Source organism: Tenrec ecaudatus, chromosome 6 (assembly GCF_050624435.1).
Source record: "Tenrec ecaudatus isolate mTenEca1 chromosome 6, mTenEca1.hap1, whole genome shotgun sequence".
NCBI classification, from domain to species: domain Eukaryota; kingdom Metazoa; phylum Chordata; class Mammalia; order Afrosoricida; family Tenrecidae; genus Tenrec; species Tenrec ecaudatus.
Genome location: NC_134535.1, coordinates 8,637,539 through 8,708,101, shown reverse-complemented (window position 1 = coordinate 8,708,101; position 70,563 = coordinate 8,637,539). Strand labels below are relative to the sequence as shown.

At 54.0% G+C, this 70,563-nt stretch overlaps 2 protein-coding genes across 2 annotated transcripts in view; both read left to right on the top strand.

Moving 5' to 3' along the window:
* The first annotated feature begins 17,395 nt into the window (after positions 1–17,395).
* Positions 17,396–44,623, top strand: NPTXR (neuronal pentraxin receptor). The gene is made up of 6 exons (XM_075552616.1): positions 17,396–17,440; positions 17,794–18,792; positions 33,207–33,426; positions 36,083–36,330; positions 40,661–40,840; positions 41,054–44,623. The coding sequence occupies exons 1-6, from the start codon at positions 17,396–17,398 to the stop codon at positions 41,276–41,278; spliced, it is 1,917 nt and encodes a 638-aa protein (XP_075408731.1). The 3' UTR covers positions 41,279–44,623.
* A 23,150-nt stretch (positions 44,624–67,773) lies between these two features.
* DNAL4 (dynein axonemal light chain 4) overlaps positions 67,774–70,563 on the top strand; it is an 11,558-nt gene continuing 8,768 nt past the window's right edge. The window contains exon 1 of the mRNA XM_075553576.1: positions 67,774–67,875. The gene's annotated coding sequence lies outside the window, so the exon portion shown is untranslated. The remainder of the gene's footprint in view (positions 67,876–70,563) is intronic.

The following is a 70,563-nucleotide window of genomic DNA, read 5'->3' as shown; positions in this document are numbered from 1 at the left end:
GCTGCCTGCAACAGTTGGGCAGGCCCAGAGTGCTCAGAAAGAGAACCACTGTGGTGGTCAGGTGCCAGCGAGTCCGGTCCGACTCGTGGCGACCTCACATGGAAGAGAATGAAGCACCGTCAGGTCCGGCCCCCCCATCGCCGCCTTCGCAGGTCTGCCCGAGTCTGAACATGCAGCCACTGTGCCAATCCACGTGACGGGGGGTTCCCTTTCTTACACTGGCCCAGCCTGGCGCCCCTCTCCGGCGACTAGTACAAAGCAAGCAAGACGGAGTCTCACCAGCCTCGCTTCTCACCAGCCTCGCTTCCAAGAGGTGTTCTGTTTGTCTTCCTGGGTGTGTTTGTTCTTCTGGCAGCTTGCCGGGTATATGTTGGAAATTCTTGGCCAAGACCACAAGCCAAATGTGTTAGAGACTACCAGATGAACCAGCCATCCCGATTCTGGGTAGAAACCAAAGAAACCAAAGAGCTAAGCGGTGTGAACAACTCAGATGCTCACCAGCAGATGGGCGGGTCGACAAAATGCGGTCCATACACTCATTGGACTCGGCCCTAAAGGGGCAGGAAATCCGAGCACAAGGTCAACAACGAACACTTGGCTTTCTTTCTTTCTTTCAAATACTTTTACTGGGGCTCTTACATCTCTTGTCACAATCCATATATTCCTCCATGTGTCAAGCACATTTGCACATATGCCGCCATCATCATTTTCAAAGCATTTTCTTCCCATGTGAACCCCTCATATCAGCTCCCCATTTCTTCCCCCTCCCCACCACCCTCCCTCATGAACCCTTGATAAGCTATAGATTATTTTTTCCATCTCTTACATCGTCCTCTGTTGCCCCTCACCCACTTTTCTGTTATTTGTCTCCCTGGGAGGGGGTTCTAGACTGATCCTTGTGATTGATTCCCCCTTGTGATGAATTCTCCCCGCACCTTCCTCTATCCTCTTGGTATATCTACTCTCCTTGTTGACCCTGTGGGGTTTATCTATCCTGGATTCCCGTGTTGCAGGCTCTTATCTGTAGCAGTGTACATAGTCTGGTCTAATCCAATTTGTAAGGTAGAATTCAGGTCATGATAGTGGGGGGAAGGAAGCACCAAAGAGCTGGAGAAAAGTTGTGTGTTTCATTGGTGTTATACTGCGCCCTGACTGGTTTGTCTCTTCCCTGTGGCCCCTCTATGAGGGGATGTCCAATTGTCTACAGATGGGCTGTGGGTCTCCACTCCATGCCATTCCCATTCACCTTGGGTATGGTTTTATTCCAGGTCTTAGATACCTGATACCTGATCCTATCGACTCCTCATGATCACACAGGCTGGTGTGCTTCTTCCATGTGGGCTTTGTTGATTCTCAGCTAGATGGCTGCTTGTTTATCTTCAAGCCTTTAAGACCCCAGATGCTATTATATCTTTTGATAGCTGGGCACCATCAGCTTTCTTCACCGCATTTGCTTATGCACACATTTTGTTTTCAGCAAACCTGTCAGGAAGGTGAGCATCACGAAACGCCAGGTGAAAACTTGGCTTTCTCTCCCCCAGCAAGGCGAGATCTGAAAGGGTAATCAAGGTAACAAGTTCATTTACAACAGCACCTAAGAGAGCAAAGTACCTCAGGATAAACCTAACTAAGGGTGTGAGAAGAACATAGATAAGGAAGCGGAAACCTCCATGGAAAGAGATGAAAGAAAGACTTAACTCAATGGGAAGCTGCTCATGGACTGGAAGACTTAATATGATGAAGATGTCACTGTTACCCAAAGTGATCCACAGATCCCAGGCAGCCCTGGTCCAAAGCCCAACCACCTTCTTCACAGAAGTAGAAAAGCCAATTCTCAATTTCTTAGAGAATGACCAGAGACCCTCCCCCCTCCAAACAGCTAAAAAAAAATAATGTTGAAAGAGAGGAACAAAGTTGGAGGCCTCACCTTCCTGATTTTAAAACATACTATACAGTTACAGGAGCCAAACAGCCTACAACATACAGGGGTTACTACAGAGAGACACCTCAACCAGAGATAAACGTACACATCTGTGGTCCACTGGAGGTTGACCAGGGGCAGAAAGGGGTCTCTGAGAATGATGCTGAGCAAAATGGATTTCCACGCCATCCACACGTGCCAAACAACGCGCCTCGGTCGCCCCATCTGCTGCGTGGGAAATGAGCGTGATCCTGCCTCCCTCCTCTGGTTCTAAGGAGTTTCACTCTTGCTTACACCTTCTGATCTTGCAGCAAAGGACACTGGGGTGAGAGGTTTGAGTCACTCGCTCCAGGTGACGCGGTGATGACATGGTGGAGCTGGGATTGGAATCCATATGCCCCGGCTTCAAAGCCATGTGGTGCCCTCCGTCGCTTCTGCTCAAAGCCAGTCTCTGAACTGCACATCGTGCCCCCAGGGGCTTCCTGAGTCATGCCTTCCCTTGGAGGAGGGCCTGAAGTCTCTGCTCCTTTTCCGGCCAAAGTTCAAGGGACTCGCCTTCCAGACGTGCCTCTCCCACCCAAACGCTGGCGTCCAGAAGCCCCTGGGGCCTAAACTCCGAAGCGTTTCACTCGGGGGTGGCTGAACTCAAGGGCAGCATCTGCGACGTTTCTGGCCCAGAGAAAGTGACCTTGAAGCAGAGGTGACCTCGCTTCATGACTTGGCAGCGCGCGTCAGGCCCCAGACGCGGAGTCAATCACTACCGCAGATGAAACCCGGGTGTTCGGAAAGACGTCCTTGGCACCAGGTGCAGATGCTTCTGGCTGTGTTGAATTTCCACGGGTCCCGGGATGTGCTGTCGCTGTCATGGTCACCTGTTGGCCTGTTGTTCTGTGGCTGTCCTTCTGGGCGCAGATGACTGGGAAGATCAGGCTGTGTTCCTACTACGCCTTGTGATTACTCAAGTGACCCACTAAAAAGCGGTGTGTGTTGGCATGTCTTTTGTCGGTCCCTTGGGAGATATGTTACCAGATTCAGTAAAGACTTGGACACATACATACATGCATGCATACATGCATACATACATACACACATACATAGATACACGCCCGCCCCTCCGGCTGATTCCTGAATTGAAATTCTACTTAGAGGTCTCTTTCTCCTCACCCTTGCTGTCCCTACTCCAGACTCCCCCCCGCCCAAAGCTGAGGACAAAGGATACCAGGTACCCCCACTCCCAAGTGTGGGATCGTGAAAGGAAGGGATGGGCGCGGAATGTTCTGTCTGGCTCATCACGCCCTTGTAGGCCAGGTGATGAAGAAGCCATGTTTCAAGTGGAAGAATGGCAAGTGAGTTTGCTGTGCAGAGAACTGGCCTGCTCCCTACCTCAGTAGGCCCCCAGGTTGAATGCACGGTGGGCACTCTTGTATTAACTTAAAGGTTGGTGGCTCAAGCCCACCCCGCGGGAGACGCAAGGCCTCATGGTCACCTTCAGTAAAGACAGCAGCCAAGAAGCCCCTCAGGAGCAGACACCCTGGGGCCACCACGAATTGGAATATCTACTGGACAGGCAGTGGGTTTGTTTTTCAGAGAATCCAAGAGTGTGGCACATGCCCACTGGCATTTGGGAGATAGAGGACCGGGCGACAGTGAGAGGTATTCAAGGGACGGGGCGGGAGGGTGCCTCAAGCCCCCCCCCCAGGGTGGACCTTGCAGAATGTGACCTGTGGAGGGTTTGAGGTCACCTTGAAGGAGGTCCCATCCCAAGAGAATCGCTCGGTTGGGGGTGGGGGCAGGGAAGATACATGGACTGGTGTTGAGTAGACCCTGAAGCCAGGTGCTGAAGGGAGGCCCCAGGCAGCCAGCCAGCCAGAGCAGGTTGTGTCCGAGTTGCACCTGCAGGTAGGAAATCCCCAGGGATGGGAGGCTCTGAAGGAGAGAGTCAGCTTCCAGGCACCTGCCTGTTCATAGCACCAATCCCGGATCACACCTACGCTAGCCCAGCCAGAGTTTCCCTGCTTACTCTCTCCCCGCTGCCAAGTTCAGGAGTGGCACCTAGTGGCCGGGGTGGCTAGGAGGGATCATGCTGGGGTCTTAGACCTTAGAGGGGAAACTAACATGCACCCTTCCCCCTTTCAGATCCAAGGCACAGGTGAGCGGAAGGTGGGGGAGAATGAGGGGAGGGTGAGACATTCTGAATTGGAATACAGGTCAAAGCTTTATTGTCAGACTACCCAAAAAGAGTCTGGAATTACAGCAGTCAAGCACCCAGGCACTAGCCAAAAGGTTGATGGTTCAAACCCACCAGCGGCTCTGCAGAGAGAAGGAACTGGCAGTCTTTCCCCTTACAGATCACAGCCGATATGTTGATTAAATCAGCTGAAAGGTGCCCAGCAGCCACCACCGCATCAGACCAACAATTTCTGCCTCAGGTGTGTCCCCCAGGATGCCAACAGCTGCTCTTTCCAAAGCAGCTCATGGGGCCATTCGTCCAGACCAGGGGTCCTCAAACTTTTTAATCAGGGGGCCAGTTCACTGTCCCTCAGACCTGTTGGAGGGCTAGACTTTAGTTTATTAAAAAAAGAACGAATTCCTATGCACATATCTTCTTTTGAAGTAAAAAAAGCAAACGGGGCAAAAACACCCGGCGGGCCGGATAAATGTCCTCGGTGGGCCGCATAGGGCCCCACGGGCCTTAATTTGAGGATGCCTGGTCTAGACCCCACCCTTTTGCTTCTCAGTCAAGAGCTTAACCCCCCGTGCCAGCAGGGCCTGCATTCTACTACCCCAGACCAGGCTTTCTGTGTGTCCTTCTGGTGAGGACTACTGACTCTACCGTGAGCTGTGAGAAGAAGGAGGAGAAGAAATAGGTGTGTCTCGGAAGACGGGCAGCCACACGCTCCTCAGACGCGAGGATGGTGAGACTGTCTCCTGTCATTTGGACATGATCTCGGAGGGACCAGTCCCTGGGGAAGGACAGCTCACCGGCTGGTGTCTTGTCCCGTGGCCCACAGGGTCACTGTGAGTCCGCACCAACTCAAGGCCACCTACAAAACAAGATGTGATGGGGATCTGGGGGGCAGGGAGGGGGGAAAAGAGGAGCTGATCACAAGGGCTCCATAGAGAGTCAGTGTCCAGAAATGAATGATGGCCACAGACGTGCAAATCTGTCTGATGCCACTGATGTGTGGATGGCTGTAAGAGTCCCCAATAAAACGCCCTTAAACACAAAAAATTAAATAAAAATTAAAATAAATGTACAAATAAATTAGTCCTCAACAGGTGTGAAGTTAGAGTCTCTCCTTTCCACTTGGGGTGCTCGAGAAAGTCAGATGTCTCCTCAAGGCGTGTTTGCTAAAATTTGCTAAATGGAGCTTTCTCAAACAGAACGGGGGGGGGGGGGGGAAAGACAGTATATGTGGACTATTTAGATTAAGTCTCCAGAAAGTATTTTAATGGCAGAAAATACATCATTAAAGATGTGTTTTCCCAAGGGGGAAAAAAACCAACAAGATGCCTTTGTTTGAGTCTAAAACATAAACTGAACCCCGTGGTTGGAGAAGCTGTGGGCTGTACGCAAGGCTCCATCCGGGACAGAAGAACTGGGCAAGGAAGGTCACCGAGGCTCGTGCCGGGAATGAACAGTCCGTGTGGCCTGGAGCCAGCCCAGCACCGCAGGCTGTGTGTCAGCTACAGCCAGCTGCTGCACCAGCACCACCCCTGCCCGACTCTCATACCCCATCCCAGACCACGGGCCTCGGGGTGGCCCCTCAGCCCTCCCTGCCCCAGGCTTCCTTCCAGTGTATCAGAGACCGTGTGCTTCCATGACTGGGTTTGAACCCCAGCCTCACAACTTAGCAGCTGAGCCACCTGGAGCAAGTTGCTTAACCTCTCTGAACGGCAGTGTTACAACCTGTTACATGGGGCCGGGGATCCCGTTGGGGTCTTTTCGTGGCTGAGATGAAGGGCCACGTAGACACAGTGAGCGCCCGTTGGGTGTTGACTTTCATCGCTCCATCAAACGTCCCCATCTCACTCACAGCTGCGGGCCCTTGAGAAAAAAAAAAAACCTACCCTCACTACATCTTGGCTACTTTGCTGTGAAAAATAAACTCGGGACTGGGGTGACTCGCTCGTGGCTGCAGCTGGGGCTGGTGGCAGGTGGACTTCAGAGAAGAGGGAGATCCACTCCATTCCCACCCCAGGGTGGCCAGGAGAAGGGAAGGCAGCTCAGGGTGGGACCGGGGAGGGAGCAGGATTGTTAGACTCTCTCATTCCCCCAACCACCGCCATCGCCACCTGGCCGGGTGCCTGTGCTCTCTCGGAGCCTCTGGGATCTGTCCCCCAGGCTGCACCACCTCCCCCATGGCCCTTGAGCTCCATCAGGAAGCAGATGGTGCCGAAGGAGTTGCTGCCAGGTGGCCTTGGCACCTCGCTCGCTGGACCCACAAGAATGGCCACTCCGAGAAGGCCCGGACCCCTCCTTGCCTCTAACTTGCCCATCACGTTCCTCTGCCATCAGCTGCCTTCAAAGGAGGCTGTGCATTTTTGGCAGACCTGTGGTCAAGGGTGACTGCCCACGTGAACTGCACCGAGTCACCCCCAATCCAAGGCACCCCAACCCCACGAACAGCGGGACCAGAGGCTGCTGGGCGGCACTGCCTGACCCTCACGATTGGTGAGGCTGATGTTCAAGAGCAGATCGCTGGCCTTCCTTCCAAGTCCATCTCTTCTGGAAGTTCTCATGAAACCCCTTCAGCAGCTTGGCAACATGCAAGACTCCAGAGACAGACAGACGGGCGGTGACTGCACATGAAATGCCTTGACCAGCGGGGGGAACCTGGGCCTTCCGCGTGGCTGATGGGCCTTCAACCACACAGCCACTCTGCCAGCCTGACCATGTTATGGGAGTAGGGCAGGGGGGCTCGAGCCCCCCACAGTGAAGCCGGGCGTGGAGCTCAGCCTCTCTCCCTCCCAGGGGAGTGTCAGGAACCTCCTCCCAGAGAGCTAGCGGACCAGCCACCAGCCCTCGTCTCGCACCGTGGGCTCCCGAGGGGTGTCAGGGACTCCGACAATGAGGAGCACATGCACTTGTGGGAGGAACAGAAGCGATGGAGGCGCAAGGACCCCAGGCGCACGGGAGGACGAAGGTTGCAGGGGCTGGTGGGCCCAGAGGGCTCCTGGGTCAGGAGGAAGAGGAGCCCGGGTAGCGTAGTGGTTCTACGTTGGGCTGCTAACTGCAAGGTCAGCAGTTCAAAACCCTCAGCCGCTCCTCGGGAAAAAGATGAGGCCTTCTACTCCCCTGAAGAACCGAACACAACGATCAACATATAACCCCCTCCCAAGGGGATGAACAACAGAAAAAGGGGTGAGGGGAGACAGCAGTTGATGTAAGACATGAAAAAATTTTTAAATAAATTACCAAGAGTTCATGAAGGAGGGTGGATGGGGAAGGGGGGCAATGAGGAGCTGATACCAAGGGTTCAAGTGGAAAGAAAATGTTTTGAAAATGATGGCAACATACATACAAATGTGCTCGACACGATGGATGGATGGATGGATTGATTATGATAAAAACTGGAAGAGCCTCCAATAAAACTATTTAAAAGAGAGAGAGAGCGGTTGTCTCAGAAACTGGGGGCAGGTCTACCCTGTCCTATAAGGTTGCTTAGAGTCAGAATCCACTTGGTGGCCATGAGCTTGGGCTTTGGGTTGGGCCAGGAGGAAGGATCTGGTCAGAGGAGGGGGAGGATGGGGACTCCCAGGACACACCTGGCTGCTGTCCTCTCTTGGCAGGGTCTATCTGGCGGGCTCTTAGATGGAGGATGAGAACCTGAGAGGTGGAGTCGGACAGCCTCAGGGCTCGAATCCCAGCTCTGCACCCACTGCCCACGGAGCCTGAAGCGGATTCCCGAATTCCTCGGAGCCTCAATTTTCTGATCTGTGACAGAGGGACGATTGCAATCCTGTGTGGCTGCTAACTGAAAGGACCAGAAGTGTGAGTCCCCCCTCCCAGAGACACCTCAGAGGAAAGGCCCAGGGATCTACTAACAGGGAAACATCAGCCACTGAAAACTCTAAGGATCAACTGAGCAACAATAAGTTTTTGTTTTAAGAAGATGGTGCCCTTGGGTGGCCTCTGGAGAGGGTCCCGTGGAAGTAAGACATGTACAGAGGTGAACACACCAGCCACAAGGGCTGTCCCGGTGACTCTGAGGTAGTAGAGGGTCCCCCATCCTGTTACAGCTCCAGGAGAGAGGCAGCAGCCAGATCAGCCTGCCCCTCTCCTGGCCTACCTTGCCTGGGCCTGGACTCAGGGACACATTTCCCAGCCAACCCCCAGACCCCCCACTCGGCAAGGACACACACATTTCCTGCTTGGTTCTCAGGGCCTCCCGGGCGGGCTAGGAGCAGATGTCCCGCTTCCTGCCCAAGCCCGTGAGCTGGGTTGGCTCCTTTCACTGTTTCCAGGGAAGAGACATGCTGGCTGGAATTCTGGGCTTCCCCAGAAAGGGAAGCTCACTCTTCCCTGCTTCTGCCTCCTTCTCTCTGCTCGGGGGGGAGGGGCCCCCTGGTCCAACATCCAGTACAGACACGGCTGGGCACTGCCATATGCGTGCCGAAGCTGGGTGCTAAGGAAGGGAGATCCAAGAAAATCTACCAGCTTGTCTTATTCCTGGCTGTCCCCGACACCTGGCACCAAGTAGGCTCAAGACACATTTGTGAACGACTTGACTGGTTTGGTTAGTTCAGGCAAAATTCCTTTAGCGTGACATGATGGGGGGGGGGGGTGCAGACCCCACTGGGTGACCTCGTCAGAGGGGGTGTACATGTTTTGTGGAGTTTCATCCCTGTGATTCATTATGGCAGCCAGCATTTTTCCATAAGCCCAGCTTCCGCGGATCAGTGTCCTTCTAAAGCTCAAACGCCATGCCAGCTCACTATCTGGGCCTTCTAATGCACTCCGGCCCGAGCTGTCCTCACGGTTCGGTGACACCGAGTCACGGTGTCCCTGCGGACAACAGAAGGAAACCCTGCCTGGTCCTGCGCCATCCTCACACTGGTCCTCGCCTTGGAGCCCGTCGAGGCAGCCACTGTGTCGATCCGTCTTGTCGCAAGTCTTCCTCCCTTCCGGGGCCCCTCTGTTTTACCAAGCTCAGTGTCCTTCGACCAGGACTGCTCTCTGCTGATGCCGTGTCCAAAGTAAGATGTGAGATGATGTCTGGCCGTGCTGGCCTCCAAGGAGCACTCTGGCTAGCCTTCCCAAGTTTGTTCCTTCAGGAAGTCCATGGTACTTTCCACATTCTTTGCCAGCCCCTTCTTCGGTCTTCCCTAGTCCTTGTCCAATGTTCACATGCATCAGAAGATAGCCTGGCTCGGGTCAGGAGCACCTGGGTCCTCAAAGTGACATCTTTGCTCTTGAATACTTTGAAGGGGCCTTGTGCAGCCGCTTCCCCCAAAGCAGTGCATGGTTTGATTCCTGACTGCTGTTTCCACAAGCATTCATTGTGGTTCCAGGCAGGATGAAATCCTTGACAACTTCTGTGGTGGTTACATATTCTGGTGTCAGTTTGAAGATTCAGAGTGAAGGGGTGGAGTCTAGCCTGTAAATCAGGTCATAGCTTGATGACCTTATTTGGAGGCGCTAAGGAAATAAATAGCTTGCTGGAGGTGGGACACACACTCACTCCCTGGGAGACATTATAGCTGACAAGACACATGGAGCTACTCGAGTGCCCTGAGCTGGAGGATCCTTGTGGAGACCCCTGCCAACGCTGGGATGCCTACAACACCACTGGATCCACAAGACTTCCCACCCACTGGCCTGTGATCATCCTGAATTCAGCCTCATTGCATGTGTTTCATAAGTCTGAAGAAGACTCTCTTGATTGGTATCGGACATAAGGGCTAATATCAAACTTATGGGCATGATCTGGACTGGGCTGGGATGTTTTCTCAATATTCAATTGCTCTTATATATAAAGCTGTTTCTTATACACATATGAGTGTCCATGAATTTGTTTCTCTAGTCCACCCAGACTAACAACTTCAATCTTCTCTCCATTTACCACGATGTTGTCTACTGGTCCAGTTGTGAGGATTTTCCTTACATTGAGCTGTAAGCCATTCTGAAGGTTACAGTCTTTGATTTTCATCAGCAAACACTTCAAGTGCCTCTTCACTTTCAGCAAGTGTCAGGCTGGGTTCTCTAAGAAGCAAAACCAGTGAAAGATATACATACACACATATGGCTTTCGTTATATATGTATATATACACATATATGCATATACATGTGTGTAAATATACACATGTGCATGTATACACACACACATATAGATCAAGAACATGGCTCACATAGCTTCAGAAGTGGTCAAATCCAGGTCTGGGCGGGTCTCAAATGTGTTGGTCAGATGTGAGGCTGGAGGCTTCTCCTGTGATTGCTGATGGGTCCAAGATCAGCAGGAGAGCAACAGGCTAGTGGTAACAGAGGTGAATGAATCTTAGTTCAGGCTTATGGTTGCAGAGGCAAGTGTTGCCAGGGTCACCAGATGAGATGGTTGGTTGGCTGCTGATAACTCCCAGGATGGGCTGGCAACATGGCAGGCCACTGGCTCAAGTCCAAAGAACCAGAGGCTGATGAGCCAGGTGCAGGATTTAGACCCAGCCAAACACAAATAAGATTTTCCACAATTGACATGAATCCAGACTCTCAGCTACCTCTTGAAACGGTTGAATGCCATCCAATTCTTTTGGGCCCTGTGACTCTTTGTATTCCTTGCATCTTCTGGTGCTTCCTGCGCCATTCAGTATTTTGCCCATAGACTCTTTCAATATTGCAAATTAAGGCTTCAGGTTTTTTTTCTTCAGTGCTCCCAGTGTGAAATATGCTGAGCATGTTGTTCCTTTTTGGCCTCCTAACTGCATTTTACTTTTGCACATTGTCATGGTAATACAGTAATGTGTCTTCTCCAGCTGCCTTTTGAAATTTTCTGGGCAGCTCTCTTGCTTCTGCATTTCTTCCATTTTTTCTTTATCTATTCTAAGCTCCGTGACAAGTTTTGGAGTCTCTCTGACACCCACTTTAGTCTTTTCTGTCTTTTTAGTGACTGTTTGCTGTATTCATGTATGATATTCGACAGAGAGAGAAATTGATTGATCACCGGTTTGCTTCTCTAGGGGACCCAACTAGCACAGTTGCCATTCATGTCATTGACAAAAGGTAATCCCACTGAAGAACTCACTGGTCTTGCAAAATTCTGTCACATGATCTCAACTTCGTTCCTATCACTAAAGTCATGTTTTTTAATGATTGATCCAACATTCACATTCCAATTCCCAGTTATTATCAATGTATCTTGATTACATGTTTGGTCAATTTCCGACGGAAGGAGTTAGTGGAATTTTTCAATTTCTTCATCACAAGCTTTTGGTGGTGCATACGTTTTGGTAATACTTGTATTAACTGAACTTCCTAGTACAGTTGCTGTATAGGTATTCTCCTATCTCAGACAGCATTGTATTTCAAGGTAGATCTTGGAAGTGTTCTTTTTGAAAATGAATGGATGTCATGCCTCTTGGACTTGCCATTCCCAGCATAGCAAACAATCTGACTCAAAATGGATACTTTGCATCCATTTAACTCACTAATGCCTAGGACGGCGATCTTTATGCATCCCATCCCATTGTCATGATTTCCCATTCTCTATTTCACATTCCCATTATGAACGGATGTTGGCAACTGTTTCTTCTCATGTTGTGTCGTGCCCCGTCCTGAAAGGTTTACTCCATCCTCCATATTAAGGTTGTGTGTCAATCAGGGGAGACTAGAGAAGCAGATCTAGGGAGATTCGTATGTGTATAAGAGAGAACTTTATATCAAAGATTAACTGTACATTAAGAAGACATCCAAGCCCAGTCCAGATCAAGTCCATAAGTCTGACATTACCCCACATGTCGATACTAGTCCATGAATTCCTCTTCTGACTCATGCAACACATGCAATGATACTGAGTGCAGGAAGATCACAGGCCAGTGGGTGGAAAGTCTTGTGGATCCAGGGTTGGTGTAAGCTTATCAGTGCTGGTGTGGGTCTCCACGTGGCTCCTCCAGCTCCAAGGCTCTGGCTGCATCCGTGTAGCTCCATCTGGCTTGTCAACATGAATATCTTGCAGGGAGACAAACAGAGAGAGTGAATCTGTCCCACTTCCAGGGAGGAAGACAGGAGTTCCCAGAATCCTCAGGGGAAGGCCATGCCCACACAGAGGCCTCATTGGCTATGACCTGATTGACGGGCTAGACTCCACCCCTTCGCAAGTTGACAGGAGGTGACGTCACTGCCGCAGGTTCACTCCCCTTTGACGTGGCAGCTCTTGCCCAGCCGTATTTTGAGTGTCTTCCAACCTGAGGGTCTTCTCTTCTGGCAGTCTGTCTGACAGAGTTCCACTGCTATTCTTAAGTTTCTCAGTGACTGAATTCTCAATGACAGACACCCTAGTCCTTCTTCGTGGTTTGTGCTTAGTCTGGAAACTCCACTGAGACCTGTTTACCATGGGTGGCCCTGTCAGTATTTGAAATAGTAGTGCGATACCTTCCAGCATCGCACCACCCAATTGACCACAGAACAAGACAGGTGGGCACTGAGTTGTCATTATTACCCAATGCCCATGCCCATTCAGACCCATGGTTTCTCCTGCCCGTGCTCCAAGCGCCTGCGATTTTCATAGTCACTGGGCTTTCTCCGGTTTTAGCTACAAGCCTGTGGTGAGTGCTTTGTAACTAAGAATGGTGCAGTTCACAGTAGAAAGATTTTATACGACAGTTTTGTTGTGAGGATTCAAGTCACCTTAGAAATACTGCCTTTAAGCAACACGCAACCATGTCTGTCACCTATGGCAGTCTGATTTAAACGGAGAATAAACATTACTAGGGATTCTGTACTATCTAGTACTGCAGGAGGGCCATTGGGGAGGCAGGGGGAGGTGACACCAGGAGTTAGTGCACCGAGGGCCACCAACCCTCGTGACGTCACTGTCCCCTTATCCTCAGAGCAGGATGAAGTGAGGAATGGAAAGTCTAGGAGAAGGGGGCCTTTATGGGGAACCACGGGGACTTCTGGCGTCTTAAGAAGTCTCCCCCCCCCCAAGAATCTTTTATGACCATTCCTGGAAAATTCTGTGCTGGGATTAAGCAAGAGTTTCTCTCAGAGCTTGGATGGTGTCCACAGAAAAGCTGGTAATCGCCCCACCCACAGGGACCCCAAGGGAGAAAAGACCATAGTCAACATCCATGAAGACCACCACCAAGAAACGCCACGGAGCTCAGTTCTCCTGTGTGCCGCTAGAGGTCGCTATGAGCTGGTGGGTCTCAATCACAACCGGTTGGGGTTTGCTTTCTCCCAAAGGCCACGCGAGAGATGGCTTGGGGAGCATCCCCACCCCAGCCTCAAGCCCCAAATATCCTCCAAGAAGCTGGGCTTCCATTTGAGCAAAGACAAGAAGCACTATCTGGGTATTGGGGGAGCTGAGTCTCTCTGGGCAGCAGCAGGGAGGGGTGGGACACGAGGCTGGAGGCGGGAGCAGGGTCCAGGTTTGCCTCTAGTTTTGCGGGCAGAGAGAAACTAACATAAGAGACCTAACACGCATGGATGATTGCCACAGACCACAGCGCCTTGTGTGTCCCAGTTCATTTCCAGCTCACCACCAGAGCGGCGGATTTGACATTCTCGTTGCTAGGGGACACTGGTTCCTAGCGACCCGCGCACAATAGACCCAAATGCTGCCCAAGGGCCGCCATCCTCCAATTGCTGTGTGGGAGACCATGGGGACCATGGTTGCAGCCACTGTGTCAGCGCAGCTCATCCAGGGCCCTCCCCTTTTCCCACTGCCCCTCTACTCTACCAAGCACGAAGCCCTTCTCCAGGGACTGGTCTCTCTTGACAAAACGCCCAAAGTATGTGAGACCAAGTCTCATCAATCTTACTTCTAAGGAGCATTCTGGCTGTTACTTCTTCCAAGACATCTGTTTATTCTTTGGGGGGTCCGGGGCCCTTTCAATAGTCTTCCCCAGCACCGTCATGCAAATACACGGGTTTGTCTCCCGTCTTCCACCATAGCCATCGGGTCCACTCTGACCCACAGCGACCCTGTGCGCCACCAAACGAAACGCTGCCCGGTCCTGGTCCATCCTCACCATTGTTCCCAAGCCTGAGCCCCGGAGGCTTCCCTGATGATTTGCTCGGCGTACAGATGGAACGAGTCTGGTGAGAGGATACGACCCTGACGCACGCCTCTCCTGAGTTCCAACCATGCGGTATTCCTTGTTCTGTTCGCACAACTGCCTCCTGACCCGTGTACAAGCTCTTTCGGTATTTGACAATGCTTCGAAGTTAGGCACAAGGTGTTCAGCGGCTTCTTCGTCCAAAGTGGGGAGCCAAATCCTTCTCCGTTGTCTGTTCTTAGTCTGGAAGCTTTGCAGAAACCTGTTCACTTTGGGTGCCCCTGCTGGCATCTGAAATGCCAGTGACAGAGCTTCCAGCGTCACAGCCACACACAGTGCGTCAAACTGAGAGACAGACGGTCTTCTACCAATTAGCCCCCATTTTATAGAGGAAAAAACTTGAGTCTGGGGCAGCGGATGGGGCTGAGATTTTACCCTCCCTGGCAGCTCACAGCGTCATCTCCTCGATGCTGGCAGGAGACTCAAGATGCCTGGGTCAGAAACAAAGGCCTTTATTACTCAGGGCACAGATGGCAACATGAACTTCATGTTCACGCTGGTCCTCTGCTCCCTAGGGGCACCATAGGTAAAGCTGGACGATGCTTTCCCCACAGTGGGTTCACATCACAGCCAAGCAACTTGGCTGACTGTTTATAATCTGATCGTTTTTTAACGGGCTGCAGGTAGGCAGCTAGCCTTTGCCACAGAGGGGGTGGGGGGCATCGTATTTACTATGCTGATTCACTATCAAACCTGGCCTCGGTCCAGTGGGAAACACATTCATTTCTGAGGCAGTTTGCCGAATGGGGATGTGTGAAATGACGGAAGCTTCAGTGCCTCTGCCTACAAGCTGTGTAGAAAAGCCAGCGACCCCTGGGGATCATCTTCCAACAATAAATGAAAGTGCCCACGTCGCCCGAATAGTAGCAGGCAAAGGCAGGGTGTGAATGAGCTTCCTTGATCTCCTTGGCCACTAGGTCACGCTGTCTTGTAAGGAACTGGATCTTATTCTTTAAGAGATGGAGCCAGTCACCGAGGGGTTGACAGGCAGGGAGGTGACATGTCCAGATCACACAACTAAAAGGACATTTGACCATTCTGAACGTACTCCGTCTCTATCTCTCTCACGGCCATCAAGTTCATGCTGACTCATAGCGACCCCACAGGACAGGGTAGAACTGACCCTGTGAGTGTCCAAGACTGCGTCTTTACAGGAGTAGAAAGCCCCATCTTTCTCCCTTGGAGCGGCTGGTGGTTTCAAACTGCTGACTTTGCAGCTAGCAGCCCATCCTGTCATCATTATGCCACCAGGTCAGAGATCATAGAAAGATCAGTGGCTGTGTTTGAGGGGAAGAGGAGAGGGTGGGCAGATGGAACATGGGGCCTTTGCAGGGCTGTGGCATACTGTGCCTGTCCCTGTCAAAGCCATTACATGACATTAAGCATGCATTGGAGCCTATAGGACTTGTGTGCTGCTGTGCTGCGGACAGCTATCACATGTTACTATGGACATGTTATCAGGAGAGACCAGCTCCTGGAAAAGGGCATCTTGATTGGTAAATGCAGCAAACGAGAGGAAGACCCTCAGCGAGATGGGCTGACAGCAAGTGGCTGCAACCCCAGGCTCGCATAACAACTGTGAGGACCGCGCAGGGCGGATCAGCGCTTGGTTCTGGAGAGCGCAAGAACTGACTCCGTGGCGCTAACAACAAGAACAGCGTCCTTCTCCAACTGTGTGGCTGGCGGCTTCAAACTGTCGACCTTGCCGTTCAGCAGCATAGGCCGCTGCTACACCATCAGTGATCCTGTATCCATGGCAACACAGGTACACTCACACTCCTGCAAAAGGTAGACGGTAAAGGAAACGGAATGCTGGGTGAGAGAGGGCACATGGGAACTCTATACTTTCTGCGCAATTTTTCTACAAATTTAAAACTGCTCTTATGAATAAAAGTCTATTAAAAATATTCTTAAGGAAAAAAAATATTCTTAAGGTCACGTTAGGGGACTAGTTTCATGAAAGCCCGGCGGTGTGGTGGGTTATGTATTGGGCTGCTACCCACCAGGTCACAGTTCAAACCCACCAGCCTTTCTGAGTGACAGCAGACACACTGCCCCGGAAACCTGTCCTGCAGGGTCACTCCGTAGCGATCGACTCCACGGAAGGGGAGTGTGTTTACATTTTCATCTAGTGGACCAATTTAGACAAAATTCTGCTCTAGTCTTAGGACCCACTTATCCAGCTGTCTCTACACCCTCAGGGGCAGCTTCCCTATCGGGGACCCCATGGGTGGCCAGGTCAGAGTGGCTCTCCTGCTCAGCTGGACCCTCTCAGCCTCTCCTGCCCCTCCTGCTTGACTGAGGCAGTTTCCTCTCAGGAGGCTGTGTGTTTTTGTCCCCACGGAGCAGAAGTACATGCACCCGGACTCGAGAGGCCTCACGGACTCAGGAACTGTCTGCCTCTGGCTGGCTCGAGCGCCGGCTGCTTTCCAGGCTCCTTCCTCCCTGCTGTGCCGGACTGGGATTCCAGGTCACAGCTTCAGTGAGTACTAACACACCCACCCACACACACAGCTCATTGTATACAGCGTGTGTCTTCTCGTCTATTCTACAACTCCTGTCTGGCTGCCAGAGATGGAGGGAGCAGGTGAAACATCAGTCCCATGGGCAAGGGAGGGGAAGCCTGTCCAAGGACCCCTGCAGGATTCTAATGGCCAGTCCCCCAGGCAGGGTCCCCCAGGATGACTTCTTCCTGAGATGGTCTCCAGCACCACACAAAGACCACTCACTCACCACCCCCACCTCGCCTCATGTCCGTTATCCTAGGAGGTCCATGGACCCCAGTTTGAGCCCTCCCACGGAGTCAGGCATGAAAGGGAGCTGGGACTGGGTTAGGGCTTGACTCGAGCCCTAACTGGCTGGCTGCAGCCCTCCAGTAGGTGCCTGTAAACCAAGCCCCTTCCTCTACCCTAGATGGGTGCATCAACATCCTGGTGCCAGTGCCACCCCCCACGCCCCTTCTGCCCCTCCTCTGATTCACCCAGGTTAGGAAAAGCCACGTGGATAACTGGAGCTAACTTCCAAAGGATGGGAGTTTGTTTTTTTTGAACTTTCTAACTTGTTAATTTCACAACCACCACCAAAAATACAGACATGTTTGACAAGCCAAGGTGAATTGCTCCTCCCCACCCTCACTCCACAGCACACTCCCAGTCCTGCTCCTTCCTTCCAGTTTCTGGTCCACCCGTGCCTGAGTGGGCATGTCCCGGGCACCCTCCTACAGTAACGGGGATGACAACGGGTTGGTGCCACAAGGACTCAGACGGGGGTCAGCACCTCTGAGAAGTCCGGGAGGCATGGGGCGCTGTCGGTTTGGTAGGGGTGGCAAGGAGGGGACTCTGCTCCTTCAGGAGGTCGGGGTGGGGTTAAGCAGGCAGGTGACACAGTAAAGGCCTAGAGCACTCTCTCCCCGGCCCACCTGGACCTGGCCTCCACTCTCCCGCTGGCTGCTGCCCCCCTCCCAGCGCCATCCCGCAGTCTGGGTCCAATCACAGGTGCCTGAGCTCCAACGCTCCACCGTTTCCCATCCGGGTGACCTTGGGGAGCGCCCTGGCCTCCTTGGGCCTCAGTTTCCTCCTTTGCGCCGTCCCTGAGACAGATTGCAGCTGGCTCGGCCCGGAGCCTGGCACAGGGTGGCTGTGGACCAGGCTGGCGCCGCCCGGGGCTAGAGCGCTCCGGAGTCCCGCCGCGCGCCCCTGGAGGCCGCGGGCGCCGGGCGCGCGGCGGGGGCGGGCTGGGCCGGGGCCGGGGAGCGTGCGGGGCGGGGCGTGGCTGCCGCGCCCGCGCCCCTCCCGCCGCCGCGCCTGCCTCCCGCCGCCCGGCTCAGAGCGGCGGCAGCAGCGGCCGCAGCAACAGCTCGCCTCCCGCTCCGGCCTTCGCCCCTGCGCGCCCGCCCGGGCTCCGCGCCCCCGACCCCGCCGCCGCCGCCGCGTCTGCCGGGGCCTCGGCGCCCCGCCGCCGCCGCCTCACGCTGAAGTTCCTGGCCGTGCTGCTGGCCGCGGGCATGCTGGCGTTCCTCGGTGCCGTCATCTGCATCATCGCCAGCGTGCCCCTGGCGGCCAGCCCGGCGCGGGCGCTGCCCGGCGGCGCCGACAACGCCTCGGCCGCCCCGGCCGGCCCCGGCGCGGGCGCTGCGTCCCCGGGCCCGCAGCGCAGCCTGAGCGCCCTGCACGGCGCCGGCGGCTCGGCCGGGCCCCCCGCGCTGCCCGGGGCGCCGGCGGCCAGCGCGCACCCGCTGCCGCCCGGGCCGCTCTTCAGCCGCTTCCTGTGCACCCCGCTGGCGGCCGCCTGCCCGTCGGGGGCCGAGGCGGGCGACGCGGCGGGCGGCGAGCGCGAGGAGCTGCTGCTGCTGCAGAGCGCGGCCGAGCAGCTGCGCCAGACGGCGCTGCAGCAGGAGGCGCGCATCCGCGCCGACCAGGACACCATCCGCGAGCTCACCGGCAAGCTGGGCCGCTGCGAGAGCGGCCTGCCGCGCGGCCTCCAGGACGCCGGGCCCCGGCGCGACACCATGGCCGACGGGCCCGGGGACTCGCCCGCGCTCGTGCTGGAGCTGGAGGACGCCGTGCGCGCCCTGCGGGACCGCCTCGACCGCCTCGAGGTGAGCGCCGTCGGGGAGCCCGCCGCTGGGAGGGTGTGTGCGCTGGGAGGGTGGGGGCCGCCGGCGGGGAACGGCCGGGCGCCGGCACTGGGGGGCGGGTGGTTGGGGGACACGTCGGCGGGCAGCACCTGGGGACGCGCGAGAAAGGCTACGCGTGAGGAAGGCAGCTCAGAGCCTCTGCGTGGGCATGAGTAAGATGAGGGCAGCAGCAGCGGAGCGGGACGGATACCCACCCATTGATTCGATGGGGGGGGGGGAAATGGGTGGCGGGAACTGAGCGAAGAGCTCCTTAAATGCCATTTGCGTCCGAGGCTTGCGACGCCTACCGTCACTCCTTAAGGCCCTGAGCCCAAGGCCTTACCCAAGAGGCTCAGGTCCACATCTCGGACTGCAGTGCCCCTTAGCCAAGCCCGGGTGCCCCCATCAGACCACAGACGACGGCCGCCGCTCAGATGTGCTCCCCTCCCCCATCCCAGCCACTGACACCCCCTCGAGCCTGCACCTGGGGGCCAGGGGCTGGGTGGAGCAGGGCCCCATCTTGGGTAGGATAGGTTCTACTGGCTGCGCTCATGCTCTTAATCCCCCGCCTCACATGGGGGGAGGGGGGAGCCCACTCTTATTTCTGTGTGTCAGTTACACCAGTCTTCCTTTGCTCTTTGGAGAACTGTGGCCTCCCTCTTCTTCCCTGGAGGTGGGACCACACACACTGAGCAGGTCAGAGGGAGACACAGGCCACCCCCCAGCCATCACTGACTTCAAGAACCCAGGGAAGAGGGTTGGCCAAAGGGGACAGGCTCCACTGGACCTGTGGATCCCCAGACCCTCACACCCAGGGCCTCTGCACCAGTCCAGCAGGGTAGGGAGCAAATGCAGGGACCCACAGGGGCGCCTGGAGTCAGTGCCCTCAGAGAGTCCCTGCTGGGGCCGCCACCCTCCCCACAAGAGGCAGATGGCCATCACAGCTGACAGATGAGAAAATCAGGGCTCAGAGACCCCCTGAGGTCAACTTCCAGGGAGCAACCCAGGCAGGAAAAACCCTGAGTGCCTTGTCTGCGGAACTGTCACCTTCTGCTCCACACCAGCTCTTGGGGGGTGGGAGACACAAAATGAAAGGAACAAGAGCTGGAGAACCCTCAAAGAGATGCCGAGTGGACCTCGGCTTCCTCACCTGTAACATGGGGACCCCATCGTGCCTGCCCCACCAGAGTGTGCGGAGGATGGGATGAGTTCATCTCCAAGAAGGTTCCGGAACAGTGCCTGGCACGGGTTGTTCCCGGTCCTTCTAAGTGCTTACTAATTCTATCAGGTGGTGTGTATTCCTTTCCAAATACAATAAAAAATCTGAATGAGAACAAGCTCTCTTTTCAGGGGACAGATTAGAGTAATGTAAATATATATATATATTTCTTCTTGTTTTCATTTTCAGTCCTTGCCATGGCCGCAGATGGTGCAGGTGACTTCCCCGCGTCTGGGCTGGCAGGCTGGGCTAGCCCTGGCCATCTTCTGCCAGCACCTGCAGCACTTGGCAGAGTGACACACAAACACCCTCCAGTCTGCCTGCTGAGGTGGGGGCACAGGGGCATTCTGACAGCTGGGCACTCGGCCAGCCTTCCCAGGAGGTGGAGTCCAGGTTTCCCCACATCCAGAGATGGGGACAGAGAGGCAGGGATCGGTCAGCCTCAGGGCTGTGGAGGGCTGGCCTCTGGGGCCAGACAGACTTGGGATGCGCCCTCTAGTCCCTGGCAGTCCCCACACCCCTTCTTGCCCACTAGCCCCAGAGGGTGCCTTCAGACTTTCAGGGTCACTTCCTCACCCTCCAGCTCCGCCCCTGCCATGGCACACACCAGTGCTCTTGGTGGCGGAGGGGTGGCAATTTTCCATCCTTGTCTTACTGGAACCTCCTCAGGAACATGACCCCCCAACCCCGCCGCCTGCCATCTCCTCCAGGACTCTGTGCCCACCCTTGGCTTTGCCCCCACCCTCTCCTTCCTGGCCTCCTCCCTTTATCAGCTCCTTGCAGGGCCTTCTGCCATGTGCGCCCCTCCTAATGGTCCTCTCACTGTCCCTGGCCAAGCTTAGCCACCACCACCCCCTGAAGCTCCCAGCACCCCACTCCCCTGTGCCCCTCCAGTCCAATTTTATCCTCCTAGAGCGCCAAACTGGGCCCCCAAACAGCCCTCCGCCCCTTAACCTCACCATGTTCCCACCTGGACTTAGTACCTTCCGAACCTGGCAGCCAGCCTTGGCTTTTCCCCCCGCTCTTCCCCACAGTTCCTGTGGCGTCTCTCAGGGGATGCTTGCATCAGCTACCTCCCCTGCCCTCCTCCCTCTAGGGCACCCCTCCTCTGTCCTCCTCCCTCCCGGCAGCCCCAGGGATCATCCTTCATATCAGAGCCGTCCAGCTCGGCTCTCCAGACCTACCTCCCCACCACCCCTCTTCTTCCTCTCCAGGACATCTCCTCCAGAAGCCTTCCCTGATCACACTCTGCCCCTCCCTTGCTCCCATAATACTCAGCACTGACCAGCCTCTGCCCTGCACGCAGGGCTTTTCACTTCCAATTTCTCCGGCCACCACCACCATCACCACCACCCACTATGAAGGAGGAGAGGTCTAGCTGGTGCCCCTTCCCATACCCCCAAGCTTCAGGCAGGAGCCATCCTTGAGGGCTTGCTAGGAAATTGTTTGCGATTTCTTGTCTGGGATTCCATTGTGATTAGCGTTCAAGTTAAAAAAAAAAAAAAAAAAGTCCCAACAGCTTTGGGAAGGAAATTGCACTGAGTCCCAGCACCTTGTTGAATGGCCCCTGGGTGGCGCAGATGGCTCCACTGCTAACGCACAGGTTGGTGGTTTGACCCCACTCCGCCGTAGCACAGTAGAAGAAAGGCCTGCCCATCTGCTTCCATAAAGATCCCCGCCAAGAAACAACGCCGCCCCCCCCCCCACGGAATCGTTCTATTCTGTAATCATGTGGGCTCTCCGTGGGTCGGAACCAACTCTATGGCAACTGGTTTGGTTTGTCTCCCCCCCCCCCCCCGCCCCCCTTTCAGCTCTAATCCACACTCTGGCTGCTATGTCACTCCCCAGCCGCCTCCCTCCGGCATCCATCAGTCAGTTGTCCTGCTTCCTGTTGTTGGGGCCGCAGGCAGTTCACTAGTTTTCTTTCCCATGCTCGCTCACGGCGAGATCCAGTTCACACACACAGTTGTTTGGCCGGGTTGTTGTTTTGTTTCTCTCTCTCATTGAATGATTCTGCTCATAAATTCCCAGGAGTGGTGTTCCCGGGTCCGAGAATATTGACTTTTTACAGCCTTGGCCAACAATCACTTTCCAGAAGGATGGGCCCCTCCAGGTGGCACTGAGCCCTGCACACTCCCGTTTCTTGTTTTTGCATGCGTGCGGTGTGTGTGCAAAGGAAGCGTCACGAGCCGCGGAAGCCACATCCCGAGCCTAGCAAGTGTTGTGTCGGCAGGTTGCCTCGCCTGGCCCTTCACCAGGGACACCCGGGAGTCTGGGAAGGAACTGTGACTTGTGTTTGAGTAACCGTGGGAGCTGAGTCTTTAGCACTGACTTAGCGCTTGCTGGGTGTCGGCCACTGGACTTCCCCTTCTTGTTGCTGTTTGGTGCACAGCAGAACAAAACACCCCATGGTCCTGCACCGTCCTCAAACTGTTCCCACACCCGAGCCCATCCATGCAGCCTTGCTCTTCTGGTGCTGCCCCTTTGCCAGCATGATGTCCTTGCCTAGGGTCTGGTCTCTCCTGACAACATGTCCAGAGCATGTGAGATGAAGTCTTGCCATCCTTGCCTCTAAGGAGCACTCTGGCCATCCGGACTCGCCTGTCCTGTTAGTCCACAGTATTTTCAATATTCTTCTCCAGCACCCTAGTTCAAAGGCATCGATGCTTCTGTGGTCTTTCTCTATTCAGTGTCCAACTCTCACAAGCCTAGGAGGCGAATGAAAATACCACGGCTTGGGTCAGGCCCACCTTAGTCCTCAACATAGCACCTTTGCATTTCAACACTTTGAAACGCCCTCGTGCTGCAGATGTACCCAACGCAACAGTGCTTTTGCATCGGATCCTCATAAAATCTCCACCAGAGAAATATCCTTTGAGCTCTTTCTTCCAGATGCAGAAATGGAGGTTCAGAGAGCTTGAGACACTGACCCAGAGCCACCCAGTGGGGGAACTGGGGTGTGGAGGTGGCGGTTCTGACTCCAGAGCTTGTTCTTCATCCCCACCAGAAGGGTCAGCCTCGTCTTTCTCCCTCGGAGCACCTGCTGGGTTTGAACCTCAGCCCTCGCAGGTAGCAGCCCAGTGCTTAACTCGCTGCGCCACCAGACCTCCCTTATCAGGCGCTTCCTGTGCCTGTATTAGCTGAGTTGGCGCATACAGCCTTCAGCGGTTGAAGTTGTCCGCACACTCCCATCCTACAGAGAAGGAATCAGAGGCTCCAGGTGTGTGAGGGGCACCCAGCCAGCAGTCACGTGCCCCTACTGTCAGTCACCCTCTCTGTGAAATGCTCCCCCTCCCCCGCTCAATAGTCTCCGAAATCAGGAGGCTGTGCGCTCACCTGGTGTGTGAGTAAAAGTGGCTCACTCCCCCCCCCCACTGCAGCCTCAGTTGTCTCATCTGTACAGTGGGTAAGAGGAGGAGCCAAGTTTAGTCTGGGGCCTTTTGGACTCTAAAGTTCTGCATCCTTGGGCTGGTGCAGCCTGATTTCAGAATAGTGTGAAATGTGTGCACGCACGTGTATGTGCGCTCATGTGTGCATGTGCGTGTGTATGCATGTGCAAATGTGTTTGTGCATATGTGCCTATATGCGCGTGTGTGTGCGTGCATGTGTATGTGTGTGTGTTTACATGTGTGTGCGTGTGTGCACGTGTGTGTGTACGTGTGCGTGCATGCGTGTGTGTATGTGTGCGCGCATATGTGTGGCTTCAGTTTGAGGGTGTGGGGCTGCAGTGCCCTCCCCTAGCCCCCCTACCCCCTGATTGAGAGTTCACCCTAGCTTTCTTCCGGAGTTCCTGCAGCCACATGGCTCGGCCTTACTAGCCAGTTCTGTCACTGGAGCATTCTGTGGCCTTAAACCAAGAGCATTCTTAGCCTCGGTTTCCCGATCTGTAAAATGGACATTAAAGTAACAGACCCTCCCTCTTGAGGTTTTGGTGCAGGAACTGGTTAGGAGTAAAAACTCAGAAATAGTAGCTGGTGTCTGAATGTGAGGAACTGACCCCAGCTGCCTGCAGATCCTCCTCTCTCCCTGGACCTCCGCCCATCTCCAGGTGGGGCACCCACGCTGGGAGGTCCCTGGTCCAGCCCTTGTTGGCACCTGCATGTGAGGCTGGTAAGCCCTCAATCTGCTTGCTCCTCCTTGTCAAAACCCTAGCTATGTCTTCTCCTCTCACGTCCTCAGTTTCCCCATCTGTGAAAGGAAGGGCTGGGCAGGGGTCTCTCAGGAGCTGCCATCCTGTGGCCTGGAAGCCTCTGGCCCCTGGCAGATCTTCTTCCAGGAAAGGGGACCCCATCTGCTCTTCTGCTCCTGGTGAGGGAGTGGCCTTGCTCACAGAATTGGTTGAAGTTTTTATATGATCTTTTCAATATATTCAGCATGTAGAAGCTCTCACATAGTTTATTCATCCAAAGCACCACCACCACCAAATGTGCTGTCGGCTCATAACACCCCTGTAGGGCAGGGTAGATCTGCCCCTGTGAGTTTTTGAGACTGTCCCTCTTCATGGGAGTAGAAAGCCCAGCCTTTCTCCTGAGGAGCTGCTGGTGGTTTGGAACTGCCGACCTTGTAGTTATAAGCGGCCCAGTGTGAAACACTACACCACCAGGTCTTCATAAAGCACACACATCCACAATGTCACTGGGGTGGGGGGGACACTGTCAGAGGGAGGGACACCAAAACAGATCGCCTATGACAGTGGGATGCAGCATCTCAGCAGAAATTCATTCCTTTTTATCAAAATATCCCTGCCGTGAGGTGGAACAGCAGAAGCATGTGCCGTGAGCCTGGCTTCCCTGTATCACTGTGCCTGCAGGCCAAAGCGCTGGGACCGTGTACTGTTGGAATCCTCTAAGCCTTATGGTGTAGTGGTTACACGTTGGGCTGTCGTCCACAGTCAGCAGTTCAAAGCCACCAGCCGCCCCTAGGGAGAAAGATGAGGCTTTCTACTCCTGAGAACGTTGCAGTCACATACACCCACAGGGACAGTGTGACCCTGTCCTATAGGGTCACTCTGAGTCGGCATCAACTTGATGGCAGTGAGTTTGGTTTGGGGTTTTTTTGTTTTGTTTGTAATGCGCTCTGGACAGAGCTGCCACTGTCAGCACTTCGACCGCTGCTCAGAGTCACCCATGCGGTTTTGTCTGTGTCCTTCAAGCGCACAGCCGTGTTCTGGGGGCTGCCTTTGGCAGACCTTCTGGTGCTTTAACGGGTATTTACAAGCCGCTCTCGGTGGCTTTCTGAGGAAGGCGTAGTAGCGAAAGGAGCAGAGGGGGATGTGTGAGGACGGTGATTTCGCAGTAAGATGAGCACAGTGCTGCTGGGATGCTCTGTGGAGGAGGTCCGTGGTGTAAGGAGGTGACGTCACGAGTTACCACCCTACGTGACACCGAGCCTAGTGGCACTACTGCTGAAGCGTCACAAGCCGAGGGTGCAGTCCCGAAGCCCACACTCCCTCCAAGGTGACCCCAATTCTGACTTCTCGTTGACTGTAGCCATTTCCCGTATATTCAGATATCGTAGAGCTACCTTCCTTTGTAGCTGACATTCTTCCAGCAGCGTTACACCCTTCCGTCATGGTTTGTGTGTGGTTTGTCACATTTCTGCCAATGGTATTGTGGTGGTGATGGTGGTGGTGGAGGTGGTGTCTGTTACCATGGAGTGAACTCTACCCATAACAACCTTACGTATCCCAGGGGAAGGTGAGCAGTTGGGTGGGATTGGCCGAGATGTGGGGCATTTCAAGGAGATGGAAATCCACAAGGACTTCCTGCCGGAGGTGGACCTCAGACTAGTCATCGAAAGTAATGCTGAAGAAGCAAACTGTGACGGGACAGAGCCTCAGCAGGGGACCAGATGCAGAGCAGAGGCCTGCCGGGTCCTGTGCCAGCGGCACAGTCACTGCTGTGTCCGAGCACATTGCTTCAGCCACCGTGTCAGCTCCCCTCCCTGAGGACACGCCTGGTGTTTCTTTGCCTGCCCTCCACTTGCCTGTTCTAGGGTTGGCCCTCCCTGAGGATGGGTCCGAAGTCAATGTGCCGGAGTCTCGCCGTCCTGACTTCCAAGAACACGACAGGGATTTGCCTTCACTTTCTACTCTCAGCAGCAAGTTCAGAGTCTCGTCTGACACTCACTTGGATCGTTTCTTTCTTTCCTCTCTTTTCAATGACGTTTTACTTTCTTCGTGAATGAGGACCGAGGGGCGCCTGACCCAAGCCAGGGCCTCCTATGCATGCGAGAGTTGGACACTGAATAAGGAAGACTGACGAAGAACGGATGCGTTTGGATGTGGTGCTGGAGAAGAACACGGAAAGTGCCATGGACTGCCCAGAGGACACACAGGTCTGTCTCGGAAGAAGTCCGGCCAGAGTGCTCCTGAGAGGCGAGGAGGGCAAGACTTTGTCTCCCATCCTTTGGACACGTTGTCAGGAGAGACCAGTCCTGGAGAAGGACATCGTGCTTGAGAAAGTGGAGGGGCAGCGACAGAGAGGAAGGCCTTCAAGGAGATGGACGGACGCACACGGGTGGCTGCAGCCCTGGGCCCGGGCACAGGGACAGCTGTGAGGCTGGCGCAGGACCGTGCAGTGGTTTGTTCTGCTGTGTGTACAATCGCTCTGGGTCGGAACCGACTCGGTGGCTCCTAACGCCACCACTCTGGGCAAACATGCGGGTTGTTGCTAGTTGGAGTCACTACCAGCAGAGCTGTGTGTGTGTCCCTGCAGGTCTTCCGGTGGCTTCAGCCCTGCTCCTCTGGTTAATGTACCAGACACTGGGCCATGGGGCCAGAGGAAGGGCATGTCTAGCCCCAAAAAGCGCTCCCCAGTGTGGTCTCCCCCAAGTGGCTGTGTGCCCATCCATGCCACCTGCGGGGGCTTCTCAGCCTTGGTGCCCTTGGCGTGGTCACTGACAAAGGGCTCAGTTCTGGTGGGCGTGGAGTGGTGACTCACTCCCCGAGAACCATTTCTTGTGCTCGTTGCCTGTTTTGTGCGTGTGCTGGGGGGCAGCACTTGCCTGCCTGCGGGAGGTGGAACCGGCTCAGAGACTGGCTCTCCCCAGGGAGCACAGGAGGTGGGCGTGCCCCCCAGGACCATGGGGGGGACACATCTGCCCGCATGGAACCCCTCAATGGGTCTGAGGCAGCCAGCCCACAGAAAGACGGAGCCCGTGCCCCACGCCCTTCTGCTACATGGAGGCTGGGAGAGGCTGGGGGGCCTGCCTCACAGCATAATGTCCCACAGACGGGAGTGGGGGTGCTCAATCTTTGATGGAGGTGTTTGACCAGAGCCCAGAGGTGGCTTCTCGAAGCTCAGCCTGGCAGGGAGTGCTGGACACAAATCTTGAGGCTGGAGGGATCCTGAGGCACTGGGGCTCAGGTAAGGACCCTGCCCACTCTGGCCCCCAACATCACATTGTCTCAGAGAGCCTGCTTCTCTGCCCCCACCCTCATGTGCCCCCTCACCCAGACATGGCTCCCCGTGCCCATTACAGCTCCATGTTGGTATTGAGGGTCCGGTCTGACCTCTGCCCCCCGCTGTCCCACCCCTGCCCTGGGTTAGACTGAGGCTGGGCCTGCCCCTGGAAAGGAAGAGGGTCAGGTTGGGGTGACGGGGCCCCCACCCAAGCTCATCCTGGCAGCCCACCCTACCCCACTCCTCCTATCCAGAGCCCGCCCCTCCCTGCGTGGAGTTCCTGCCGGCACCATGCTGAGAGCACCCCCACCCGTGGGAGGACAGGAGAGCTCGCCCCCCATGCCAGGCCTTACAATTCCACCCTGCCAGAACTGTGTGCAGTTAGTATCCCCATTTTACAGATGAGTAAACTGAGGCCAGGGGAGCCTTGAGAAGCCCACACAGATCACTCACACTGACTTACCTGGGCTTTCAGTCTGACTCACCTGGGCTTTCGGTCCTGACTTGGAAAATGTGGGTTCTACACTTCTCCCCATTTCCAGAAGAGGGGACTGAGGCTCAGAGGGTTGAGCAACTCAGAGGGTTGAGGCCACAAATCTAGTAAGTGGGGTGTCTGGGAAAGACCCAGGCTCGTAACCTGGACCCCATGCTACCGGAGGAAGCATAAGAATGAATGAATGTGTGGGTGAATGAATGGATGAATGAGTGTGTGAATGAGTGATAGCTCTGTGGTCCCTGATGGGACAGAGAAGCCCTCCAGACACCTCTTCTTTCCCTTGTGAGCATCTTGGGCCAGGCAGTGGGAGGTCACCATCAGGAGGGCCAGCAGGCGCTAGGCTGCCCGAGAGCTGGCAGGGAGGGTGCCTGGGGCTGCGTGAGAGCAGGGGGGACTGTTGGGGGGCATGAAGGGTAGCTTGGTGGTGGGTCTTGCAGTGAGGTCTGGGGTCCGAGGGGTGAGTGCATGGGGACTGTGACGTCACACGGGTGTGGGCAGAGGAGGACCGGTGGAGGGTTTTCGGCAGGAGGGTGTCATGGCCCTGCTTGTAGTTCCCATGGCTCCCTCTGGCTGCTTAGATGCAGCCTAGGGGACAGTGGCCAGGGGGAGGGCGAGGGCGAGGACAAAGGAGCCAAGTGAGGCTGTGGGTCAGACGCAGGGTGAGATGCTGCTATTCAGGGTTCCTCTTTTGGAAACCCCCTTCTTTGGGGGGGATTTGCATCTCAGATCCCTTTATCTACTAGTGTGCCAGCCAGGCCTCACATTCTCACAAAAGAGAATACCAATCCCAGGCTCAAGAGCATTCTCTCAGCCCCTGCCCCTCCTCCCACCAGAGCCCCACAGTGATCTCTCTCCAGTTACTTTGACCCCGAATCCTGTGCCCTTGGACATGTGTGATGTGAGGGTCTCTCGTGGGCAAATGGAGTGGAAAGGTCATGCGATGTCTTCCCACAGATGGTTCAGAAGTCCCCTCGATTGTCCTCAGTGTCTTTCCGCCTTTGCCTCCGCGCTGGGGTGGGCCCCTCAGTCATTTCAGGACTCTTACTCATTCTGGGGTGGAAGTGGGCAGGGATGGGAGCCAGCTAAGTAACATTCCAAAACCAAACGCACCGCGGTGGAGTCAAGGCCAACTGACACGGCCGTGCGGGGCAGGGTAGACCTGCCCTGTGGGTTTCCCGGGTGGTAACTTTTGACGGGAGTAGAAGGTCTCACTAGGAAGGCTGACTGCGGATACTTGGGGAGCACCTGGAGCACCTACGAGACTCTGAGGGTGTCCGTCTATGAGCTCCTCTGGGCCTTGCCCTAGTGGTATGAGCCAGTGCTCACTCTGGCTGTGCCTGTGGGGAAACAGAGGCACAATGTCAACTGGCCAGTGTCGCAAGCCAGGTGGGGGAGCCGGGGCGTGAGTCTGGACATTGACAGTAGAACTGACAGGACTTAGGGGTGACCAGTTTCAGGGCTGAGGAAATATGAGCAACTCCGTTGCCCGCAAAACTTGAAACCAGGCCCTGGGGGTTCTAGAGCAAGGTGGCCCCTGACTGAAGCCCCTGCTCCTTCCTCCGGGTCCCCCACCCACCATGGGACAGGACGAGGCGGTTCACAAGGTCTATCTGTGGCCACCCCCTACCGGAAGCTCGTCCGGCCCCTTCTCCTCCATAGAGCTGCGCACACCACGGTCTGACCGCTCCTGTGAGGCCTCCCCAGCCTGGCAAGACCACCGCAACTGTCCCTGGCTGGTCCACAGGCAGGCAGGGCCTCGGGCACTGTCCCACGTGGTAGGCGGTCTGGCTGGGATGGCCCCAGGGTGTGGGCTGGGGTCCAGCTGTGTGACCTTGGGGATGCTCTGTCTGGGCCCCTTCCCTGGAGGCCTGCATGTGCCCTGAGTGTCACTGCCACGTGGCGGTTGATGGGCCGGCCCCTCCGCAGCTGGGCAGTGGCGGGGAGGGCTGGAACTCTGGCTGCAGGCCCCTGTGTATTTACACCCCGACTCCAAGCGGGACAGGCTGTGGGATCAAAGCACCCTACTTTAACTGCCCGTTGGGTGCTGAGTGGGGGTGATGGCGTCACCCACCCCACACCCTCCCCTCCTATCTTGGGCCAGAGGCCCACTTGGCACCAGGCCAGGAGCCCACGCACGGCACAGTCTGCACCCGGACGACAGATGGGAAAGTGGGACGGGGGGCGGGGAGTTGTGTTCCCGAGACTCAGACTTGGGGTGGGGAGGGGGCCGCACCAATCCCTCCCTGCCTTCCTGGCGGCTGAGCTGGCAGTTCCCCCTAAAGAACAGCTTGAGGCCCGCCCCCTCAGCCCACCTCCCAGAGGCATCTATGTACATAGTCCCTGTTCGTGCCTGACTAGTCCCTCCACGCAGGGAGGGGGCATTTTGCTAGAGAGCAAAGGCATGGCTTTGCCCAGTCCTGCCATTGTAGAAAACACCCCAGGATGCCTGCATGGGGTTCCCCATCTGTGAAATAGGATGGGTGTAGTGAGGGGCCCTGAGAAGACTGAGTGAAGGGTGGGAAGTGGAGGCCCCGGTGTAGGCAGGTGGGGAGGTGCTGGGCACCCAGGAAATGCTGCTTGGGCCCCTTCCAGTCCCCGATGGACATGTGCCCAGTGAGTTGGTGGACACATGGATGTTTCTGAAAGCTGGCCATCGCCTGTGGACCCGCCGTGTCCAGCCAGCTGCCCTCCAGCCCGCATGGTCGGAGCTTCACAGTTAGTGTGATGTTATCACAGGTCCCAAGGGCCGGTCACCTCCCTCCCTTGCACATGTTGGTGGGCGGAGGGAGGGGCCCTTGTCCCATTTCCCAGAAGGCAACACTGAGGTTTCTTGGTTCACTGGTGTCTTGGGGGCTGGAAGAAACTGCCGGGAGAACAGAGATGAGTGACCAGGAGCAAGGCCTGACGAACCCGGCTGGTCACCCACCGCACCCACCTCCACCCCCACGTGGTGGTCAGGCAGACATCAGCCGGGGTGGAACCGTGACCTCCCACCTGAGATGTGGGTGGTGATAAAGGTGTCTGAGCCCCCTGCCTCCTTCCCAAAGCCAGCCTAGACCTCTCCATGAGTGCTACCCCAGTGTGCCCCGTGTCACAGCCTGGATGGGGGAGGTGGGCCCTTGCCACCGCCTGCAAATGGACAGATGGGGCGGGGTGGCGGGGAAGGGCCACGGGTTTTCTGAAAACAGCTACTGCTAGTGCATACATGCAACTTATCTCTCTCTCTCTCACACACACACACACACACACACACACTATGTGTTTGCGCTGGTACCTGACCCCCAGCCCAAGCCCCACCTTTCCCATCGGAGCCACCCAGCAGAGCTAGGGGGCAGACGGGGCAGAAATGGTGAAGGGCCCCCGAGGGCCTGTAGAGCAGACCTGGGAGAGGTCGAGAAATGAGTGACTAAGCGCATTGTTGGAGAGCCAGAGTTCAAAGCCTGAGTTCAAACCCTGCCTCTTCTGATTGCTCCAGGTGAGATGGGGTGACTCTCACCCAGGGCCCCTGCCTGTGAAATGCCTCATGGGAACATCAGCAAGGTGCCTACCGGGGCTCAGGCCACCACTGAGAGCACCCCTTCAGGTCTTCCCACCACCCCAAATGCTGAAACCCTTAGCCATGGGTGAGGTCCTGGCCCCACCCCATCATTTAACCCAGCCCCGCCAGTGAACAGTCAGTCCCTGCCCCATTTTGTTTAGAGGGAGAATGACACCCGTGATGCCATCCCCTGCACCCCCTGTAGAACAGCAGAGAAACGAGCCATCCCCGCTCCCCAGCAGCTCAGCCCAGGCCACTTCCACTGCCCAGTGTAGGAAGGGACTAACTGAGGCTGAGCAGGACACCTCCAGGCAGGAGACACGCCTATCCCCTCACTGCCACTCAGAACGAGGCGGGCCAGAGAGGAGCCTCATCAAGCTGGAGGGTGGGCTTGGGAAGTGTCTTCCAGGTTCCGGGTTGGGTTGGGTTGGGTTTCAGCACCTGGGACAGTGCTCAGGCTAGGCGCTGGCGGGACCGGCCGGTGTTTGCTTCAGTTGCGCAGAGGGTCGCTGTGGGTCAGAACCAACGGGATGGCAATTAACAGCAGGACCGTGCCAGGCTTTGAGGCCAGTCAGTGAAACCCACCTGCTGCTCCCATAAAGACTTGCAGCCTCAGAAACCCTAGCCCTCCCTGGAGAGCCCCCGGGGGCCAGAAGCAACCCGACGGCAGTGGGTTTGGGTTTGGGGTTCAGGGCAGTCCCTGGCACATAGTCGGTGCACCATGAATTACTGTGAGAACCCAATGAAATCGTGTCTGGGGCCTAAGCTGGGGGTGGAGTCCAGGGCACCCCCGGCCTCTGAGGCCTGGGGAGCGTTGACTCCTGCATGAGGAACAGCGAGGAGAGGGAAGCCAGAAGGAAGGAGAGCGCTTAATTTGGCTCCCAGGAGCTCAGTGAATTATTAATCTCTGACTAATGGCTCCATGACGTGTCCAGTAGAGACTGTCCCCTCCAAGATTCTCCACCCATGGCCTCTTCCTCCTCTTGGCCTTTGCCCAAGGTCACACAGCAAGCTGGTTACAGAGCTAACCTTGAACCCTGGGCTGTCTGATCCGGAAGTCTGTGGTCCGATCCTGGAACCACCATATGCTGGGGGCCTGTCCAGGAAGCCCACATGGCACTGCTGTCTTAGAGAAGCCTGCCGGGGGAAGGGGAAAAGGCAAGACAGTCTGCCCCCGGAGGACCTGCTGGCGTCCTGCCTTCCAGCCACACAGGACAAGGCAGTGGCTCTCCACCCCACTGAGACAGTGGAACCACCCACATGGGGATTTGGTGGCACGCCAGGCCTGCCCCTCCTCTCTCTCCCCTGCCCCTCCCCATCACAGCCTGAGATGTCCTTGATGGTGGACACCGGGTCCATGTCTGCTCACCTGCTACCAGCCAGCTGCTGTCACATTGATCTTGCCTTGTGGAGCCCCCCTGTGGGCCATGCTCCTTAGCTCTTCCCCGGCTGGTTTTTCACAAGCAGATGGTCAGGCCATTCTTCCAATGCACCTTGGGGGGGGGAGCTCTCCTTGAGCCTCCAACCTTTCACTGGGGGGCACTGGGATCCTTAGCCCCCAGACCCGAGTACACCACCCAGTACTCATGGTGGCTGAAGTAGAAATGACCCCGCCTTCTCTCCTGCCCCCACCCCCATGATGCCTGTCAGGAGTCGCCTGGGACGTCTCCAGCCCACAGCTTCTTTCTGTCCTCCCCCCTCAAGACCTCACATGCCCCCCTCTCTCTGCCTCACAAGCAGCAGGAGCTCCCGACCCGTGTGAACCACTCGGCTGCCCTGGCCCCCGAGATGCCCACCACCCTGCACTCCAAGATGGACGAGCTGGAGGGGCGGCTGCTGGCCGAAGTGCTGGCTCTGGAGAAGGAGCGTGCGGCCCTGAGTCACAGCGGCCACCGGCAGAGGCAGGAGGTGGGGAAGGAGCTGGACGCGCTGCAGGGCCGCGTGGCCGAGCTGGAGCATGGTGAGTCCCGGGCCGGAGAGGGCAGGGTATGTCCCATACCCTTGGTCCTTCAGACTGGCCGGAGGCTAACACTCAAAGGGGCCCGGAGAGGAGGCCGCGGAGCCCAGGAGGGAGAGAGAGATCCGGGAGACGATCCTCATTATCAACAGCTACCACTTTCTAGCTCGTAGAACGTTCCAGAACTGGCCTCCCTACTTGACACATCAGCGGTTCTGTGTTCACAGGCCTCACAGGAGGGCCCGTGTGAGTATGATCCTCCTGTCACAGGGGAGGAAATGAGGCTCAGAGAGGCCGGGTAACTTTATCAAGTTCACAGTCAGTCCCCAGCAGATCTGACCTTCAACCCAGATCTGTCTGACTCCAGGGTCACAGCTGGAGTCACCACACAACACAGTGAGGAGTTTGTCATTTGGTCCAGACCTGGCCTGTCGATGCTGGGCGTAGCCAGAGAAACGTGGGGCGGTGGACAGTGGTGAGCCAGCATCAGGAGGCCTTGCTCCTGCCCAGCCCCCCCCCCCACAATGCACCTGTCCCTGGCCTGCTCCTGACCTTGGCAGGTCACTTCCCCTTCCTAGGCCTCGGTTTTCCTCACCTGAGAAATGGAGCTTAGGACGCCTGGGATCCAAGCTCTTCCTGCCCTGACACAGGAGAGAGTGGACAGCCCTGGGGAGGAGAGCCGTCCCGTCAGGCGGATTGAATTAGAGGTAGAGCAATTCGGAGGGAGGGAATCCAGGAGGACTTCCAGAAGGAGGTGGGCCTCCACTGACTATTGAAAGCAAAGGCGGGGGGAAAAACTGTGGCATCCGGGGAGCCCTGGCAGGGGCCTGGATGCAGAGCAGGGCCGGGTGGGTCCTGTGACCAGCTACTAGACTGGAGCACAGGGCCAGGAGAGGCGATCTCGATGCCTACCCAGGACTTCTGGGTGAAGTGGCAAAGGTCCAGACCCCACCTTGCTGCACTGTGTCTTTTAGAGGGCCGGGGAAACACCCACTCAAGGGCAGAGTCGGCGGAGGTGGGTGTCTGTGCCCACCCTTCTAGCAGCTCAACTTCCCCATCTATGAAATGAGTTCAAAGGGGCAGTGGCAGGGCCCCTTCCTCTATGGCCAGGAGGCATCCCCTCCATCCTGCCCCAAGCCCGAAGCAGGCCTGGGCCCCCTGGGCCTGCCAGCCCCAGCCCTAGCCCCACTTCCTACGCCTCCAACCTCAACTACCAGCTGGGTCGGCGTACAACTGGCTGATTCCTGCTTTTTCAGGAATGGGGAGGTGCCTAGCACATGGACCCCAATTCCAGGAGGTTGGGGTGGGGGTCCTGGGTGGATCCTCTCCCCCAGAAACCAGGTCTCTCCCATCTACCCCCACCCCCCGAGAAAGTACATAGAGTCCAGATTTAGAATCCTGGGAGCTGGGAGCTAGCTCAGAAACCAGGAACCTGGCCTCCAGATTGTTTCCTTCAAACCCCAGCTGGCTGTGTGATCCTAAGAAGATAGCTTGACCTCTCTGTGCCAAGGGGCGTTGCAGAAGCCTGCGTCATAGGATTGGTACCAGGGATTAGTGATCGAACGTCTGCCTGGGGAAGAAAACACTGCTCCCTCCAGTCCCTGCCCGCTCCAAGTCCATGCCGACTCTCGGCCGCCCCAGACGACAGGGCAGAACTGCCCCTGTGGGTTTCCAAGGCTGGGACTCTACAGAGGCAGAAAGTTCCTCTTGCTCCCAGGGAGCAGTTGGTGGGTTTGACCTGCTGACTGATCTGGCAGTTAGAGCCCAACACGTAACTCGCTAGGCCACCGGGGATCCTGCCAACAGAACGTGTTAAACAGTGGGGAACGGACGAGAGAACGTGGCGTTAATATTGTTATAAAGTCATATGGTTTTTGTAGGTTTATAAGGTCACATGGCTGGTAGAAGGAGCCCTGGTGGTATAGGGGCTATAGGTTGGGCTGCTAACTGCAAGGTCAGCAGTTCGAAACCACCACCGCTAGTGAATGCTGAAGCAGAATCCCAACCCAGGATATCTCAGGTCCAGGCCTGTGTTCGTCCGGGTAGACTAGAGAAACAAATCCAGAGATACTCATATGTGTGTAAGAGAGAAACATCCCAGCCGAGTCCGGATCAAGTCCATAAGAAGTCCGATATTAGTCTGATACCAGTCCATAAATTCCTCTTTGACTCACACAGCACATGCAATGATGCTGAATGCAGGAAGATCACAGGCCAGTAGGTGGAAGGTCCAGTAGATTCAGCAGTGGTGGACGCATCTCCAGGGCTCTGGCTGCCATCAGCGTGGTTCCCTGTGGCTCTTCAACAGGAAGGTCCAGCAGAGAGAGTGTGTGTCCCTCCTCCAGAGAGGAAGAGAAGGGGTTCCCAGAATCCTCATGATTAGGCCACACCCACAAGGAACCAACTTCAGGCTGTGACCTGACTGACAAGCTAGACTCTGCCCCTTCATTCTTTCATCCACTTGACCTGAAATTGTGTAGCTGTCACAAGGCCCCTTGTGGTCTCACCTCACCCCAGCACACAGGCAGCGAGGCGGATGATGTGAAGGAGCCAGGCCTAGAGCGGGTGCCCAGACATGCCTGGCTCCCATTCTATGCATTTGTCCATCTGCCCTCTGTGTCCACTGACCCCCATGTGTCCACCTTGATGTCCTCCTCAGGGTCCTCCACCCACAGCCCGCCGGACGCCTTCAAGCTCAGCATCCCGATCCGGAACAACTACATGTACGCTCGCGTGCGCAAGGCCCTGCCTGAGCTCTACGCCTTCACCGTCTGTGCGTGGCTGCGATCCCGCTCTGGCGGCACTGGCCAGGGCACCCCCTTCTCCTACTCAGTGCCCGGACAGGCCAACGAGATCGTGTTGCTGGAGGCCGGCCCCGACCCCATGGAGCTGCTCATTAATGACAAGGTGAGCCGACCCCAGAAGCCCCCACTACACCACTCGTAGGTGCTGGCTGGCCTGGGCCCCCGGCACGGATGGCTCTTTCAATTCTCTGTCTCAGCTTACTCTACACACATTAAAGGCTGACCTTGTGTCAGGGGAGCCTTCCCCTAACAAATCATCACAGGCCTGGTAGGCGCAATTGTACAGCGATAATAAGCAAATATTATAGTAAAGTCATAGACAATAAGAGAGATGGAAGAGAGATTGAAATAATAGAGTCAGACACATTTCATGGTAGCATGCTCACCTCAGCCCCACTTGGTGGTCCACGTGGAGATGGGAGATGTGAGGGCAGGAGAGAGGAGGAGGGGAAGGAGGCCTGGGGGGGACAGAGGAGCAAGGATGGGAGGGGGAGAGAGCTCTTTATTTCTAACCTAGGCTTATATACCTTGGGGGGGGTGCAGGCCCCCTAATTGCAGGTAAAGACATAGGAAGGGGTTGTACTATAGGTAATACAGTAATGGGAGGGGGACGATTTAGGGGTATACACGCAATAGGAAGGGGAGGGATTAGGGGCACACATGTGACAAGATGGGCGGATCCCAGACAGCCTAACTTTGGATGTCACTGAGCAGGTTTGACCTGGCCTCTGGCTCTCCATGGAAACAATTACTATCCTTATTAGTAGGCTGTGAGCCCCACCTACAGTGGACCAGATGCCTTCAGGAAGAATATCTCTAAGCATCTGACCTCCCATCATGTGCTGGTAAACAGCCTCTAATGTCTGGCATATCTTTGGGGGAGACAAAGCTGGGGGAAAGTCTCTTTATATCCCACACTTGTGCCATGGGAGAAAGACGGGGCTCTCTAGTCCCATAATGAGTGACCGTCTCAGAAACCCATAGGGCAGTTCTACCCTGTCCTATAGGGTTGCTATGAGTCGGCATCGACTCGATGGCAATGAGTTTGGTTTGAGTTCAGCTCCCTGTGGTCCCCGCTGCATCTACTCGGAGATTCAGTGTTGTTCCCATTTCCCAGATGAGTGACTTCCCCAGCAGCCCAGCTACCAGTGGGGACTAGAGAGGCCTCTCTCAGGCCCCTGCTCATTTTCCTGGGCAAAGGGAGAAACAAGGACTTCTGGGGGGTGGGGGTGGGGAAGAAGAAGAAGAGATGTTGGTGGACTTCTGGTCCTGCTAGTCCCTGGGACTAGGTCCTCTGTCCTCGCCTGGTCAGGAAGAGACTGTTACGTGGCCGGGCTGCAGAGCCTGGGTGCTGATTCCACCACCCACTGTGACCCCTTCCCTCCCCGTGCCTCAGTTTCCCATGTGTTAAACAGGACTGGCAATGGGCTGGTCTCACAGGCTGTGGTGAGTCATTCATGCTTTTCCGCAAGAAGCCTTCATGGCATCGAACGCACGCGACGTACATCACCTATCGTGCAGTCCAGCCACGTGGGGAAGAGTGGTCCAGGCATCACCACCACCGGTTTTTAGAACAGTTTTTTGTGCTTGTTAAGCACGGCTTTTTGTGGGTTGGGCACCGTTTACACAGCAGAGCCGGCTCCCATCCAACAGTTCTGCACTCCGTGTCAATGGAGGGCAGGCCCCACAGGTACCCTTGCTTCCCCGCTTCCTCCCTCTGTTTCCATCTACGCCCCTCCTCCTTTCCCAGCCCGTTCCGTCTCTGAACTTCGACGGTGGACACGCGCCGCCTTGGGACCTCAGAGAGTCGATGATTCTGTGAGGCTCCCAGACCTTCCATGCTAGTCTTTCCCTTGTAGAGCTCTTGTGGCTGAAACTTGATCCCCGAAGGGGGGAGGGGTGTTTTCTGTTCCAAGTGTGAAGGATGACTGAGGGCTACTGGCTTGGGGGTCCCACCAGCCTCTGTCCATCCCGTTAGCCTGGCCTCTTGTATGGTTTAGAGCTTGGTTCCACACCCCTCTCCCCCTCTAGCCAGGACCTTCCAGTGTTACCCTTTCAGAGCAGTTGGCAGTGGTAGCCGGGCACCACCTAGTTCTTCAGGTCTCGGGGTTGTGGACACTGCTGTTCTCGTGACCCAGGAGCTCGTTAGATCCTGTGTCCGTAAGTCTTCCCAGTGTCATCACTCACCATGCCTCTGGACAGGGGGCGGGGTGGGGGGGGAGACCAGGAGTTGCCCCTCACAAGCTCTTTAGACCCCACCTGCCCCTCACCAAGGTAGGATGTAGACTTTGTGGATTCTGTTAGGCCACTTGACCTTGGTACCCCGCCCCCCAGGACTATGGTCTGGTGCCCCCATTAAAGGCATGTAAGTCACAAGCCTTGGTGAAAGTAAGCCAGTGCTATTTCCCCAGGCTCTGCCCTAAGAGCACTTGGCTCACATTCTCACATGCCCCTTCCAATAGCCCTGGGTGTGGGCAGGGGTCAGTCTTACCCCCATCTCTCAGAGAGGTGAGAGGGTGATCTGGGGTCTCAGGCTCCAGACCCAGTCTCTTGACCTCCAGATGTTCTTCCAATAGCCACCCATCTTCCTCCGGCCCAGGACTCCCTCCCTCGGTCTGGCTGTAAGGCAGGACAGGGACAGGCCTTTGGTGGGAGATGGTGTGATGATTGATGGGCTGAGGAAAGGCAAGCCCTCCCCTGCATTGCTTTAGGGCTTGATGGTCAGGTCATCTTTAGAGACCCGCTGTCAATGCAGACACTCTGCATGGTCACCCTGTGATCAGCCCACAGCCACTGGGAGTGGTTGACACACAGATCGACAGGAGCTGCCCTTTCTGGTTGTCCTGGGGAAGAGATAGGCCCAGGGGTTAGTGAGTTTCTCATGCGGTCCTAAGACCAGGGTAGCCAGCTACCTCTAGATCATGCAGCCTGCTCTCTTTGGCTGGCGGACTCACCCTGACCAAGATCAGAGCCACGTGCCTTGAGGAGGGAAATCAGCACCCTGGACAGGTCATTGGGAGCCAGATCTGGGGAACCTTCTAAGGATCCTTTTGGGTACCAACCTAGCAGGCTGCTGTGTTCCCCCTCGTTCCTGCCCTAAACCCTCTCTCATTCCACGCCCTCCCACTTGGTTGCCATCAAGTGGACTCTCGGTTTGTCCTTCAAGCGATCTTTAGACACCATGTCCACTCTCCTCTCTTCCTCTGGACCCCATAGCCTCTGAGCCTCTCACGTGGTGCCTGCGTCACTTCCTCTTGTAAGGTTGTCCCAGGTGCCCTGGTAACATAGTGGTTACACGTTGGGCTGCTAACTGCCAGATCAGAAGTTCGAAACCACCAGCCACTCCGCAGAAGAAAGAAGGGGCTTTCTACACCCATAAAGAGTTTCAGTCTTGGAAACCCACAGCGGCAGTTCTACCCTGCCTATACGGCCACTATGAGCTGGCAAAGGAGCCCTGGTGGTGTGGTGGTTACACGTTTGGCTGCGATCCACCAGGTCTGCAGTTTGAAGCCAGCAGCCAGCTCCTTGGGAGAAAGATGAGGCTTTCTACTCCCATAAAGAGTTCCAGTCTCAGAAACCCACAGGGGCAGCTCTCCCCTGTCCTACAGGGTTGCTGTGAGTTGGCATCGGTGCCCTGGTGGGACCTTGGCAGTGGTTAATCGTCACCTACTTGATGGCAGTGAAGAAGAAGCTGAAGGGCCGCCCCCTCCCGTGCAGACTCAGCTCAGTGAAGGCTAAGCCCAGCTCCTTCCCCCCACTGCCTGTACCAAATAAGGCAGGAGAGAATGTTGTGCAATCTCCAAGAATTTACCAGTCCAAAGAGCCCCTGGAAGCATCAGATCCATAGACAGGAGTACCATCCATCTCACAGGCCAACTTAATCAATCACTGCAGGCTTCCCGGAGGAGCCACGATGGGAACGATCTGGAGGCAGAGCCTGAGCTCCTGATGGATTAGCCATGTCTACCTGGGTCAGAGGAGGAGACAGTGGCTGTGTAGTTGCCACCCTTGGTCTGACCGCCTCCCTTTTCAGATGAGGAAACTGAGGCCCAGAGAGAAAAATCCACCTCCATGCTCACATCGCTCCTGCCTCCCAATTGGGAGATGGCAGGACCAAGACCTGGATGTCCTTGAGCCTTGACTGTGAGCTGGCCACTGAGCAGACACACCTCCTACCCCGGGGGCCTTGGGGTCTGGGAAAGAGAAATGAGCCCCCTGAAAGCCACTGTAACTATGACGCTCCCTGAGACCTGGGCAAGGTCACTTGGTTAGGCCAGCAGGACCTGGAGGGGAGGGTGGTCAGGGAAGGCCACTGGCAGGAAGGAAGGGGGCAGGGCAGGTGAGCCTTGATCAGCCCTTGAAAAAAGGGGCCCGAGCAGCCCCCCGCTGCCACATGCAGCACCTCTGACCTGGCGTTGGGGGCTTGTGTCCAGGTGGCCCAGCTGCCCCTGAGCCTGAAGGACAGTGGCTGGCACCACATCTGCATTGCCTGGACCACCAGGGACGGCCTGTGGTCAGCCTACCAGAATGGCGAGCTGCGGGGCTCTGGCGAGAACCTGGCCTCCTGGCACCCCATCAAACCTCACGGGATCCTCATCCTGGGCCAGGAGCAGGTGAGGCGGGAGCTCCCCAGAGGTCCCGGGGGAGGGTGGCTGGGCAGAGGGAACCGGAAAGCACAATGGGGCTGGCTACTGTGGTCTGGCCATTCCACGGATACACAGACTGGGGGCAGGGGTGGAGCGGAGACCAGGGGGGCGGGGCTGCAGCAGGGCCAGGGGTGGCCTGTCTGCCTCACTCTGTTTCTGTTCCCTGCTGTCTGCGGCCAGGACACCCTTGGTGGCCGGTTCGATGCCACACAGGCCTTCGTGGGCGACATCACCCAGTTTAACCTGTGGGACCACGCCCTGACTGCGGCCCAGGTCCTGGGCATCGCCAACTGCAGTGAGCCACTGCTGGGCAACGTCCTTCCCTGGGAAGACAAGCTGGTGGAAGCCTTCGGGGGGGCCACCAAAGCCACCTTCGACGTCTGCAAGGGCAGCGCCAAGGCATGAGGAGCCACCTCGTGCAGGCCTTGCCCCTATCTGCCACCTTGGGGACCCAGTGGGTATCTCCCGTCAACCTCTGCCCCCATCCCTGACCCTCTCCACCCCTCCAGAATGCCCTGCAGTGGGTGTCCCCCCTCCCAGATGGGGTGCCAGCCCCAGTCACCAGGTCAAACTGGGCGAGGCAGTAGTGGACGGTGGGGGCGGGGATGGGAGTAGCAATGTCCACAGTTGGAATGCTCTCTTGCCCTGCCCGCCTCTTTCCTGTCCATCCCCTTTGATCCATGTTTCTCGACAGCGCCATCCGGGGGCTGGGTGGGGGAAGGACCCCCAATCTCATGTTGGGGTAGCTGTCCACCGCTCCACCCCATGCAGGCCTGGCACCTCCCCCTTGAGGCTCACACAGGCTGGGCACAGGGGTAGGGAGAGTGCTCAGACTCACCCCTTACCCTCTTTCCTCCCAGGACATCATCTGGACCAGCCTGAGCCCTTCCTCTCTCCTCGTTCCCTCCCTCACTCTCCTCAGTCATCATTGGCTCATGTGACTTTGTCTGAATGTGGGTTCATTGCCTGGCCCAGCCCCGCCCCCTTGGGCTCACTCATACACGGCTGTGCCCATGGGCATGGCCACCCCTACCCTCGGACCTGGGCTGCTTCTGCTTGAGCAGGACCAGCTGGAAGCAGAGGTGCCATGCCAAGGGGAGCCGCCTTGGCCACTCCCCCTGCTGGCCCTGCAACCTCTTGGGTTGGGGGAGAGGGAGCAGAGCTGGGAGTAGGAGAAGGGAGGGTGGTAACAGAGGGTCTGTCACAGGGGAACAGGGTCTCTGTGTAGCCTGCAGGGAGGCCCTGCCCTCCTGGGGCCTGGCCTTTCGCACCAGTGAGCAGAAGCCCTGACTTGAGTCATTTCTAGAAGCTTCTTCAGACTGAATGTAAGATGATCTGTGATTCTAAAGGCAAAGGACCAGACCAGGCCCGGGAGCCAAGGAAGGGCAGATGTTGAGAGTGGGCAGCAGATGGGACCAGCATAGGCACGATCAGGGTCAGGGTCGGAGATGGCTCCAGAGGGTCAAGCAAGGGCAAGGTTCTAGGCAAGCCAAGGTCACCTCCCTTTGGGTGTCCTGTCTGGCACCCTTGCCTGACTGAGGCTCTCAAAGACTTGGTGGCTTCCAGGTCTCCACCCTTGAACCAAGACCGTGGGGCCTTGTCAGAGCTGAGGCGGGCTTCCCGCTCAGACCCCCTGCTGGAACAGATGGGCAAACTCCCCGAGAGGGCAAGCCGCCTGCACGGGACCACACAGCACCGGGAGGCAGGGCCAGGACTGGAACACAGGCTTCTGACTCCCACGCCGGAGTGCCCTTCTTCGAGGGCCTGTGAGTCCAGCCCATACCAGAGAGGCAGGGCCAGGGGTGGATGGGGGGTGGGGTGGTCAGGAGGCTTCCCAGCAGGCCAGCAGGATATCACACTCAGACACACGGGCTCCCAGAGGTGAAGGGAGGAGGGCAAGATCCCTGAGCATCCGGGCAGGAATAGAGGGCTGAGAACACAGGTGTCCAGCACCTCCCAGGTGTCCCGACAGCTGCAGACTACCCATCCCATCTCTGCTCCCCGGGCCACTTAGCCAGAGGCCTGAGGCCCAGGCTGCGGGCTGTGGAACCTGAGGGCGAGGAAGCTTCCCCAAGGCATGTGGCCTCCAGCCCCTAGCTCCGTGTTTCCATTTTAAGAGCACAAATATATTATTCAGCACCTCGGGCCCATCTCCCCCTGGAAAAAGGAGTGACGGATGGTGCGCTGAGCCAGAACCTGCCGAGATCTCTGTTGCCCTGGTAACAGCCAATGACATTGGCCCAAGGGCTGGGTCAAGTGTCCCATCCATCAGGACGCGTGCTGTTGCTGGGGTGACAGCAGACTTCGGAACTTAGGTTTGGGGATGCCTGGCTTTTGGGTTTCTTTTGTCCTGTTTCGGTAGGCAGCATTGCCGGGGACCGTGAAGGGAGGTAAGACCCTCAGGAGGGAGGTGGTAGGACTTGTCTGGTCCTTTGAGCCCCTCATCCTCTGTGCTTCAACTTGGTGATGGTGAGGTCACTGGTCAGCCCTCTGGAGCGCCCACGAACCAGATGGGGACAGTGGGTGCAGGCTCTGAGTCTGGGTCTTTGCAAAGGGACTTGGGGCAAGTTCAGGTGGGTTTTTCAGCCACCCTGGCAGATCCAAGTCGGTTGCACAAAAGGGGCTAGAGCCACATCTCTTGGCTACTCCGGGTGAACATTGGTCACCATTGTGACCATGTCACTCATAGCCACGTTCGTCAGTGCAGGCCAGGACACTAGCTTGCTTATCCTCCTGAGACAAGGATAAGTTAGGGCTACTCCAGCCCTCTTACACAGGTGAGGATGCTTGGGCCCAGAGAGGTTGGGTCACTACCTGGCCCAGTGTTGATCTGCCCGAAAGTAATGAAGGCTGGACTTCAAACCAGGGCACCTTCCATTCAGGGCCCACCCTTCAGCCCAAGGGGACAGGCGCCACCCCTCCCCACTCTGGGTGGACTCTGGGCACCCGCTGTGCTCCCAGAAAATAAAGCCTGACCGCATGAATCCGAGGCTCAGGGCCAGGGTCCTGATGAATGAGACCACCCACGTGGAGCCAAAAGGGAAGGAAGTTGGTGTGTTTGCCAATAGCCCCTCCTCCCAGCCCCCCTCCCCCCCCCGAAGGGAAGGGAGGAAAGGACGTGGTCTGCTCTTCCACCCCGGCTGTGGGCCGCACCCCTTCGCCCGGTGCTTCTCAGCTGCTACCTGCCAGGTCCCCACCCCCAACCCGAGACATGTGTCTCCTCGCTACACCTGTGCATGACCTAGGGCCACAGGCATGGGCAGGGCGACCAAAGCCTCATTTGTCAGATACGGAAACTGAGGCAGGGAGGGAGGACGCACAGCTGGAGCAGAGGGGAGACTCTGAGGTCAGTGGTCAGGGGGATGGGCTCTTCTCAAGGGATGGGGTTCCCCCTTTCCAGGCCCCCGGGAAGGGCCCCTCCCAGAGATGCCATCACGTTGTCACTCCCCTCCTCCCAGCTGCCTGCAACAGCCCCTGCCCACCCTGCCGGGTGGGGAAGGGGCTCAGTGGGCCCAGGCGGGCAGTGAGCAAGCATGTCGTGTCGTCTGACACTGAGTCGGTGACCCCTCCTGAGGCCTCCCCACCCCCCGCCCATGATTTTGTACATAAAGTGACCTGAGATGCTGGGAAATGTGTGTGTATGTGTGTGCGTGTGTATGTGTGGTATAAGTCATGGGTTTTGTTACATTTTTTCGTTTTTGTAAACTTGAATGTTCAAAATAAACATGATGTTAGTAAACATGGCATGTCCGCCCAGACTTTTCCTGGCAGAAGTTGGGCCCCCTTGGGGGGCTGGGTAGGAGCGAGGTGACGGCTCTGGGAAGGGCAGTGGGCCAAGGCAGATGAGGGGTGTCCATGAACATCCCCATAACCTCACCTAAGCCCCGATACACTCTCTGCCAGCTGACGGGTCTGCCCATCCCAGGTGCAGACACCCAGTACCCCGGGGCCTACTGAGAAGGATGTTCAGAACCCAGGTCCCTCGTGGAACATGACCCAGTTCTGATAATTGGGCTTTGACCTCATTCCGAACATACCATCCCCATCTTGTGCCCCAGTTCTGGCAACAGGGCCCCTTTCTCATTCCCTAGGACCCAATATGTCTGGGACACGTGCCTGCCTGTTCCCAGGAACCCCCTCTTTTGGGGGGTCCTGGGGAGATGAAGGATAGAGGGTATTCCAGCTTCCCCTCCTCTTCCATGGTCTAAGTGGCCTCCCCTGACCCTGTTGACCTCACCAGGGGGTGCTCCCGGTCAGCCTCAGGATCCACCACCCTCAACACCTGCAGTGCCCACGCTGTCCTTGAGAAGGTCTGCCCCATATCCCCATCCACACCATCTTGGGGTCTGAAGGCTCCATTCCTCCTCTTATCAATGCCACGCCTGCCCTGGTGGGACCTCAAGCCCAGATGGCCCTGTGAAATGACTGGGGGGCAAGGCAACTGGAGTCAAGGAATGGGTCGGGTCCCACCAGGAGGTCAGACCTTCCGGGCTTTTCCAAAGCTTTCCAGGCTTCCAGTAAGAAGAGGAGCCTGCCTCCTGTAGACCAAGAGATAAGAGTTCGAAGCTGCCCTGCAACCAGGTCAGGGTGGTGGGGAGATTCTTCTCTGAAAGAAGCCATGCGCTTCCCCCATCCCGCCCCACTCGACTTCAGAATGAATCCAGAATTATTTTAAAACCGAGATTTTTTTTTTTTAAGTTCTTGCCACCAGACAAAATTAACCTGCAGGCAGATACGCCTTCTGTGTCAGGGACTCGGTGCTGCTGTTACAGAAATACCCCACGTGGATGGCTTCGGCAAGCTGACGCGTGCGTGTCTGCTCGCAGGTCCGGTCTGACTCACAGCAGCAGGCGTGCGACAGGACAGAACACTTCCCGCGCCTGCACCAGCCTCCCAAGTTCTCTTGTTTGGACCCATCCTTGCAGCTGTGGTGTGGCTCCCCCTGGTCAAGGGGCTTCCTGTTTCGTGTCCTGCCCTCAGCAGGGTGTCCCTCCTCAAGAACTGGTCGCCCTGACAGCATGGCCAACGTACCCGGTACCAAGTGGCCCATCCTCGCTCCAGAAGAGCGCCCTGGCCATGCTGCTTCCAAGACAGATGTGTTTGTTCTTGCGGCGGCCGTGGTACTCTGTGGTCTTCTCCAGCTCCAACCTTCAAAGGCGCTGATGCTGCTTCCAGCTTCCTTGTTCCATGTGCCGCTTTCCCAGGCAGATGAGGCGATTGAAAATGCCATGGCTTATGATTTTTTTAAATTAATATGTTGGAAAATACAAGAGAAAAAGGAAATACCAGGGCTTGGGTCAGGCGCAGCTTAGCCCTCAAAGAGCCCCGCTTTTCCACATTTTAAAGAGATCTTGTACAGCAGATGTACCCAACGCAGTGTGTTGTTGGAAGCTGTGACTGCCGTTTCCATGGTCACCGATTGTGGATCCAAGCAAGGCGAAATCCGTAACAACTCCCATCTTTTCTCCGTGTATCCTGACGTTCACCCGGTGGTCCAGTTGTGAGGATTCTGATCTCCTACATGCTGTGTTCTAATCCACAGTGAAGGCTGGACTCTGTTCCTCATCAGCAAGCGCTTCAAGCCCTCTTCTCCTGACAGCAGCGTGCAGGGTTGTGTGATCTGCATCCTTCTGCTTGGTAATACGCCTGCCTCTGATCTGGCCACCACATTCTTCCTCATAGATGCCTGCTTCTCGGATGGTTTGCATACACGCAGATGGAACAAGTATGGTGAGAAAATACAACCCAGACACCCCCTCTTCTGGATGTGAAACCATGCAACAGTCCCTGGATCTGTGGGAACACCTGCCTCTGGGTCCACGGATACAATGAAGTGTTCAGGAGACAAGCAAGTCTGAACGCAGGGCATTGGTTCCAGGAAAAGTCTTCCCTCTGCGTCAGCCCAGGGAAGCTCTGTCGTCTCTTTTCTGCTGGGAACCTGGACCCGCATGGCACCTGTCTTTCCCCAGCGTGGCTGGCTTCACCGGGGCTTTAATTGCAAAAGAAAATGACCCACAGTCCACAGATACTGTCGCATTAACATAACAGAGAAAACCCACTCCCCAGTGGGACCAGCACCACACCTACAGTCTGTGAGTCAGAGGTGACTCGGCGACAGTGAGTGTGGTTTTGAACAGGGATTCGCATTTACAGCACATTTTAGGGGGGGACAAAACAAAGAAACAGACTCACCACCATTGAGTTGATGCCGACTCATAGCAGCCCCGTAGGCTAGGGTAGACCTGTCCCGGTGGGGTTCTGAGGCTGTGACCGCTTATAGGAGTAGAAAGTCCCAGCTTGTTCCCAAGGAGCAGCAGGTGGCTTCAATCTGTAGACCTCGGCGGTCACAATCCAATGCATAACCACTCCGCCACCAGGGTTCCTCAGTGGGGACACAATTCAATCCATAACACCCCTGTTATCCTCCCCTGTCCTGGCTGCCTGGCAAACTCTTTCTCTCCTCTGACCCCCTCGGCTGACTGCGAGCAGCCTGGCCAAGCACAGCTGTCCCGCTACCCAGCTGTACCACACCTGCACAACTGACAGAAGAAGACGAGCCCAGGGTTCTGGCTTGTGTGGACCGCCTTGTCTTAAGTTCTCTGCCCAAGGGCTGTCGCCACTTTCCCACAGGCCCCTCTCCAAGGTGCCTCTTTTCGACCCTGTCTCCTCAAATCTCCTGCAGCCTACCACCCCAGCCTTACACACTCAAGCTCCTGGGGAAAACAGTTGCCTCGCATCACTTCACCACCAAGTCTGCCTGCAAGTCCAGCATCCTTCCCCACCCATCCGCCCCCTGCCCCGTGGCCTCTGGCTTCCACCTTGCCTCACTGAATGACCCCATTGGCTCACCCCAGTCCATATTCTGCTTTCCCATTGGCCTTTATTCTTGGATCCTAATGGGCCCTTATTCCAACTCAATGATTGGTCACCTCGTTGTGTTAGTCCCAGTAGACGAGAGAAACAAATTCAGGTAGACTCATATGCGTAGACGAAAGAGGTTTATATACAAGAGCAATTGAATATAGAAAACATCCCAGTCCAGTCCAGATTAAGTTAATACGTTCAATATTATTAGTCCTATGTCCAATCTATTAAGTCCTCTTCAAGCTCATGAAACACATGCAATGATGCCGAATGCAGGAAGATCACAGTCCAGTGGGTGGGAAGTCTTATGGATCCAGTGGCATTGTGAGCATTTCAGTACTGGCAGGGGTCTCCACATGGCTCCTCAAGGTCCAGGGCGCTCATTCCCATCAGCATAGCCCCATGTGTCTTGTCAGTGGAGTTCTCGGAATGAGCAGAGAGAGAGTGTCTCTGGCCTCCAAGGAGGAAATACCGGAGTTCCCAGAATCTTCAGGAGAAGGCCACGCCCACACAAAAGCCTCACTGGCTATATCTTGATTGACAGGCCAGACTCCGCCCCTTCGCCCAATCCTCTCACACTGACAAGAGCTTCTATAACCACCACCCTCGTGCCCTTCATTATCATGGGAGGCGGTGTTGGGATAAGCCCTCCAGACCGCCAGTGGACTGGGTCATGTGAGGCAGGTTAGGGTGGGCCATTCCGACCTCCGGCTGACCTTGATGGGCTAGATCCCAGCTCCCTCTCCTCAAGAGTTTCCAGGACACCAGGCCTGGTCAAGTAGCGGGCAGCGAGAAAGAGATCGACCTTGACAGAGAGAAACTGCCACAGCAGCCCTAACAAGGAGCTCAAACCCAGGAACTAGAGTGAGGAGCGTGCAGGAGTGGGCAGAGCCTCCTTCTTTGGTCCATCGGATGCTATGCGTTGGAACCAACTGGAGGGCATCCGAGACGACCACCACCACCCCTGGTCATTCGAATGAGGACGGAAGAATGCCCCTGGGTCTTCCCCCTTCAACAAAGCCCCTCCCTGCGTTCCACTCGTCCTCCGGCCAACACTGGTCTCTTCGCTGCCGCTGCCGTCACGAAAACACTTCTTGGAAAAGCAAGAGTGAGGCTTCCCCAGACCACGGCCAGGCTGGATGATCCTTCAGAAGAACTCAGAAAAGCGATGCTACCCGTGGCCCCAGTGTGCCACGGCCGAAGGATGACGATTAAAATTCACAAAGGAAGAGAGTCCAGAGAGACCCCGCGTGGGGACCAACCTCCACACCCGGATGGGGCCTCAGGGTTGGTTGTGTGATTGAGGGGTCAAAGAAATATCAGACTAGACATGCAAGGGCTCACCTCTTCCGATGGAGACCGGAACCAGAGAGTGGGCGAATGTATTCTCCCACGGGCTTATATAATCTCGGGCACGCACGCCAGGTCACACACATACGTAGCAGGAAGGGGTTGCACTAGAGGCATGCACTAGCAGGAGGGGGACTAGCTACGGCAGCGGTTCTCAACCTGTGAGTCTCAACCTCTTTGGGGGTCGAATGACCCTTTCACTGGGGTTGCCTAAGAGCATATTTCCAATGGTTTTAGGAACTGAGACACCGATCCTCTATCCATCTCCAGGCGGACCCGCCCACATGCAGATAAGCCCACTTACGGGGTCCCCACCACATGAGGAACTGTATTAAAGCGTGGCGGCATGAGGAAGGTTGAGAACCACTGATCTAGGGCAATACACACACTAGGGAGGGGCAGTACTAGAAGCATACGTGTGACAGGGAAGTACATACTGGACTTAATAAGATGGGTGGGTTCTAGAATTAAGATGGCGGCCTAACAGTGGTCATCTCTGACCTGGCTTGACCATAGTGTCCCTGAGCAAGTCCCCAGGGGAACAATCTATGATCCTTGTCAGGAGGGAGTGGGCGTACTTAGGGTTAGATGGTCTGCTTGCTTTTAATGGCAGACACCTTCACGCAGTTAACTTCCAAGAGTACTGTAAGCAGCCGTGTGCTTACAAGCAGCACCTTAAACTTGGCGTTACTGGAGGCGGGGAATATGGTGGGGAACAGCTTTAGGTAGGAGAACGTGATTGCGATTCATCTCCAACCCACAAACACGTACACCTCCGTCCACGAGAGTCTCGGCCTCTCAGACTCCTGAAACGAGGAGCGTAGAGAATTGGTCCGCACAACTGGGCTCTGTGGCGCAGTGGATAGCGCATGGGACTCCTAACCCTTGTCAACAAGAGAATGTGTCCGCCTGCGCCGTCTTCCCATTTCTCAGTGTCCCACAACAGGGCAAGCGTTTCCCGTGGTCCTCTCCCAGGGGACTTGGGCTGCCCGTTGCTTTTCTGGCAACGTTGTGCAGGGAGATGGACAAAGTCTTGCTAACCAGGCAAGCCCATCTTGCCGTGGTCGCCATGATTTTGCCCGGAGCTCAGCCATGCAAGCCGAAATGTTCCTGTCCCGGCCTTGACGGCTCATTTTCCAGCCCTCTACCCAGAGGGCAATCCCAGCATGACCTTGGGCTCCAGGGGAATGAAGGCAGGCATTGGTACTACATCCAACCAAAGAAGAGGCATGCTGGGAAAGAACACACAGGTGCCGTGGGGCCGAGTGAAAGGTCAAACACAAGAGGAGCCCCGGAGAAGTGGAGAGTGCAAGCGTGTTTTCCTGTTCCCAGTCGAGTGGTCTTCCTTAATAGTCTCTGCTCGCTCTCTAGGTTCTAATAGCCCTTGCAATGGCTACACCGAAACTCACAAACAAAATTCCTGATTGGAGGCTCTATTAGGGAAGTTGACAAGTCGTAACGCCCGTGAGATATGCTCAGGGTTGAGTTGTTTACCAGGATATGTTACAAACTTTAAGGCCCCAATGGAGCATACCACTCAGCTGTGGGTCTCAAACCAAAGGTATTCCTGGCTCAGCAAACCCAGCTCCCTGAATTAAGTGCCCAGAAACACCCCACTCCAGTGAGCCTCACCCCAAAGCCATTCAGCTCCATTTCCGTGGGTCCGCAAGTCCAGCTTCCCCCATGAAGTGCCCAGAGGCATGCCAGCTTCCTGCACAAAGCCCTCAGCTTCTTCCCTGGGTCAGGATGTCCATCACTGTGTTCCAGGCTCTGGTTCTGCTGCTGCCCCTCTGATGGTATAACTGTCGTCTGGATCCGGGATGCTCACTGGGCAGGGATCTCGGGTCCAGAGGACACGCTCCACTCCTGGCTCTTGCTGGTAATGAGATCCCTCCCCCTGCTTCTCAGAGGGCTCCTCTTATACCCAGCAGGATGCCACTCCTGGGAATCCCAATGACAGGTTGCTAGATTAGGAACAAAGGGGTGGTCTTCCCTAGTGCCTGTACTAATGAAAATTAGCTGTCCATGACACAATACAGGGAGTGGTTAGAAATCAGGCACACTAATTAGACACCGACAGAGAAGATCCAAACTGAGCATGCTCAGACATAAGCGACTGGGCACACAGACTAGGCCCAGGCCCATGACATCACACAAGTGGGCCTGAATGCAGCCAATAAGATCAGCCTCATATCATTGTGAATGAGGGGAAGTGCGGAGTGGAGACCCAAAGTCCATCTGTAGGCATCTGGACATTCCCTTACAGAAGGGTCACGGGGAGGAGACAAGCCAGTCAGGGTGCAGTGTAGCACTGATGAAACATACGACTAACTTTCCTCTAGTTCCTAAATGCTTGCTCCCCAACCGCCACCCCACTATGATGATCCCAGTGCTACCTTACAAATCTGGCTAGACCAGAGGATGGACACTGGTACAGATAGAAACTGGAAACACAGGGAATCCAGGGCGGATGATCCCTTTAGGACCAGTGGTGAGAATAGCGACACCAGGAGGGTAGAAGGAGGGTGGGGTGGAAAGGGGTAATCAAGGATCTACATGTGACCTCCTCCCTGGGGGACCAACAACAGAAAAGTGGGTGAAGGGAGACATCGGACAGTGTAAGATATGACAAAATAATAATTTTTAAATTATCAAGGATTCATGAGGGAGGGGGAGCAGGGAGGGAGGGGGTAAATGAGGAGCTGATGCTAGAGGCTTACATGGAGAGAAAGTGTTTTGAGAATGATGATGGTTACAAATGTACAAATGTGCTTTATACAATTGATGCATGTAAGGATTGTGATAGGAGTTGTATGAGCCCCTAATAAAATGATTTTTTTTAATGAAGGGGTGGGTCTAGTCTGGACATAATCAGGTCACAGTCTGCTGATCCTTCCATGCGGATATGGCCTTCTCATGAGGATTCTGGGATTTCTTCTCTTCCTCCCTGGAGGTGGGACACACTCTCTCTCTGCTTCGTCTTTCTGCTGAGAAGCCATATAGAGACACACTGATGGCAGTCAGAGCCCTGGAGCTGGAGGAACCATGTGGAGACCCACACCAACACTGGGATGCTTCCGCCACCACTGGATCCACAAGACCTTCCACCCACTGGCCTGTGGTCTTCCTGCCTTCAACATCATTGCATGTGTTGCGTGAGTGTGAATAGGAATTATGGACTGGTATCGGACATAATGGGCTAATATCAGACTTATGCACTTGATCTGGACTAGGCTGGGATGTTCTCTTCACATACAATTACTCTTTGGTATAAAACTCTTTCTTATCCATACATGAGTGTCCCTGGATTTGTATCTCAGTCAGCACGGACTAACACAAGTGTGCACCTTTTCAAGACTGTAATACCTGAAACTTCCCTTTCCTTCATAAAAACCCGCTTGGATTACAAAAGTGCTTCTGCTGTGTAGGTTCTGTGTCCTGAAGCTAAGAACCCCGGTGATCCAGTCCAGAAACCTAACACTATCAGTATCTTCCTCCACCTTCTTACCAGACCCACCCAAGGTCATTTGGTGGAAGTTGGAGACTGGCTATAAGAGCCGAATTAAATAATCCACTGCCCCCTCCAAAAAATAATAATAATCCACTGCCCCTGTGGAAATCCTATTTGAATAGGCAGTGTCTGAGAACTTTACAAAAACTGTCGAACGATATCCAGCCCCAGGTTCAAGCATCTCAGTGAACCTCAAGAGTAAGGAATGCATAGAAAATCACAGCCAGGCCCCTGACAGGAAACTGCTGTGAATCAAAGACCAAGAGGAACCTCAGAAGAGCTTTGGAGAAACCAGAGACACACTTAAAACAAATGTCTCAGGAGAAGGGCGAGGAAAAGGAAGAACTTTGTCTTCAAAGTGCCCCCTCACAAAGGCTAGAACTAAATGTTTTTAAAGACTAGAAGTCTATCTTGAATGAAAATCTCCTTTTCAAAGTAAAGATAGAATATTTTTTCAAAGACTAATGAAGGCCTTTGGTTCAGATCTCTTGCTCTGAGGGTGGCCAGTGAATGGTGGCCGGGGAAGACCAGCTGTTTCCTATTTTAATGGCCTCCTTGCTTTCTTCTGACATATTAACCTGGCAGGCACGGTTCTGCCTCTGTGAATGAGTGTTATTGAAAGCTTTGCCCTATTGCCACCTCCCATTGTTTGTGTAAACAGTAGCCAATCACTTAAGAGTCTAATCTGTACAAGTCAACCATTCATGTATTGAGATCGGAAGTCAGCCTGGACTTGGATAACTTCCTTTCCTCAACAGTGTTTTAAATTCTGTACCATTGGCTAACTTAATGGCACTATCAGGACAATTACCTTATGCCACAGGGGATGCTTGATAAGGTTCTCTATCATAAAATGAAAGCAATGTCTCAAACGTGAACCAGAGACACAGACAAGCCATGGATCTGTGAATGGATTTGGTGCTTGAACTTAATTCTAGCCCCAATATAAGCTAGTTCTTATGCCCTGCTTAATGCTCACCCTCCTGAAGAGATCACTGAAGATATGGGTGCTCTAGCTAAGTGTGGTGAAGAAAGTAGATGGTGCCCGACTATCAGAAAGAATAGTGTCTGAGGTCTTCAAAGATTGCCTTCACACAAGCAGCCATCTAAGTGAGGCATCAACTAAGTCCACAAGGAAGAAGCACACCAGCCTGTGTGATCCAAGGATTGCAAATAATAAAATCCAAGTCCAAGGGAGGAAATGGTATCAGACCTGAAACTGTGACTGCCTGGTTGGCAGAAGGCTACAGATGACACTGTTGTTACTGTTGTTGTGAAATGCCATCGAGTCAGGTCCCATGGCAACTCTGTGCACAATGGGATGAAGCCCTGTCCTGTCCTGCGCCATCCTCACAATTGTCCCTATGCTTGAGTCCATTGTTGCAGCCACTGTGTCCGTCCATCTCTTTGAGGGCCTTCCTGTTTTTCACTGCCCCTCCACTTTACCAAGCCTGATGTCCTTCTCCAAGGACTGCTCTTTGTTGATAGCATGTCCAAAGTGCGCCAAACACAGTCTACATCCTGACTTCTAAGGAGCACTCTGGCTATACTTCTTCCAAGACAGGTTTGGTTTTCCTTTGGCCAGTCCACGGCATGTTCGAGATTCTTGGCCAGCACCGCAATTCAAATGTACCGATTCATCTTCCGTCCCCTTTACTCGGTGCCCAGCTTCCACATGCAGACGAGGCGATTGAAAATACCGTGGCTTGGGCCAGGTGCACCTTAGTCCTCAAAGGAACATCCTTATTTTTCAACATTCTAAAAAAGGTCTTGCGTGGCAGATTTGTCCAACGCAACATGTGACAGTAGAAGTCCATAATCCATGAGCAGTGTCCGGTGGACCTCCTCTGAGCACAGTCCAGGGGTGTGAGTACCTCTGCTATCACACAGCGAGTATCGTAAGTCGGTTATGGTAGAAGCGGTTAGGTTAAAAGGTAATGATACCGTGGTAGTTACATAATCTGGTGCCAATTTAAGAATATGAAGAGTGAAGGGGTGGAGGTTAGCCTGTCAATCAGGCCGCCCACAGCTTGATGACCTCATCTGGAGGCGCTAAGGAGATAAATGGCTCGATGGAAGTGGGCCACTCTCTCGTTCCCTGGAAGACATTCCTGTTGACAAGCCACATGGAGCTATGCGGACTGGAGCTGGAGGCGCCACATGGAGACCCACGCCAGCGCTGAGATGCTTCCACAAGACTTTCCACGCACTGGCCGTGATCTTCCTGCACTTGGCGTCATTTCATGTGCTTCGTGAGTCTGAAGAGGAATTTACGCACTAGGACTGGACAGTTTGGCTAATATTGGATGTATGCACTTGATCTGGACTGGGTTGGAGTGTTTTCTTAATGCATAATTATTTTTATATAAAGATATATATTAGAATTATTCTTTATATACACACAAGAGTGTTGTATATAAAGTGTGTTTCTCTAGTCTACTTGAACGAACACAAGTACCTTATCACTGGATCGCCCTTTTGACCCACTTTAAAGTTCCACTTTTTAATATGTCTGTTTTCTTTTTGACTGAGGTTTTCTATGTTTGGTCTAGTTGTTATTGGTAGCTTTTTGTTTGTTTGCCCGCTTGCTTGCTTCCTGTTTGGGTTTTGTATAATTTTCTATGCATGAAATCCGAGATAAGTAATCTTCAGAGACAGTAACTGGATTGATCGTTGCCTGGGGGCACGGCAGGGAGGAGGGGGGAAATGGGGGGCTAACCACAATGCGAGTGAGAAGAAAATGTTCTGAAATTGACTCTGGTGGTGACTGTCCGACTCTTCTTCATATGATGGCATGATTAACATGTATTAGATGTGGTGTTGATGCCAATAAAACTACTTATTTTTTTTAAATAACAAAGTTCGCCACCCGTGGCTTTTGTCAGCCACAGTCAGTCGCCTGACAGCCGCGGTTCTCCACCTTCCTCACGCCACGACCCTTTCATGCAGTTCCTGTGTGGTGACCCCCCAACCATAAAATTATTTTCACTGTTAACTTCATCACTGTCATTTTGCTCCTGTTATGAATCGGGTGACCCCAGTGAAAGGGTTGTTTGACCCCCAAGGGGTCGCGACCCACATGTTGAGAACCACTACCTTGTTGTTGTTATTGAGTGGGTCCCAGCTCACAGCGCCCCCATGTGCAGCAAAACCGAACCTGCCTGGCCCTGCACCGTCCTGAGGGAGAGGGAAAGGATCCCAAGGAGCAAGCTGGAGATCAAAATCAACAAAGAGCAGCAGAAGGGCCAGTTGTGTTGATAAGCCCGAGTTCACATCAACTGAATAAAAGGATGATAGTAAAATGTCTTACCCACTGCCACCCAGCCAATTCCAACTCACGGCGACCCGACGCTCAGAGGCCTCAGGGGCTGTTGGTCTTCAGTCGAGCAGGGTAGACTCATCTTTCTCCTGAGGGGCAGGCTGGCGGGTTGGAATCTCCAGCCACACAGTTAGCAGGCCCAGGCTTAACTCAACCACGCACGCCGCAAGGGCTCATGGTAGCATCCAGCCCTACTGCCTTCAAGTCATTGCTGACTCATAACATCCCTACAGGACGGAGTAGAATCATCCCTGTGGGAGTCAGAGGCTATAACTCTTTTTTTTAATCATTTTATTGGGGGCTCTTACAGCTCTTATCACCGTCCATCCACCCACCCATGGTGCCCAGCACATTTGCACATAGGTTGCCATCATCATTTTCAAAACACTTTCTTTCTACTTGAGCACAACTGTAACTCTTTACCCGACTAGAAAGCCTTGTCTTGGCAGTGGTTTCAAACTGCTGACCTGCTGTTAGCAGCCCAACATGGAATCCACAACCTCACCATAAATGCGGTCCAATGGTCCAAAGCAGTGATTCTCAACCTTCCTAATGCTGCGACCCTTTCATACAGTTCCTCATGTTGTGGTGACACACAACCCCAACCATAAAATCTGTTCATTGCCACTTTATAACTGTAATTTTGCTACTGTTATGAATCAGGTAACCCCTGTGAAATGGTTGTTCAGCCCCCAAAGGAGTCATGACCCACAGGTTGAGAACCACTGGTCTAAAGTATTTGATTATCTTGGAAGTGGCAATGCATTCATTTTAATAAGTCTAAGACCAATGTCCTATTTTTCTAGAGTAATCATAAAAACATTTGTAGCAGAATACATAAATAATAAGTTTACTAAATGGGATAATAAGAATAACCACCCAAAATATTTAAAAAGGAACACAGAAAGAGTGGGACATATAGAAAATAGATATATATAAATATCAAATTGGTTAATCTAACCTAAATTTAATATACATGGGTAATGACATTGATATAAAATGATAAAGAGCCCCATTAAATAGCCCCCAAAGATTAACATTACCAGACTGGATTAGAAACTCGTTATCTAAACAGAATGGAAACAGAAGGTTAGAAAAATATGCAAAGAATAATGCAAGAAAAGCCATGTCACCATTCTTAGTTCCAAGTAGGCCTTCAGACAAGAAACATTGCTAGAGAGATGGAAGGGACATCTTAAGGTGATAAAGAGTCAACCGTGGAATAAAGTATAACAATTCCACCTTTATGTGTCATATGAACAGAGCTTCATAATGCACAAAGTAAAAAAATTGACCCAAGAGGAAAAATTAACAAACGCCACAGCCATCCTGGGGTACTTGGAGGCACCTCTCTCAACAGCCTAGAGGAGAAGCGGAGACGAAAAAGCCAGTCTTGGCAGGATGAACAAATCCGACCTAACAGAGCCTTTACAGAATACATGTTGGTTTCAGCTGCACATGAGAAGTTCCCCCATGCCGACGTGGCAGGTGGAACTACTGCCTTCTCCAAAGATGCCTTAATCCCCAGGATCCCTCCTCCGGTATTCCATCACGTGGCAAGGGGCCATTAAGGTTGCACATGGTCTAAGGCTGCTAATCAGCTGACCTGGGGATAACGAGATTATCCTGGATTACCCAGTGGCTCAAAGCAATCATAGATGCGGAAGAAGGGGGCTGAAGTGTCCATGGCGGAGTGATGGACACCTGAAAGAAAGTAGGGTGAAGCAGTCACGATAACAGCAGGAATCTATAGCATGAAAACTAACCATAGACAAAGAACAACGAGAGTCAAGCTCATCCTTTCATCATGAAGACTCAGGATAGTGACATTTCACTAAAACGGAAAAAAGAGGGAGATGTGGCAAGGAGAGAGTTCTGGGAGCCATGGAATGATGACACCTGAGGGACGGACCAGGATAAGGTCAAGAATGGTCTATGGAAGAAGAATGGTCTATGGACCATGGTCTATGGTCTGCGGTCTATGGTCAAGAACGGTCTGTGGAAGAAGAATGGTCTGTGCATGGTCTATGGACCATGGTCTTTGGTCTATGGTCAAGGTCTATGGTCTCTGGTCAAGAATGGTCTGTGCAAGAAAGGTCTAGGAAGAACAATGGTCTATGAACCATAGTCTATGGTCTATGGTCAAGGTCTATGGTCTCTGGTCAAGAATGGTCTGTGCAAGAATGGTCTACGAAGAACAATGGTCTATGAACCATGGTCTGTGGTCAAGAATGGTCTGTGGAAGAATGGTCTATAGAAGAAGAAGGTGTGAGATAAACCATCATAAAGATTATTTATCTTATAAGGATTGGCACAAAGCTGGTTCCTATGAAGTGGTTGTGAAGGATGCCCTAGGGGTCCAAAATTTCCAAACTGTTGTGGCACCCCATCGCCTCCAAGATCAAGGACCCCTTCTCCCTCAGAACTCTCCCTTTCTTCTCTGAGTTCTATAATTTGACGTGACATCTCACAGAAACTCACAAACTGGACTTAGAATGACATGGTGTGTTAAAGAAGGAACATGGTCTAATTCAGAGTCAGGATCAACTTAGAAGCTTCAAAGACAATTCAGGATGCAATTCCTCAATCCAGACAAATCCTTCTTGCCTCTGCTGCTGGACCCTCCTGAGTTCTGATCAATTAATGTGGCTCGGCCAGCCACAGTCCCTCAGATGCTATGCTGTGGTTCTGGACTTTACCAGCCTGTGGCTAGGGGCTCCTTCAGGAGGGCATTGTCTATGATGCTGAAGAAGAGGAGTAGGGTGGGAATGAGACTTGCCCTTGGTGGAGGCTGTGGGCCAACCCATGTCCCTTTTCCTAGAGAACATCTCTAAGACTCCACTTTAATGCTGGGTAGGAGCCTGGTGGCACAGTGGGCTGCTGGCCTTCCATGAAGTCAGCACTTTGAATCCACCAGCCGCTCCTTAAGAGAGAGACAGGGCTTTCTACTCCTGTCAAGAGTTAATGTCTTGGGCACTCAGAGGGACAGTTCTACCCTGTCTTACAGGGTCGTTAGGAGTCATCATGGACTTGATGGTAGTGAATTATTGTTGTTGTTGTTGTTGTTGTTGTTGTTGTTGTTGTGCTGGGTGTGAGCCGGGCCCCACTCTGTGGTCCCCTGGGTATGTTGTGGTGCCACCACAAAGCTCTGCATGCCTCACCTCACCTGGAAAGCCAGGCCTCTGTTCTGCTGACCAGGCTTGGGCAGAAGCAAGAAGGCCCGTGGTGGCCTTTCGCTACTTTTGCCTTCTGGCTCTGGGCCCCGCCTTGGCTTTGCTTCCACTCGATTGCTCAGATTTGGAACAGAACAGCACCCACCACCATGGAGTACATGGCCTCAGTTTCTGGAGTTTCTGTGGCATGTTGAACTGAACCACGGAAGCCAGGGATGCAAGGGACTCTACTTGGGGGTGGGGGAAGTGGAGGAAAATGGAGTCAAGTAGTCTCATGGAAGAGTTGGACATTTGGGATGTCCAACTAGCCTGATATCCATTCTTACAAGATGTGTTAGTCTGGGTAGACTAGAGAAACAAATCCATGGACACACATATGTGTATAATAAAGAGATTTATATACAAGAGCAATTGAACATGGAGAAAACATTCTAGCCCAGTCCAGATCAAGTCCTTATATAAGTCTGATAGTAGCCCATATGTCTGATACCAACCTATAAATCCACTTCAGACTCGCGAAACACATGCAATGACGCCGAATGTAGAAGACCACGGGCCAGTGGGTAGAAAGTCTTTGGATCCAGTGTCATGGGAAACATCTCAGCGCTGGCAGAGGTCTCTGCATCAGGGTGGGTCCTTGTGTCTTGTCAGCTGCTCCGTCTCCCAGGGTGTGAGCACAGAGTCTCCCACCTCCAAGGAGGAAGTACGGGAGTTCCCAGAATTCTCAGAAGACCATGCCTACACAGAGACCTCATTGCTATGATCTGATTGACAAGCCAGACTCCACCCCTACACTCTGAATCCTCAAATTGACAATCGATTTTATATCTATTACACAAGAGAAATGATTACCAGTCCTGCTGTCCGAATCGAGCTCTGCTCTGGGGTAGAACCACTGTGACTGGTGTGAGCCAGTCACATTCCCTACCACTGAGTCAGCTGGGCCAACCTAGGGGTTGCAAGCCTCCAGGGGAACAGCCTGGTGAGAGATGAAAGGAGAGGACTCACCTGGTGAGGGTTGGAGGGAGAGGACTCCTGGCAGAGGGTGGGAGGGTGGTGTAGGAGACTCATTCATCTTCCCCTCACCCTCCTAACACTACAAATTCCCACGCAGAGTTGTCTCTGTTTTAATAATTCATTAAATATTGACTGTGTTCGACACTATACTGAGAGTTGGATATTTGGAATTAAGCATGAGCTGAGTGTGTAAACACATACCAGTAGCCTGCAAGTTATAAGCAGCAATAAGGTTGCTGGGATGGGGACTCTATAAGAGGGTACCCCCAAAATATGGAAAAAGGCTCCTCTGGGCAGAGCTTTTGTAGTACACATTTTCCCCCACTTTAAGTGAGCGTTGAAATTGAGCAACTCGCTCTGAGTTAGTGCACTCTGTGGGGTCGCCTGGGAAGGTCCTCTGTGGTCCCAGTGAATTTTTTCATGAAAGCAGTTTCACTCAAACCTCATTTTTTTTTGTGATGGTCGATTTAAGAGAACAGCATGCGGCTGTGAAATTTTGTTTCCTGCTCAGGAAAAATGAAGCAAAAACTGTTATGATATTGAACTCAGCTTACAAGGACAGCACTATGGGAAAAACTCAAGTGTATGAGTGATTTTCTCATTTCAAAAAAGGTGAAATGTCGATTGATGACAAACCTCAAACTTTGTTCTGAACATTTGTAAACTTCCCAAATAAATGAAAATGTCCACTCGCAGTGCATTTGGAGTGCGTTCCACCAGGTCAGACTTAATCAAGCTTTCCATTTAGAGCAGCGGCTCTCAACCTGTGAGTCGAGCTACCTTTTGGGGTCCAATGACCCTTTCACAGGGGTCGCCCAATTCATAACAGCAGCAAAATTACAGTTATGAAGTAGCAACGAAACTAATTTTATGGCTGGGGAGGGTCACCACATCCTGAAGAACTGTATTAAAGTGTCGAAGCAGTAGGAAAGTTAAGAACCACTGATTTAGAGGTTCTGAAAAAATTTGCATAACAGTGTGTGAGAAGAAAGGTCTGGTTTGTGACAGATGGGGGACTGGTTTTTCCAGTAAGACAATGCTCACATAGTGATCTCAGTGCTCCCGCTTTGGGCAAAATCCAGCAGTCCTCCTTTGCCCCCCACACGTGACTGACCTGACCTCACTCTGTGCGACTTCTTTTTGTTGCCACAAATGAAGAGGGACTTGAAGAGACAGCAATATGACAACGTAGAAGAGGTGAAGAAAAAACGAGGGAGGTGCTGTCAGCCATCCAAACAGACAGGTTTGAAAAATGTTTCCAAGGAGGGAATCACAGATTTGACCAAGGTATTAAGTGTAATGGAGAGCACTTTGAAGGTACTAAGGTTGTTTGGTTTTAAAAAAAATTTTTTAATACACAGCTTTGAAAAAGAATACCGCTTTGTTGTGTGTGTGTACATATGTGTGTGTACCCCCTCATACTTGCTGGTCCAATTGGGTCATGTACACAGGACACAGTGTTGGCAGTTGAAGGCCTCTGTGATTGTTTATAAGCAAAGAGTAAACAATAAGAACAAATCTCTCAATATCCCACTTAGCATCATAGGGGAGAGACCCACTCCTGTCTAAAATGGGACCGGCTCACTCTTCCCGAATTTCTTGTGTGGAACTGCAAAGTGAGAGCCAGAAAGACACCCATTGCACCACAACGGTGTCGGAGAAAGGCCCTCGGCTCGGGCATGGCAGAGCTCGGAGTTCAGATCCTGCCTGTGCTACTAATATGCGTGGTTCTGGGGAACTCTGAGCCTTGATCTCCTTCTGCACAATGAGGGATATTAGAAGGGACCTTGTTGGTGCTGGGGAGTCAACCAGAAAGCCTAAGTCAAGCTCTGTGTTAGTCAGGGTTGACTAACTTAGTCAACTGACTAATTAGTCAATTGACTAATTTAGTCGATGACTAAATTCATCCACACTCATGTGTATAAGAAAGAGCTTTAGGACAGAGCCAGATATGACAAAATAACAATTTATAAATTATCAGGGAGTGGGGAGGGAGGGGAAAAATGAGGACTTGATGTCAGGGGCTTGGGTGGAGAGCAAAATTTTGAGAATGATGAGGGCAACGAATGTACAAATGTGCTTTACACAATTGATGGAGATATGGATCGAGATGGGTGGTGTATGAATCCCTAATAAAATGATTTTTAGTGGAGAGCAAATGCTTTGAGAATGATTGGGGCAGGGAATGTATGGATGTGATTTATACAATTGATGTATGTATATGTATGGATTGTGATAAGAGTTGTATGAGTCCCTAATAAAATGTAAAAAAAGAAAAGAGGAGAAAAAAAAGAAAATGATTAGGGCAAAGAATGTACAGATGTGCTTTATACAATTGATGTATGTATATGTATGAACAGTGATAAGAGCTGTATGAGCCCCTAATAAATTGTTTTAAAAATAAATAAATAAAAATAAAATGATTTTTAAAAAGTGGGGGAAAGAGGGAAGATGCCATTATATTTTAATTCATTTTTTTCTACACTTTAAAAAAATCCCCTCATATTATACTTAACCTTAAATGATACATTGTTTAATGGTATTTTTTTTAATATTATATGCCATCTATGTAAACAAGAAAAAGAAAGAAAATGTTTTAAAACCGACTGTGGTAGCAATTGTACAATACTGTTTCATGTGACTGATGGAATGTTATGATATATGTAAGAGCTCCCAATAAAATATTTTTTTAAAAAAGAAGAAGAAGAAGCTTTATATCAAAGAGTAATTGTATAAAAAAAAATCCCAGCCCAGTCCAGATCAAGTCTATAAATCTGATATTAGCCCATATGTCCGATATCAGTCTATAAATTCCTCTTCAGACTCTTGCAACACCTGCAATGATGTTGAATGCAGGAAGATCACAGGCCAGTGGGTGGAAAGTCTTGGGGATCCAGTGGCAGTAGAAGTATCTCAGCACTGGTGTGGGTCTCCAGTGACTCCTCCAGCTCCAGGGCTCAGGCTCCATCAGTGTAGCTCCATGTGGCTTGTCAGCAGTAAGACAAAGCAGAGAGTGTGTGTGTCCTGCCTCCAGGGAGGAATACAGGAGTTCCCAGAATCCTCATTGGCTGTGACCTGATTGACAGGCTAGACTCCTCCCCTTCACAAGCTGACAGGAGATGATGTCACTGCCAGAAGCACCTAGCAAATAAGAGGCAAGACGTGACAGCACTGTGACCAATTAGAGGTGGAACTGAGTCTCATTTCAGGGCACTGGCGTGGCTGGCGCTCCCTGGTTTGCCCTTTCCCCTTCACCTTGTTCCTACCTGGTCCCCGAGGAAATGCTGGAGGTGATCAACCAGCATGGGATGGCTCAGCAGGGTCCTTGAAGAGGCCAGACTACTTCTTGTTCCTCGAGAAAATGAAATTCTGAAGAACCGATCCAATTGCTGACCAGCTCCCAGAAGCTGTCTGTCACTGGACGTGTGACACAGCAGGGCCACCCCATGAAAGGGTGCTGCTGAACTGAAGGGGGAGTCCCATGGGGGCTGGGGGAACAAGAGCGATCTGAAGAAGGAGGCGCAATCCTGCGCCACCTCATTCCTGCATGAATGCCTTCCTGAAACACCTGCCAGCAGCTGGGCACTCTGCTCGGTTCCGTGCCGTCCCGGGATGCACAGATGAATAGGGAAAGACCCTCGCTCCCCATGCTGGAGCTCCAGTACAAACCAGGGAGGGACTGGGACAGCACCCGGCGAGGGAGGAGCTCAGAGGATGAGGGCAAGTTTAGACCCAAAGTTGATGGGCTCACAGAACCCACGGACAGAGAGCTGCGAGCTAGTGTGGTGAGAAGGGACACGTGAGCAGTGGGGGCCTTGAATTCCGGGCCAAAGATCCTACCCATGAGGCAGTGGGTGCTGTGGTAGCAGCCGTTGTCACGCAGCGGGACACAGAGGGTAAGAGCTGGATTTGGGATGGATCCTGCTACTGTGAGATGGCGGAGGGGGAGAGAGGAGCAAGACTGTAGGCAAGGAGTCCTATTCGGTCGCTGTTGCAATGATGAAGATGAGCTCACACTGTACTGAACGTAGGTTGCACCATGAAGGTGGCCAGAAGGAACCGCCATCGGGCATCAGAATTGGCAGGCTTGTGATTGACGGGAAGTGGCAGCTGGTGGGAGGAAGTGTGAACTCCCTGGCATAGGCAACTGGGTAGGTAGGTGGTAGTACTATTGAGTAAGAGGGGAACTATTGGGAGAGCAAGCTGGGGGAGGGTGGGTGATGATGCATTCCCACTGAGTTTGAAAGGTCTGTGGGACGTTTGGGGCCCAGAAGTAGTTGGGTATTGGGGTCTGGCACTCCAAAGAGAGGCCGAATCTGGAGAGGGGAATGCGGGAACCATGAACATGGGCACTATTTCCAATGGAAAGCATGGGAGTAGAGGAGATCCACCCCCCACCCCCACCCCAGGGGTTCCTTAAGGCAGACGTGCTCATGGGGATGACAAAACTTTCTAGCATCATGTTGAGAATCAAGCGGGGGGAGGGGGTGTTCTCCTACACTCTCCTCAGACCCTGAATTCTTACAAAAGCCCTAGAGCAGTGGTTCTCTAGCTTCCCAATGCCACAACCCTGGCGTACAGTTAGTTTCTCATGTGATGGGGACCCCCAACAATACAATCATTCTCATTGCTACTTCTTCACTGTCATTTTGCTACTGTGATGAATCATCGTGTAATTACCAGATAGGCAGGATGTATTTTCATTGTTACAAAGTGAGCATAATTAAAGCATCACAAAACCATATGTAACTATATTTTGTGAACGATTTATGTGTTTTCCGATGGTCTCGGGCGACCCCTGCAAAAGGGTCACTCGGCACCCAAAGGAGTCGAGACTCACAGGTTGAGAACTGTTTCCCTAAAGGATGTGACTGAGGGTAGCACGTGACGACTGAGAAGTACCTGATTTAAGGCCACTGGGAAGAAGAGAGGGTCAAGGTGTATGCAGAGAGCAAACAGGATGGCCCAGGAGTTCCAAATCAACACTGTCACGGGCATTAGGATAGAGGGGTGGTTCTCAACCTGTGGGCCGCGACCCCTTTGGAGGTTGAACAGCCCTTTCACAGGGGTCGACCAATTTCTAACAGTAACAAAATTGACAGTGATGAAGTAGCAACGAAAATAATTTGATGGTTGGGGGTCCCCACCACATGAGGCACTGTATGAAAGGGCCGTGGCATGAGGAAGGTCGAGAACCACTGGGACAGAGTGATGGTTTTCAACTGTTAGCATTTACTAGGGAAGCTTGTAAAACCCACAGCTTCCTGCCCCTCGCCACCTGCAGCGAGGGCCTGGAATCTGTTTTGAAGATTCGGGGGGGTAGAATTTTATGCAGATGGGCAGTGCCAGCCCAGTAGAAGGGACAGGCCCAGGACGATTGAGACTGACTGGGTCTATCTGATTTTGCTTCTCAGGAGGTCAGTGGTAACCATAGAGGAGGGAATTTCAGGGGCATCGTGGGAGTGAGCGCCAGATTGCAGTGGGCTGAGGAGTGAATGAAAAGTGACAAAGAGAAGGCGGCCAACACAGGACCCCTTTGGGGAGAAATTTGGAGGCGGAGACGAGCACTTCGTCCCCCTCAAAGCCCACCTTTCACCTCCTGGAGAAAGTTGGCAAAAAGAAAAATAAAGAAATCTGGGAGTGGGGGGAGTCAGACATCAAACTGGAAATCACCCACACAGGCATCAAGATGACAGATTTCAACAAAATTCAAGAGCGAACCCCCTGGTTCTGCCCAGGAGTCCAGTCAGCTCTCACCACCACCAGAGGGGTCTGTCTAGAACCCATATCTGACCATACTACTGCCCAACCCGAAGCCTCGGACACCTACCTCCTTCCCCTTCCACTCTACCCCAAGCTCTGCACCAGACATGCCAAACCCTGCTGACTCTGGAAACCCTACTCTCTGCATCTTCCTCGCCATTTCTTTGCACCAGCTCTACACTCATCTTCCACTTAGGCCTCCTGGAGCCACCAGTAGCTGCCCATTCCTCATTAGCCTCTCCCTCCCGGGCAAGAACCAGCACATGGTCCGCACCTCCACCGCAACACTGTGTGGTTGCTGTTGTTAGACTTTGCTCGGGTCAGGTCCACTCCTAGGGCCCATTGCAAAACAGTGAAACGCTGCTGTGTCCTGCCCATCCTCACAATGTTTCCTACTCCTGAGCCCATGGTGGCAGGCACAGTGTCCATCCAACTCCCAGGGGGCCTTCCTCTTTTTCCATTGCCCCACCTACGGATCCAAGCGTGATGTCCTTCTCCAGGGACTGGTCACTCCTGGCAGCAGGTCCAAAGTCCGTAAGACAAAGTCTCCCCAGGCTTGGCTTTCAGGAGTGCTCTGACCATACTTCTTCCAAGGCAGGTTTTAGCAGTCCGTGGGTCTTTCAGTATTCTCGGCCAGCACCAAAATTCAAATGCACCCAGTCTCCTTCCGTCTTCCTTATTCCCAGTGCAACTTTCACAGCACTGGTAGAACGAATTCGTCTCTGCCTCTGCCCTCCGCCCTTATGGGACTATCAAGGCTGTGGTCACCTTCCTCCTCTCTGGATCTCCAGTTCCTGACCCAGACCGCATTCCCAGAGGATGCCAGGAAACAGGGCAGTGGGGTTTACCTGACGTCCTCATCAGCATAAAGTCAATGTGTAAGTAATAGAGCACCTCACTGGCCCTTGGGATCTGCCATTCAGATAATGGAATCGGTACTGCTTTCTCCTCACCACATTTTCACTCTCTCCAGTTGTGCTAGCAGGAGCCCTGGTGACATAATGGATTATGCATCGGACTGCTAACCTCAAGATCAACAGTTCAAAACCACCAGCTGCGCCAAGGGAGAGAGATGAGGCTTTCTACTTCTCTGAAAAGTTAGTCTTGGAAACCCACGGAGCCTGGGAGTCAGAATCCACTCGGTGGCAGTGAGTTTGCTTTAGGTCTGGTTGTACTTTCAGATTGAGTTTCCCACCCATTCGGAAGAAAGGGCTGTGGGCCACAGTATCTGTGTTAGATGGTCTTCCACTGACCAGGGATAGGGGCATATAGGAGGGTGTGAGAAACGCCCGGGGTCTTTTCCAGGGACTTTTAATTCTTCCTATTAGCAAGTTACCTACCCTCTCTGAACCTTAGTTCAGAAGGGGCTAGGGATATACCATTATCTAAAAGTATTCTGACTCAGACAAGGAACCCTGGTGGCGCACTGGGCTGCGATCCGCAGGGTCGGCAGTTCAAACGTCTTGGAAACCCACCGGGTGGTCCCTATGACGGGGTGTGTGTGGGGAGGGGGGTCCGCTATGAGTTAGCATTGACTCGGTGACAGTGAGTTTGGTAGATAAAGTATTGTGGTGAGAGGCTAATTATAGAGGCTGACATACATGTTACTAGTATGCCTTTGAAACACTAACAAAGTAGCCACGTCACCAACATCGTTGCCTCTTTATTCCAAAAGACTAAAAGAAACGCAACATTGTTTTTCGGAGTCTGCGTCTTTAAATATGCGAACTGCCCTGGCTCCTCAGGCACGCTTAAGACGACCATCAGAGAAACTCCGCCTCCCTCGCGTCTAAGCCACGCCCCCGTCCGCGCCGACGCCGGCGACGTAGGGACCTTCAATGCTGATTGACACGTAAATCCACCAGTAAGAAGTGAAGTTTCCGTCCATGTCCGGTAAGGGGGCAGGACTTCCTCGCTGGTTGCTAAGACACTCTTGTTTCGCTCCTTGACAACCCTGGCGGGGGTGCACTGGCCGCGGCCCCGGCTCCGGCCCCCGCGGGAGCAGGTGAGGCCCCGGGGCGCGGCGGAGGGCCGGGCGGGGAGGGCCGACCCGGAGACGGGGCGGGCGGCCACACGGAGCAGGTCGGGCCTCGCTCTCCGCCGAGGCCCTTCCTCTGCCTGTCGGCCGAGCCCCAGCCCCAGCCCCGCTCCCCCTCGGGGGGCACCTGCGAGCCCGGCGATGACGGACTCGAAATCGCAACTCTGCCAACCTCTTCACCCCCATCCCGGGGAGGCCCGGCCCAGCTTCGCGCGCGCGTCATCTGCGACCCGCGCCTTCCGGGGCCGCGAGCCCCGCTGCCTTCGCGGGATAGCCTCCCCCACCCCACCGCCGACGCGCGCCGCGCCCGGGCCCAGACCGTTTCCTTTGAGAGTTGGGGACGCCCTGGGATGCCGGGTTGGGTCGTTTCACTCCACTCGGGTGCCCCTTCTGTAAACAAGAAGTTCGTCTGAGTGGTTTCCAAGGCCTCTTCGGCGCGGGACGTTCTGGGGTGCTTTGGTCCCTGGACTCAGCTGTGAGGGGAGATAGGTGTGTGTGGGGGTGGGGGGTGAAAAGCACTTGGAAAGCCTACTGTGAATTTCCACTTGCAGGACCCTAGGCTGGTTCCCTAGGCTCCGACTGTGCATGCGTAAAATCAGAACCATACAGCACCGCCTCTGAGTTAGAGGACCAGAGAGGCCAGTCCGCTGTGTATGCTTGACAGGGCCGGTATTTGATGGTTTCTCTCATCGCTCTCACTTGCCCACATGGTCCCTGCCCCGGAAACTTCACTAGCCCCGTTAGCAAACATTGTCACCCCTCCAACTGACCCTCAAACCTCTGGTCCAGTGCGTGCTTCGCAACTTGCTTGGTTATGGGGACTTGGGGGGGATGTGCAGATGTGATGGTTGGATGAGTTGGCTTTGGCGCTCTATGGCCGGTGATCTCTTACTAGACATGCCATTTGCATAGCTCAGCAAGTGCTTGAACTCAGTAGTTGTGAAACCAAACAGGCCTCCCGCGTCGCTGTCGGTGACATCATCTTGGAGCATCCATCCCTCCTTCCCACAAGCCAAATCGTGTGGATTCTGCCCTTCTGAGAGCCTTGCCTCTCCACTCCTAAAGCTGGTCAACCCCTGGTGCACATCATTAATGCCTGTCCCTGGGTGTTAAGGACTTGTTACCTACCATACCTACTCAACCGTGTTCTCCCCTGTCACCCCAGTGCTGCGAATAATTGCCCTCAAACATAACTGTGTCTCCAGCCTCAGCCCCCCACCCGCGATCTATCTCCAAAGGGTTTCCATCCACCCTGCAAACAGCCACATTTCTGCAGCCTGCTTGGCGAGGCCCCCCAGTACTTCCACAACCCAGCCCCAGCCCCCTTTCTCCTGGCTCGGTCTCACAGTGTATCCTCGGGCCAGACTGCACTGTTGGACTTGCCCCCCAAGTGCTCTGAGCATCTGCTGTTACCACTTCCTCTCGTCAGGACCCCCACTTGTTGTCAAATGGTCTTCCTCTTCCCCCTGCCCCACCCCAGACCTCCAGAAATCTTTGCTTTCCTCTCTCTCTCTGTCTCTGTGGTGATTGTTACGGTTTCCTGCCATGAGCCATTTGTGTGTGTCTGTGTGTCTTGGTCTGCCATCTTAGGTGACACACTCCTTAAACTTAGGGACTCTCTTGCTTATATTGGAGTAGTTGGAAAGAGGCATAATCTTTCAAGTCGTAGGTCCTGGGATCAAATCCCAGCTCCTCTGCTTACTCACCCTTCCATGCCACTGAGTTGATGCCCACTCACAGTGGCCCTGGAGGGCAGAGGAGAACCGCCCCTGTGGGTCTTTGAGGTGGTAACTCTGTGAGAGTAGGGAGTTCATCTCTCTCTTGCCCTCACTAGTTAGGTTGAGAGTCACTTTTCGGAGCCTGGGTGGTCCTCAGCAGCACAGAGACCCACAGCAGTGTTGGGGAGAATCAACAGGAAACCCCTAGTAAAACTCTCCGCGACTGTCTGTCTCGAGGACAGTGGCCCTTAGATATTGAATTGGTTTGGTGGGCTTGCTCCCTTCCCAAGGAGGCAAATGGAATCGAACTCAATGACAATTCCAGTACTTGTGGGGCTCCTGCCACGTGTCTGATGCTGGATTTTGTGTTCTCAGGGATCTGAGTCTCTGTGCCTTTGTCTGGGCACACAGCACACAGCTAAGTCATGGTGGATGAGCTGTCATCAGATTAGCCACTGCGAAGGGTCCTTTGGGAAACAGCAGTTTATTCCTCTGAGTCCTTCCCATTCAGATCTGTCCCCTGGAGGGGGAAGCCAGGGGTAGGAGGAGCCCCTGTGTTTTCTGCGGAGCTAGGAGGTGTGGTGGCAATGACTGTGTTGTGCTTTGTGTGCTGATACACGCGTGGGACAGCATCCCATATGAGTGCCTCCAGGGGGGCCATGCGTCACTGTCCCTGTTGCTGCACCATGGGGTGGTGGGCACAGAGACCATCATCAGCAGGCGGGGGCTGTCCGGGGGTGGTGTCTTCACACACTCCCTTCCTCCCCCTGTGGTCTTGGCACATCAAGTGTTTCACTGGCGCTCAGCAACGGGGCAAGGCAAAAGGAAAAGGCCATGACAGCGAGATGTGTGTGTGTGGTTGTATCAGAGGGAACTCACTCCTGGAAAGAGTTGCGCTTCACTGGGCTTTTGCTCCTGACTGGGAAAATGGCCTGCT

Coding starts and splice junctions, on each gene's coding strand:
- NPTXR (XM_075552616.1), top strand. CDS start 17,396: ATGTCCCGGGCACCCTCCTACAGTAACGGGGATGACAACGGGTTG. Junction 33,427..36,082: donor CGTGGCCGAGCTGGAGCATG/GTGAGTCCCGGG, acceptor TGTCCTCCTCAG/GGTCCTCCACCCACAGCCCG. Junction 40,841..41,053: donor TCATCCTGGGCCAGGAGCAG/GTGAGGCGGGAG, acceptor GTCTGCGGCCAG/GACACCCTTGGTGGCCGGTT.